The 69,210-nt window shown below is 59.7% G+C and overlaps 1 protein-coding gene and 1 long non-coding RNA gene across 2 annotated transcripts; one reads left to right on the plus strand and one right to left on the minus strand.

Annotated features, from left to right (window-relative positions):
* Positions 1 to 13,914: 13,914 nt before the first annotated feature.
* LPCAT1 (lysophosphatidylcholine acyltransferase 1) lies at positions 13,915 to 59,387 on the plus strand. The gene is made up of 14 exons (XM_047852968.1): positions 13,915 to 14,075; positions 31,429 to 31,571; positions 37,118 to 37,332; positions 39,685 to 39,797; positions 41,435 to 41,495; positions 42,039 to 42,097; positions 43,854 to 43,888; positions 45,047 to 45,101; positions 47,054 to 47,136; positions 50,940 to 51,065; positions 51,661 to 51,814; positions 54,093 to 54,191; positions 55,394 to 55,532; positions 57,412 to 59,387. Exons 1-14 carry the CDS (start codon positions 13,941 to 13,943, stop codon positions 57,594 to 57,596), a joined length of 1,602 nt encoding a protein of 533 aa, XP_047708924.1. The 5' UTR covers positions 13,915 to 13,940; the 3' UTR covers positions 57,597 to 59,387.
* LOC125162212 (uncharacterized) lies at positions 21,418 to 24,834 on the minus strand. The gene is made up of 3 exons (XR_007150932.1): positions 24,401 to 24,834; positions 23,096 to 23,208; positions 21,418 to 21,505 (listed from the first exon to the last, which is right to left on the minus strand). It is a non-coding gene; the product is annotated as an uncharacterized LOC125162212 (long non-coding RNA).
* Positions 59,388 to 69,210: the final 9,823 nt, after the last annotated feature.

Raw genomic sequence — 69,210 nt, forward strand, 5'->3', positions numbered from 1 at the left:
CACCTGGGGGCTGACCCCCTTGCACGCTCCCTCCAGAGGTGGTGCTGGGGGTCGGCCAGTGGCCGTCGGCCCGGCCCCTGCTCGTCCCTGGCCTGACTGAGGCCTGCGAACGCGCTCTGTATGTACAGCTGGACCCTAACGGTTCCGGGCTTCGCAGGCCGTTCCACGTCGGCCACTCACCCTCAAGTAGCCACCCGGCAGCTGGCGGGGCTGCGTTCCTGGAACGCTTCGTTCGCTGACTCCTGACCCATGACGGAGGCCTGTCCCTGCCCTGGACCTGCTCGCTGAGGGACGTCACCAGTGAGCAGGCCCCGGAGACCGCACCCGACTCAGACACGTGTGCCCACGTCTGGGCGGCGGGTGGGGGCGTCCTGACTCTGCAGGCGCAGGGTCCCGTCAGGCCAGGCGCAAGTCCTTGCAGGATGTGGCGGCCTAGCGAATGTTAGCTCCACATGCCACACCCTCAGCACCTGGCTGCACAGCGGGACCTGGTCCCCGGGGCGGGGCACCCGAAGTGGCCGCCCCAGCAGCCTCGTGGCCTCTGGGCCCGAGGGCTTCGCCCGCCGGGTGTGGGTGCCGCCAGCCTCACTTATGCCCGTGGCCCCGCTGGCCACAGGACGCTGTCCACACGGGGGGTGGGCGCTGGGTCCCGCCCCCGTGCGCTGAGCTCGGGATCGTGGGCGTCCTCCCGCCCGCGTCACAGGCACGTCAGAGATGAGCAGAAGGCAGACGGTGCTCCCCTCGCCCGGGGGGGTGGATGGAGCACTCAGTTTAAAGAGTGAAAGTTTAAGAGCAAGGACTGGCCGCAAAGGTCAGATGACCCTGATTTCAATAGAAAAGCGTTAGGGGAGAAAGCCTTGTGTGCCGAGATGCCCACCGCAGGGAACGCAGGGTGGGGACAGGCGCCAGAGACAGCTCCTGCCTCCCAGGGCCCGGCCCCCTCGGGTCATGCCGGCCGCCAGGCCTCTGATGGGCTGCCATAAAACACAGTAAAATTCGCCCGCGCGTGGGGCCGAGGGACCGAACCCCTCATCCCACAGAGGAAAAGTCTGAGGAGCGCGGGCCCGGCCTCAGTCAAGGACACAAAGTGACCCGGCCCTCGCCTGCCCCACACCTGCATCACACGGGGCTGGGTCTGCAGAATTTCTGTTTGGCACACAGACCCTGCATCGTGACGCCTCCAGGCTCTCCCGCCCTTTCCCTGCCTCGCGCTGCAGGGTTCAACCCGCTGCCCCACCTGCTCCCAGACACACTCGAGAAAAGCAAGCAGGGCAGGACCAGGCCCGCGAGGTCGAGCTTTGGCTCGCGTGGCCCTCAGCCCCGTGGGAGGGCGGGCGCCCTCGCAAAGCCCCAGGCTTCCCCCCGCCCCCACGCAGCCATCGCCCAGGCTTGCCCACGCTGCACCCCGTTTTCTCTGTGTGTCGGGAGGGGCTCGTCGGGAACCAAGAGACGGGAGTGGGGGCCGTACACACAGGGGTCAGGGGTCACTGCACCAACCCTCTGGACACCACGCTCTGGCGGTGCCCAGAGGCACGAGGTCTGAAGGGAGAGAGGAAGGGGTGTGACCGGGGCAGGAGAGCACCTTGGGGGAGGTGCCTGGAGAGAGGAGGCCCAGGGGCTGAGGTCAGCCCTGTTTCTGCCCCTGGGGGTCTGGGCCGAGTGGCACTTTAGGGATTGTGCCCGAGAAGAGGAGGAAACGTGTCCCTTCCTCTCCTGCTGAGTCCCAAAAGGGGCCCAGGGCCCCCCGCACGGAGGGGTGCCATCCCTCCGTCGGGACCTGAGTGCATTTCTCTGAACAGCAAGCACCTTCAGAAGATCACCCCACAGCCGGGAAGAAGACACATCCAAATGTAAATATCTGAGATGGCACCGTGACATCGCAGAGCGTCCCAGCATCTGCAGCCCGACCCTGAGTGCCCTGCCCTCACCAGAAACACTGGCCTGGGCTGGGTCCCCGGGGAGGGGGCCGATGGCGTCCAACTTGCTGCCGGGACGTAGAATGTCCAAACAGGCCCGCCCCGCGCCCCCTCCCGCCAGGGGCCGCCCTGCGCTCTTGTCAGGACCCAGCCTCCTTCCGCAGCCCTGCTGGGTCACCTGGTGCCCCAGGGCGGCCGTGTAGCCCTGTGTGGCAGGCGGGGTCCCTCTCCGGGGCTACACCTGTGACTTGTCACCTACTGTCTGTCTCACCTGTCCAGGGTGGGGGGGTCCGGGTTCAGGCCACTTCTTAGGACAGGACCCCACCCTCCCCTGCTGGGTGCAGAGTGGTGATCACAGCGGCCCAGCCCACCGCAGGGTGTCCCTGGACGCACTGTCCCCTGGGGCACCGGGCATCGGCGACCCCTCCCCCTTCATTCCAGAGAACCATCCAAACAGCTCAGGAGTCAAAGCCAAAGAAACACAACGGACCAAGAACTAAAGGCAACGAGCCAGGCGTCAGGGGGAGGGCGTCTGCTTCCTGGAACCGGGCCCCCCTCCTGAGCACGTGGGCTGACCTCCCGGTGACAGCAGCAGAGTGCTGGCCAATGTCCACCCCCCAGCCCTAAACCCAGGGCTCGTGCTGTCGAGCAGGCCAAGAAGAGGTGGCTGTGAGGGGCCGCTGGACTCCCAGCGCCCCAGAAAGTGTAGGATGGGGCTCCTCCGGGTTCACCCACTGAACCAGAATCGGGGTGCCCTCAGTTCCTCCCCGCCCGACGGGATGGCCTAATTAAAGAGCTTTCTCTCAGCAGGCGCCCGTCTCTGATTCGTCACCCACGGCCGTGGTGACGCAGGGACCCTTCTGTACAAAGCCTGTCATCGACGGAACAGAGGCTTTTGTTGCCCAGAGATTTCCAGCTCTGAGTGATCTCGCTCCATAGACCGAAGACGCCTGGCCAGCGGCCAGTGGGGGACAGAGGGATCTGTGTGTTGTGTTGGGTCAACATCACAGCACAGCCACGGCGGGAAAGTGGGACGGCTGTTCATAAAACTTGGACTTGTGTGAATGAGGTTTCTTTCTCCAAAGCAGCCAAAATGCCAGTCCACGCTGAAAGCCCGCCAGGGCTGCGGCATGTGGATTTAAAATAAAGTTGTTATAGGATCAGAAGCTAAGATAAATTCTTTTTTCTCTTACTCTCCTTTAACGAAGCTGCATGGAATAATTGAGATCAAATCCTACCTTTCAGACACGCATTCGGCTGAGAATGTCTGTGCCGGACGCCAGCCTGGACTAACCCCTTTGCTGATATCGTAAACGCCCGCAAGACCATCCCCCACAGGCTCTGACACTGCTAGACGCGGGCGGGGCAGACGAGCGGCCACTTCTCTTTCCCTCTGTTCCGAAAACCCAGGCGCCGCGTCTAAAACCAGATCCACGAAAATTCTGTTAGCGGTGAAAAAAACCTTCCTATCGGAAAAGCAGTTTCAATCTCCAACGTAAAATAAAACTGGAAAGCCGAAATTAAAAGTGCAAAAGCCATAGTTTCATTATCAAACCAAATCAAACTAAAACCCTAACACTTCAGTTTGTGACTGAGCCCGCGAAAGCTTCCTCAGGGCCACCCGCCTCCTCACTCGCACCGGACCCCCCTCCCGCTTTTCTAAGCAGACCCCAGGGTGGTCCCCTCCCTCCCCATCCCCCGGCCCCGCTCTTGGCCGCACTGGGTCTGTTTGCCGTGGCTGAAACTTTCCAAATCACGGTCCGCCATCTCTGCCTGTCAAAGCCCGTCCATTCGGTCGCTTAGAAACATCTCGGGCCCCATTCAAAGTGCGGCCTGGGAACCCCCACCCCCACCCCCGCACTCTGCCTCCCATTTGTGCTTACACTGTATTTCAGTGCTTCTAAACAAAAACAACAAAAAAAAATCCCCATTCAACTGTGGCTCTCGAGCTACGCCGGGGCATTCATTCCTCACACCAGCGGGTGCGATTAGTTCCCGGGGGTTAATTTGACTCTGTTCGCTGCTCCATAGGTGACCACGCAAACTTAGGTTATCGCTTCCCTCCTTGATGCCCAGTTTCCATTTTCTCTCAATTCCACAATAAAAGGTGCCCTCCTCAGTGAGGTTTCTCTGGGATGTATTCCCAGGGGTGTAACTCCTAGGCCACAGGGCCTGGACGTCACTTGCTGGATGTTTGCGAACTGTCCCCCACCCCAGGGGGGCTGCTCTCCTCCTCGTAACGTGTCGCCTCATAGCCCCCAATGCTTGGCCTTGTCAGAACCCCCAGGACTGTGCAGTGGCGGGGGGGAGGGGCGCACTTCCAGCGAGTGCAGGGGCAGGTGCACCTCCTAGTCCTGCGCCTCTCAGACCAGCAAACAGGAGCGTCTTTCATCTGTGTTTTCTGCCGCGGGGGCTTCCTCTTCTGGGAATTGCCTGTTCGCGCGCTGTGCCCATTATTTTGTTGTTTGTTTTCCTGTAAGCTGTGTACAAGTTCTTCATGTTGTGTGGATGCTAATCCATTTGTAATGATATCCTTTGTAACTATTTTTTGCACAATTTGTGGCTTGTATCATCAGTGGTTTATTGCAAGACTTTTACACTGTTGTCTTACTTAAATGTATCAATGTTTTTCTGTATGACTTGTGCTCTTTGTGGGTTTCATAGGAAATCCTTCTCTATCCCAGATTCATGAAGATAAATTCATGAAGAAAGATTACACTTTCCACATTTAATCACTCATGTACTGTGGGGCTGGGCTAAATAAGACCGTGCGACTGGGGCGCCTGGGTGGCTCAGTCAGTTAAGCATCTGACTTCGGCTCAGGTCATGATCTCACTGTGAGTTCGAGCCCCGCGTCAGGCTCTGTGCTGACAGCTCAGAGCCTGGAGCCTGCTTCGGATTCTGTGTCTCCCCCTCTCTCTGCTCCTCCCTGGCCCGTTCTCTCTCTCTCTCTCTCTCTCTCTCTCTCTCTCTCTCTCTCTCTGTCAAAAATAAATGAATAAACATTAAAAAAAAAAAAAAAGACTGTGTGACCACAGCCAAAACCCCTTCACCACTCCAGATCCCCACCCAGCACCTTCCAGGTGCTGGTTCATGTCAGGAAAGGCAATAAATAAACGCCCTGTCCTCTGGTGCTGACCCGCCCTCCGAGGCTGATGGCCAAACAGCGTCACGTGTAAGTGGTTAGGAAAGAGAGACCCGGGCAAGGGGCACCAGGCTCTGTCCCTCTGGCCACCACGCCCGCCAACTGGAGGTGACGCAGCTTTACACCAGCCACGCGCAGCAGCCCTGATCCTAAACTGGGAGCGGCTGTGGATCTGGGCGGTTCCCCCAGGAAAGGCGGCAAGAGCCCCTGTGGAGAAGCAAACCCCCGTTGTTGTGGATGGTGGGGTGGGGTCTGTGTATGGAAGGGAAGGCTAGTTTCCATGAAGATTTCTGCAGAGCTGAGACCCTTATCCCACGCTAGCGAGGAAGGGTCCCAGACGGACGTGTCACGAGTGGGTCACTGTGCTGGGTTCGTCTGGCAGGGAGGCACACAGCTCAGCAGGGAGCCGGGCTTCTGGAGGTATGGGCAGTGCACCCCGGCCCTGGGGTCTGGCGGCTGGAGGGCGGCTCTGAGGACGGAACTTGGGCTTGGCCCATTGGGGGCCAGCGGGCAGGCCCTGGAAGCCTCTTTGCGAGTGCGGCCAAGTGCAGCCTGGACCCCTGCGGCCGACGGGGGACCCTCTCTCAGATCGCACGCTGGACGGACAGGCTGATCTGGGCCACGCTCCAAGCCCCTGCTGTGAGATCACGACCTGGGCCGAGATCGAGAGTCTGACGCTTCCCCAACGAAGCCACCGGGCGCCCCTACTGTGACTTTGGACAAAGGGGACCACGCTTGGTTCAGCTCACTGTGCTCCTCAGAACCCCCAAGACGGGAGGCTCCCCTCTGGGCCCGGCCAAGTGGAGAGAGTCCTCCCGCACCCCCCAGTGCCCCTCGCTCTGAGCCCCAACCCTGGAAACGGCATCCGCGGGCAGGACGAGCAGATACCTGCTGCATCCCTGATGTGCCCCCTGCCCCGCGTCGGCTTCTCCCAGGACCCGACCCCCACCCCGCGCCCCGTGAGGTACAGAGTGGCTGCAAACAGCAGGGGCCACATAGATGTCCGCGTGTGCAGCCGCTCGTGCACGGGGGACTCGGGACCCCTTGTCAAGGCGCACCTGTTGGGAACCAGGCACGAATTTTTCGTGAGCACTTATCCCGGTGGGAGGTGGGTCTGGAAGGGCCCCGGGGCGCACTCCACGGTCGCCCCCCGCGGCCTCTCCCCGGGCGCTGCCCACAGGGGCAGCCGCGATCACGCACGAGACCGGCTCCCCTCGGTCATGCTGCTCTGCTCTGTGCAGCACCTCCCCCGGGCTTCTGTTTTAAAGGTGGGAAGTCAGAGCTCCCTTAGTCCTTACCGCCTTCCGCAGTATGATTTAATGTCTGCAGGTGCACGCGGGAGGACCCGGGGCCCCGACTCCCGCCCCCACGCGCCCAGCCCGCCTCCTCGGGACCCAGGCCCGGGACCACGCAGGTAGTTGTTCTCTTCCTAAATCTCTCTGATGGTGACGGAACAAGCCAGGTCTGGAGGCGGCCACTCCCACAGACACCGGGATGGAACTCGAACTCAGAACCGACGACCTTCCGGCCCGGTTGGCGGGCTCCACGGAAGCCCAGCACCCCACGGCAGTGAGGTGGGAGGTAGCCTTTTCTGATGAGGGCAGGCTTTGCCTTTGCAGACATGGGCCCGGCCACCTGTTCATACCTGACAGACCCAAGCGGGAAGGGGACACGACCTGGCCAAAGTTCCCGTCCTGGTAAATGATGGTGCCGGACCCCCACCTGCACGCAGGCCGCCCCCCCGGGGAGGGCCCCTCGTCCATGTGCCTATTTACGCATAGTGGGACGTAGAGCCTTTGTTAAGTAGTAACAGACTCCAGAGTCGACGTGAAGAACCCCATTTGCAACCCGGATCTAATTCTCGAAGCCGTGTGACCAAGTCCCTCCCCTTCAGAAAAGAATCGACACCCGCACCGATGAGCCGCGTCAAACTCAGAGCACCGAGGATGTGGGCATGTGCCCTGGCCACCCCCCAAGCCCCCCGATGGCGGGAAGTGAGTGCCACGTACTTGCTACGGTGGCTCACGGTCAGCCTGTGTGCCATGCGTCAGACCCCATCCTGGGCTCCCAGTCCTTCGAAAACTCTCCAGACCGGTTCAACCCGACCCCACCTTCCAGCCAAGGAGGGTACGGGAGGCGGACCACCGCCTCCCCCCCACCCCCCAGGGCTGCAGCAGAACCCGTGCCCACGGCCCCAGGCCACCACCTTCTCGGGCCACAGGATGGAACCCGCGTGGGGAAGAAAGACTGTGGCCTGTGCGAAACCCTGGTCACAAGCACGGTGCTGGTTACGAGAAGCTCTCTGGGGCAATCCTATAAATTCCTATAAATTCTGAGCACAGAGGGAAGGAAGATCGCCGAAAACACTGTCAGAAATCATCACCTGTGTGGAGTTTTGTCCAAAAGGACAACTGAGCCAGACTGAGGTTAGACGTGTTTGCCGTGTTGGTAGGACCCACACTCCGTGGCGGGGCCCACGCTCTGCGGACCCCCATCGAATATTCCTCTCCAGCAAGCACCAGGGTCGCCTCGAGTTATCAACACATGTTCTAACTGGGGATCGTTCCCCAAAACCACATGATGAACAAAACACATCCCGTGTCCGTTTTGACTGAGCAAACAGCCCAGGGCTCAAGGACACCCCCCCACCCCCCCATGTCCTGCCTCAAGCACAAATACCGGCTTCCTTGTTTTAAGATACGCTCTCTCCCGCAAGGCTTCAAAGTTGAGTGGCTTATCAAAGGCCTCCGATCCAATAAGAGAGTTCTTGGCCTCATCAAACGTTGAAAATATGTACAAGGACCCTCTTATGGCCAACATCCTGACGTGAGGAAGTCACATCAGGTGATTTCCAGCCTCTGTGATGAGGGACCAAATGCTCCCGCTCGGGATGGTTTCCCTGTTTGCTAAAGCACGAGCCACTTGTGAAAAGCACACCTCCTTGGGGCCCGGGTCACTGCGGCTTGGGCGTCGGTGCACGTGAGGTGATGGGAAGAGGGCAGGTGTGCACGCAGGTGCAGTTTTGCATTCACGTGCCAGTGCCCACGCACGTGACGGCTGGACACCGTGGCTCCCCTGCCCGGCCCACCCCCACCTGCTGTGCCCACTCACCTCTGAGGGCGACTGAGGCACACGATACCACCCAGCTGTGTGACAGGCTCTGTCCAGGAGCCTGCAGCCGGCAAGATAGGGAGGGGGGGAGGGAGGAGGGGAGGGAGCGGCTGGATGGGAGGGGGCAGGGAGCCGGTCAGGCTCCACGTGAGCCGCCACCCGCCCAACCGGGCCGGGTCTGGGTTGTAGGAGCCTTGCCTGCCCTGGGGTGGCGGACGTTCCCACCTCCTCGTGCATCGCTATCTCCCGGCCTCGTTCCGGGTCTCGGGTCCCCCTGCCCGGGACCCCTCTGGTCCCACCAGCAGGAGCTGTTCCTCTCTGCAAAGCGCCAGGACTTGGTGGCAGGCCCCCGGCTAGGTGCCAGGCAGGCCGGGCAGGCTGGCTTCACCCTGGGGGGCCATGTGCTTCTCTATCGATAAGGAGGCATCGCAGGGAGGCGAGCCAGCGGGTTCCCGGGGCCCGGACCACTGCCCCCGCCTCACGGCGAATCTCCCCCCTTGGAAACTCGCCCTCCCCCCAACTAAACAAGATCGCTGTCTCTGCAAATTGGCAGAAATAATTCGACACAGCATTTTTCAAAGCCAACTAGAAGGAATTACTGTAAGCGATTGTTTTTCATGCGGGATGGCTCCTTTGAGAATAACTGTTTTCATATTTGTGGGGTTTTTGACATTTGGGGAAGCGGAATTACATGTAAACATTTGTTCTGCAAGCCCGAAGTGTGAAGAAAGATGTGCTCAAGCACCAAAAAAAAAATGGTTCCATGCCTCTGAGTTTCAAAACCCTCTTAAATTTTGATAAAGACCCATGGAAGAGATCATCACTTCAGATCATGTTTTACACGAGGATCGGTTTTTTTAACGTCAAGGAAAATAAAACAGACGACGTGGCTAAGAAGGGTGCCGTGTGGGTGAGTTTTTTAATCTCCGGGGCCCTTTAAAACTGCACCTCCATGATGGTCAAAACCTACACATAAAATATAACATCAAGCATTTACGTCCCTATTTGATGTCAGATGTCTGCATATTTGAGGGAAGTGGTTCTATCTGGAATCCAAGTGTCGTAACAATAGGACCGCTCTGTGGAAAGCTGCCTGCGGAAATGGATGACCACGGGACAGTGCCCACCGGGGAGTCCTGACACGTGGGCAGAAAGAAACACCCCTGGAAATGAGGCCAGAGCCTTCTGTGGCCCTGGCTATGATCTTGGTCCCTCAGTCTGTTACGCCTCAGTTTGACTACCTATAAAATGGCCCTATTTCACTCACAGAAGGTGTCTTGGAAACTATCCTGTTCCAAACAAATGAACTTCACGTAAAATGCACGTGGGCTGCACGGGTGTACTGAGAGCCATACGCACACGAGGGGCCGGGGCTAACAGGACCCCCAGATCTTACCAGCCAGACCTGAAGGAAGTGCGGAGCTTTGAACGAAGGTGTCCAGGCACAGGGGACAGCAGAGGGGAGAGACCTGAGGCCACCTGCCCGCAGGGCTGGGAGGCCGCTCCGGGAGGGGCCACGCCCGAGGGGCCGGGCGGGGGTGGGGGGGGGGGCTCCCGCCTTCCCGTGATGGGGGAGGCATTGCGAGTGAACAAGGAGTTGGTCCGTCCCGCCGGCCTGTGGAAGGACCCCTCTGGACGCAGGCCCCGAAGGTCTGCCTTACACAGGCCTTTCCGTTTCTGCGTTTTGACACCGGGCCTGCTGACCCTGGAGGGTGGCCCTTCCCGGAGCTAGTAACTCGCCGCTCACGTGCAAACCAGCTCACCCCTCCTCTCTGTGGGCTCTCTACCCCCCCACGCCCGCCCTGCTCACCCGCCCTCCTCTGCGTCCCCCGGGGAAGCCGCAGTGAAGGGCGTTGCCCCCTCGCCCCGCTGCCTCCTGACGGCCCCTGGTGCTTCCCGGGGAGCACCCCATCCCCATGCCTAGGGAAGCACGAGGAAAACTTCGTCCTCTGTCCCACGTCCACGTCTGTGTGTCTTAGAGCACCAACCTGAAACAGACTCCAGGTACCCTTACAACACATTCTTGTGAAGTGTGCACTTAGCACATTCCAGAACAAGGCTTCCAGTGGACTTTTTAGCGAAACAGGACAGACTTAAGAAGAGGCGGCAACAGGAACTCACCCTACCGGTCACCAGCGCACACGATTCCAGAGGCGCAGCGGTTAGAAGAGTGTGGTGCCACCAGGAACTAACAAACCGTGAAATGGAGCATCCGGAAATGGCTTCACAAGCACTTGTGTCCGTGCCCAAAGGAGCCATAGGCCGGGGAGGCGAGCGGATGATGGTGTCGACTACGGGGTCTCGGTGTAGAGGAGAAAACGCGCGGATGGGTTGGAAACAACATGAAAGGCAGAACTGAAAAGAAGTATCAGAAGGAAACGGAGGAGAACGTCTTGAAATCTGTAAATAACTCTAAAACTCCGCAAACAGACCCAGAACACCCAGCCCCACGCCCGCGAGCATGTCCTGTGCTCTCGGTCCATCTGTGGAAACATTTCTCTCTGAACCTGCCTTCCTCAGACAGAAGTGGAGTAAGAACAAGGAGCCACAGGGACACCGCTAGCGCTTCCCAGAGCCTGGCCCGCAGCTCTGTGCGCCAGGGTGTGTTCCAGAAGGTTCCTGGAGAACGCCACGGGATTTGCCTTCCGAGTCCGAGTCTGAGGGCCCAGCTGGCAGTTTCTCCAAACTAAGAAACTAAGTCCCAGAGATGAATGTCTTTTTCCTTTCACTGAAAGAAAACTGCATATAACCCCTTGCCCAAGCCCAACTTCTCCTAGTCAAGCCTCCAGAACACTCTGGGACTTCTAGAATATTCCATAGCAGGATTAAAACTGAAGCAAAGAAAGTATGAAGCAGTGCAAGACAATGAACTTCCCTGGACTCATCCCCTTGGGCCCTCCACTCCTCACCCTTCCTGTTCATGGACCCACCCTCCTGGGCCCTCCACTCCTCACCCTTCTTGTTCATGGACCCACCCTCCTGGGCCCTCTACTCCTCACCCCTGTTCTCCATAGACCCACCCTTCTGGGCCCTCCACTCCTCATCTCTGCTCTCCATAGACCCACCTTTCTGGGCTCTCCACTCCTCACCCTTCCTGTTCATGGACCCACCCTCCTGGGCCCTCCACTCCTCACCCCTGTTCTCCATAGACCCACCCTCCTGGGCCCTCCACTCCTCACCCCTGTTCTCCATAGACCCACCCTTCTGGGCCCTCCACTCCTCACCCTTCTTGTTCATGGACCCACCCTTCTGGGCCCTCCACTCCTCACCCTTCTTGTTCATGGACCCACCCTCCTGGGCCCTCCACTCCTCACCTCTGCTCTCCATAGACCCACCTTTCTGGGCCCTCTACTCCTCACCCTTCCTGTTCATGGACCCACCCTCCTGGGCCCTCCACTCCTCACCCTTCTTGTTCATGGACCCACCCTCCTGGGCCCTCCACTCCTCACCCCTGTTCTCCATAGACCCACCTTTCTGGGCCCTCTACTCCTCACCCTTCCTGTTCATGGACCCACCCTCCTGGGCCCTCCACTCCTCACCCTTCTTGTTCATGGACCCACCCTCCTGGGCCCTCTACTCCTCACCCCTGTTCTCCATAGACCCACCCTTCTGGGCCCTCCACTCCTCACCTCTGCTCTCCATAGACTCACCTTTCTTGGCCCTCCACTCCTCACCTCTGCTCTCCATAGACCCACCTTTCTGGGCCCTCCACTCCTCACCCTTCTTGTTCATGGACCCATCCTTCTGGGCCCTCCACTCCTCCCTTTTGCCCTTGCTCTCCTGGGCCCTCCACTCCTCACCCCTGCTCTCCACAGATTCACAGAGGCCCTGGACTCCTCACCTTTCCTGTCCACAGACTCACCCATCTGGGCCCTCCACTCCTTACCCCTGCTCTCCTGGCTGTTTTCTCCCCTTGTTGGCCTTTGGGGTTTCTCCATGGATCTGCTTGTTGGGAAGGAGTGGAAAAGCCCTCTCCTTGTTGCCTGTCCCGGGATAGCTTCTCATACTGTCCCACCACCTCCCAGCTGGGCTCTTGTGTCTGTGATCAGGGCAGTTGGCAATTGAATGCTCAGAGGTCAGCAGTGTGCCCACGGCCGTGCAGGCAATGGAAACAGCGCCCACCACAGCCCGCAAGGGCTACCCTGCCGTCACGCCCAGCAGAAATGTGGGCACTGCACCAGTTTCCTTCTCCAGATTTGACCAGCGAGGTTTGGAGGAGAGGTCACCTGCCCCAGTCCAGCATGAGGCTTCGAAAGGGTTTGGGGACCTCGCCCCACTCTTTTGCCTCTGTATAGGTGAGGCTGTGGAGGGTGTCATGGACCACTGCAGAGTCACTGGCCTCTCTTTTGTCCTGTGTTTCTCTCTCCATCTAAACACAGGAGGGCCCCCAGCAAGGTCACACTTCACCGTATCAGCTGGCCAGGGTATCAGCTAGATTATCAGAGGGTTGATCGCTTCCTGACCTGCTGCCCAATCAGGGACAGGGCTGGGGAGCCTCACAGGGCATGGACACACCCAGGACCCCATGGCCAGGCAGCCCTACAGTAGGGCCTGGCCTTCCCCTAGTCCCAGAGCAATGCAGGAAGCATTTAGACTGCTTCCTCATGATTTCAGGCATCATGTGAACCGGGGGGGCTGCTGGACTGTGCCCAAGTTGCCCTCCCTTACCCATGCCCGCTGCCTGCTTCAGGGGTCACCTCCTGCCCGTCAGGGTCACAAGGACAGTCACGCACAGAAACGTAGCCCTGCTCACCACGTAGAGTTTGCGGTAAATTTTAGAAATTTATAAATTTTGATACCTTTTGCCCAGTTAATACTGTGCCACAAATGAGGGATCCCCAAATGCCTCCCCTTCGTGCAAGGGAGTAATTCCATGAACTGGAGTAATGAGCCAACCAGAAAGAATCCTTTGATTCACGACCCTGTTGAACCACTGGGTCCCATCAGCAAATGCCTCTGTGCACCCCTCCAGCGGATGGCACTGCCCGGGTGGGAGACCGTGCGTCTCGGGGCAGGGCCGCTCTCGGGGTGCAGCTCGCCACCAGGACGGGCACAGACGGACCCGGCAGCAGCGCCCGGAGGAAACCTCCTTTCCCTCCCGCCGCCGCCCACGGAGGTCAGGTCCCAGCGAGGGCAGACAAGCAGGAAAAGCGGCAAGAGCTGGGTCTGGGCGCGTCCCTGTGGAGCTTCGACAGAGTCGGCGCGGGCCTCTGCACGTGCGGCCCGGCTCGTCGTGTCCCTCGGGATTTGGGCTGGGGCTGGGGCTGGGGCTGGGGGTTGGGGGCTGCGGCAGGACGGGGCGACGTGGCGGGCCTCGCTGCGCGGGGGGGGGGGGGGGGGGGGGGGGCAGGCCCGGCCTGAGGGTCCCCGCCGTCTGGCCACTGCGGGAGGGGCGCCGCCAGAGCCTGGGCGCCCTTCAGGACCGACGGTCCGGGACGCCCCGCCACCCCCTGCGGGGGGGGGCGGGGGGGGGGAGGAGGGCGGGAGCCGAGGTCAGGCGCAGGGCGCGGGCGGGGCCGCCCTCCGGGCCCTCGGGGGCGGGGCTCTCGGGACGCCCCGCCCCCGTCCGCCCAGGCCTCGCCCCGCCGGCGCCCCCCGCCCGCCCGCCCCGCCCCCCGCGTCACGCCGCCGCCGGCCTGCGCCTGCGCGTCCGCCCGCCCCGGCCGCCGCGCATCCTCGGCCCGCGCCCCGCGCCTCGCGCTCGCTCTGCGTCCCGCTCCGCGCCCGCTCTGCGCCCGGCGCCCGGCTCCCTGCGGCGGGCGGCGGTCATGAGGCTGCGGGCGCGCGGTCCCCGGGTCGCCCCCGCCTCCGGCGCGGGGGCCGGCGACGCGCGGCGGCTGGCGCCCCCGGGGCGGAACCCCTTCGTGCACGAGCTGCGCCTCGGCGCCCTGCGGAAGGCCCAGGTGGGTGCGCTCCCGAGCCCCTGCGGCCGGGGAGGGGGTCTCGCCGGCCTGGCCCCGCGGCCACCCCGCCGCCCCCCGCGGCCCGCGACCCCCACGCGGCCCTGCCGCTGGCCGCGCTCGCCCCGTCCGCGTCCCTTCTGGCTCGCCCCCCCCCTCCCCCCGGGCCGGGCCCCACATCCCTTCTCCCCACGCCCCCTTCCCGCCATCCCTGCATCCCCGTCGCTCTGCGCCGCGCGGTCCCCCGGTCCCGCGTCCCTTCCCGCCGCTCGCAGGCCCCACGAGGGACAGGCGCGGCCCCCCCGCCCCCGGGATGGGACTTTGTCGCTTGATGAGCTTCTTGTGTGGGGACCTCGTGGCTCGTTCGAGCCCGCGCGAGGTGCCTTGAAGGGAGCGGCAGGATGTCCGCCTCTGCGTTTGCAAGTTGTGTTCTGCGGAGCGTGCAGGGGGGGGTCCCTCCGGGTTCGTCTGTAGCGGAATCGGCTTTATGTACTCTCGGTTCCGTGACGGGAGGGAACAGTGTGCAGTTTTGTTCGTGGCGCCCTCTGGTCCTGGCTGAGGATGGGGCCTGCAGGAGGCAGTGGGGCCCCACACTGGTCCTTTTCCTTCACATCGATCCAGGGTTTCCAAGGTGGGCTCCATTCCCTGACCCGGTGGGGTGCGCCCTCCCTGACCCGGTGGGGGTGCGCCCCCCCTGGCCCGGTAGGGTGCGCTTTCCCTGGCCCGGTGGGGTGCGCCCCCCAGTGGGGTGCGCCCACCTTGATCCGGTGGGGGTGCGCCTCCCCCTGACCCGGTGGGGGCTGGCACCCTGACCCGGTGGGGTGCACTTCCTGGCAATGTTGGGCCTCTGGTTGTTCCTTGTGTTCGCGTTTCTGTAAGACTGCTCTCAGTACAGCCTTTCCTTTAGCTCCAAAACCGCAATAGAAACAGGTACAGATTTAGGAGTTTAGCTGTTGTCCAGTTGACGGAGAGTATATTTTCCGCTGTGACAGAACTTTTTCGGGTGACACTTCGATTTCTTTAATGCAAAAAGTTATTCACTTGGAACAATATCAAAGTGCAAACTGGGTTCTTGAACCCAGTCTGAAGTTGTCGTGGGCTGCCTGCTTTTTCTCGAAGCATCCTCTAGGTGGACTTGGTTATTGTGGTGGGAGAGGGAAGGGTGGGCACAAGATTGAGGACAGAGGAGAGAAGGTCGGGTGGCATCCCTTCTGGTGACGGGAGAAAGCAGGGCCATCCCAGTCGGCTCCTGGGCCTTGTCCCTGTGTCTGTCTGGAGCCAGACGCCAGTCGCTGCCTGCCTGTGTGGTCTTTGGTCCCCCTCTGCTGCATTCCTTGGCTCGCGGACTCGAACTCCTCGCCTGCGGTGCCCTACCCAGCTGTGAGGGGGTTAGGAGCGCAGCAGCTTCCTCTGGGCTCCTGAATGGCCCCCCCACCGGCCGACCCCCTTCGCCCCTGTGATCCATGGCTCTGAACCCTCTGAGGGTTGCCCTGGGACTGAGCCCTGACTCTTCTTCTGGGTGGCTTCCAAGGCCCTGCCCCACCTGCAGCCCGACCCCTGGGCGCCAGCTGCTGTAAGCCTGCATCTTCCTGCTGTGCCTCCTACCTCTGCATCCCTGTCACTTTTGCAGCCTCGCCCCCATTACTGTGGACGGACAGGGGCCAGGTCTGTCCCGTCCCAAGCTATGTGCTTGCTGCTCAGGCGAGGTGCACTGTGGACACTCAGCTAGCTGTAGAGTGAGTGAACGAGCGAAGGGGGCCAGATGTAAGAGCCGAGCCAGAAATCCCCCACTCCCCTCAGGCCCCGGTCGCAGGGTCGTGGAGCCGCCGGGGTTTGGAGCAGCTCTGGGAGCTGTTCTTTAGCGCCAGGCAGAGGTTCTGGTTTTAGATGTTGGCTCACAGCTTCTGGAAGACACTCAAGAAAGAACAGGTGAGTGGACTGTTTCAGCCCCTCAGAAAGGGAAGGTTACTTTGTATACACCTGGTTGCGCTCTTTCAGAGGCCGTGTCAGAATATTCGCCAGAATCATCATGGTGTATTTATACGTTGGTGGCAAAGCTGTGGTTACTGTTCAGCTGTCCCCAGCGTGGTCTGGAGTGTGTAACTTGTAAATGCTAACTTCCGAGTTTCGCTTTGCAGAAACATTTTGCTTTTCACAAAGCAGTGCTTTGCGAAGCTTTTTACTTCTCTGCGAAGCTTTTTACTTCTCTGCACCGTATTATGCAAAGATTTCCACAGAGGAAACTAGCCTGTGCAAGCATACAGAGCCTGCCTCCCGAATCAGTAAATAAACCGATCCAGCAGTGACTGAGACAGCCGAGGGCTGCTCAGAGACTCACCTAAATTCCGAGTGAAGGGAAGGCGGTGAGGGCGCCTGCCCTCACCTGTGCCGCTGGGGAGGGGCTGTTAGTCACCTGCAGGCTAATGACCAGGCCATCTGTCATCTAGTAGCAGATTTAGCAAGGAGCTTAAGTATCTCTTTGGGCAGAAAATAACTCGTTAAGACATGAAAACTGAATAGTACGGAATTGGTTAGCCTCGTGGTGATTTGCTGTTTTGGGAGTCCCAAAGCGGTGTCTGTCACCTGGGTGTTGGGGGTTACTTCCTGTTGGAACCCCCAGGTGTGAGTGCACCCCACTTCCAGCTCTGATGTTTCCTCATTTCTGAACTCCTGTGACCTGGGCCAGGGTTAGGGTTAGAATGTACTTCCCAGAAAGCAGTCTGGCTTCCTGTACATCTTGGAACGGAGTCCTTTATGTGAGGACACTGCGGGGTTCACCTTCTCCCAGTTAAATCCACAGAGAGCATTGCCAAGGCTGAACGCAGGGACAGGCTCCGACCCAGCACATTTGCAGGGAGGCCTGTGTGCAGTTTTAATTTCTCAGAGGCAGGTGATCTTTGTCTCCAAGTTCTGTCCAAATACATGAGTTTTGATGAAGGAAGGAAAGAAGGAAGGAAGGAAGGAAGGAAGGAGAAAGAAAGAAAGAAACGGAGGAAGGAAGGAAGGAAGGAAGGAAGGAAGGAAGGAAGGAAGGAAGGAAGGAAGGAAAGAAAGAAGAGGGAGGGAGGCAGGCAAGCAGCAGGTGCCCCTGGTTCCAGCCTGCATCCCGAGTCAGGTGTGGCCCTCCTGGGGCCGGGGGTCCCACACCCCGCACACTTCCAGGCCTGGTGGCTCCCAGCTGCTTCTCTGACCTGCCAGGCTTCCGGGCACCCACCCCAGTGCTCCCGCTGCCCCTCTGTCTGGGTACTCCACGCACGAGACTGCTCTGCTGAAGAGCGTGAAGGGGTGCGTAAAGGGGAGGGCAGCTTGACTCTGGTGTCCGTGAGCCGCGCGGGTGGCAATGGAATTCCGGGAGGAACGTGACATGGGAATGAGGATTTCCAGGACAGCAGGCGTCGCGTGGGAAGACACAGAGGGCCGGCTGCAGCGGGGCCCGGCCCCCCCCCCAGATGCCTGGGAGTCTGAGAGTCTGAGGCTCTGGAGCGGGGCCCTGGGAGCCTGAGAGCACGGCCTCCGTTGGTGCACGTGTGGCCCAGTAAGGTGCAGCGTCCTTGCCGCTGGCCGGGCAGCACAGCCCCCGAGGCAGGGGGTGGAGGCCCCACGCCCGTCCTGGTGTCCCAGGCGAGTAGACTCCGAGGTCCCCGGACGCCCAGGCAGGCTCAGTGCCCATGAGCCCTGCCCTCGGGGACTGGCTGTCTCTCCGAATGCACCAAGAGCCGCCTGTAATCCGGCTGTCATTTTCCGGAAGGGCGAGCACATTGCGCTTAACTGTGGCTAGCGTCGGGGAGTGGGGAAGGGGGTCCGGGATTGGAGAGACTTGACTTTCCATCCTGCCTGCTCTCTGGTCCTGAAACAGAGTCTCAGTGTGTGTGTGTGCACACACACGCAAGTATGGACGTGCGCACGCGGTCGTGTTTTGCGTTCTTCTTCATTTCAGAGTACTGAACAAAGTACTGTCAGTTTTACGTCCCGTTTTAGACGAAGGTTTTGTCCCTGAAACTGGCCAGTCAAGCGCCCTGTTGCAGAAGCCGGTGCTTGCCCGCCCTCTGCCCCCGCAGGCATCCGCCCACCAGAGGCCTCGCCCAGATGGTGGAGAAAGTCCGAGGACGTGTCCTGAGCGCTCTGTTCCTGCGAGTCTGAGCAGGACTCCCACAAATCGTGTTTCATAGAGCTTCACCCCTACCCTGCCAGAGACCTGGGGCCTCGCTGGCACTTTGCTCCTTCACCTTCCTGCCCCCGGGGCCTTCCGCCTCTCTGACCTTCACGTCCTGGACCGAACGTCCCGTCCCCAGAGCCCGCCCCGCACAGTTTGCTGCAGTGGGTCGGGACGAGGAGTGTTTCCCACATTTCTGGTGTTCCGCACGCCTTTAGTAAGTCTGCAGATTATTTTGCAAAGGAGGCCAGAGCGAAGGGTGTGTCTGAAGTGTGAGGACAGTGCTTGTGCTTCTCAGGCCCAGTCAGTCATCCTGCAGCCCTCCCTTTCACGATGGGCAGCAGCGTGACCGAGTTGCACGTTCCTGGTGTTTTGTGTTTTCCCCGTGTGGTAGCCTTGCACACTTCAGTGAGGGCACCTCTGCTAAATGCTGCCCTTAAACGCAGACGCAGCAGTGGCACCTGCCTCTTCTAGCACAGGGCCCCCTCGGTTTTCTCACACCTGCTGACGCCCTGCGAAGCTGCCAGGGACTGGCCTGGGCAGAGCCGCTGGCTCCGTCAGTGCTCACACGTGGGACGTGTTCCAGGTGCCTGGACACCGTGGCCTTTTTACTTCCACGAGTCTTACTTTCGTCTTAGAGCCAGTGTGGTGATTTCTTTTCCCACATAGAGTCTTTCTGAAGAGCATCTTTAGCAGTGTTAATATTTGAAACCCATAGGACGGGGGCACAGAGCCGGGCTCAGACAGAGTCCCTGAGGCCTGGAGGGCAGGTCTGCTCCATATAGAGCATGCCCAGAAGTGACCCTGCTCCAAGACAGCCGGGAATCCCAGGGCTGAGGGCCTGGTTGGGATCAGGCCCTGAATGTTCCCAGCGTAGGGCCCACAGCGGAACCCCGTCCCTGTGGCGCTAAGTCTCTCACCAGCAGGAAGGACTTGAGTCCTTAGTCACTTCTGTGCCACGTGACTCACGAGCTCTACGTCCTCGTGGGCCCACGGAGCTCAGCAGCTCCCAAGCTCAGAGTCCCCCTCCCCTGCCCCCCAGAGCAGCCACGGCCACTGTTGCCTCCGGCCCCCACCCCACGCCCTCCCATCCTGTCCCGGCGGCTTTTGTGTGTTGTGCCCAGGAGCGCTTGGACCAGCCCACTCCACACTTCCCCTTCCCCAGGGTAGTTGGGGTAGCGAGCTCCCAGGCCCCTCTCCACCCCTGCCAGGCTTGGTGTGAGACCCACCCTCACCCCGAAAGTGTTACGGTGGGCCGGGAGCTCCCTGCAGCTGGGGGGTCAGAGGCAGGATCCTCCCTACATCTGAGGGAGGACACAGCCAGGATGTTCTGGGAGCTCCCTACACCTGGGGGGACAGAGCCAGGATCCTCCCTGCAGCTGGGGGGTCAGAGCCAGGATCCTCCCTACATCTGGTGGGGGGGGGGGGGGAGAGCCAGGATGCTCTGGGAGCTCCCTACATCTGGGGGATCAGAGCCAGGATCCTCCCTGCAGCTGGGGGGGTCAGAGCCAGGATCCTCCCTACATCTGGAGGGACAGAGGCAGGATCCTCCCTACATCTGGGTGGTGGGGGGGAACAGCCAGGATGCTCTGGGAGCTCCCTACACCTGGGGGGACAGAGCCAGGATCCTCCCTGCAGCTGGGGGGACAGAGCCAGGATCCTCCCTACCTCTGGGTGGGCAGACAGCCAGGATGCTTTGGGAGCTCCCTACAGCTGGTGGGGGACAGATTGTACCCTCGAGTCTCCTTGCAGCTGGAGAGGGACTCACACAGCTGGGGGCTGGAGGTGGCATGTGGTTAAGGGGCTCCCTGCAGTTGGGGGACAGGGCCTGGAGGTTCCCCAGGAGCTTCCCGCAGATGGTGCCCTAGAGCCATCATTTTGGGGAAGCCAGCTGTTGGGGGTGAGGTTGAGCGGAGATGTCCTGGGGGCGCTCGGTCTGTGAGGGGAGTGGGGTAGGAGGTGCCTGGACGGGGGTGTCTGCAGCTGGAGGGAGGGCATCGTAGGGCTCCAGGAGGGGCCCCTTGCGAGGGACTGAGGATGTGCTATGACCCTGGGCCCCACAGGCTCTCTGGATATTTGCCGAATGATTGGAAGTCTCTGGAAATGCTTCAGCTCTTGAATTTCAAGATTCTTCTATTCAGATCCTGCCGAGTGCCCTAGAGATAAGGGAGTTCCTGGGGCGCAAGGCCAGGTGTGTCTGTGGGGGTGAGCAGCTGGGGGGACCGGGTCTGTGCCTCTCAGGTGCGTCTGGCGGGGGGGCGGGAGGGGGGATTGACAGTTACTTATTTTTCTCAGTCTTCTTCCTCCCTGCCTCATGCCAGCCCTGAGGCCCCCACCGGGCAGGGCAGGTTGGTGCCCCTCGCACGTTCCCTGCCCCTCGGACTGCGCTCTGCTCTGCTCGTGGCTGAAGCAGTCCTGACCGTGAGGCGAGCGACGGTAAGCTGCTCCCCAGGACCCTTGCGCCCCCTTCCGTGCCAGGACACGCCCCGACCTGAGACACTGCTGTTAGGAGCTGCGGGCTGTGTCCTCGGATGGATGGACCTGACCTGAGCGTCACTTTGTCAGGACTGAGCTTCAGGGCCGGGCCCTGCTGTGTCCCGGGGCAGCAGCTGTGGGAGGAGCAGACGCTTCGTGGGCAGGTTAGCTCACAGCTCCTGGTGCGGCCGGCCGGGGCACAGGGACTCAGGTGCTCATCCCCAAAGGCCCCGCTGCATTCTGACCCTGTGCTTTGCTTCTGAGCCTCCTTTGCTCAGCGGACAGGGACAGGGGGCCTTCTGTGTGCTCCCTCCCTGCTCCCGCCTACTCCCTGGTTGGTTGGTCAGGTCCTGGTCCCTCCCCTTAGCCCCCTTAGGTTGGGAGAGGCACTGTGCCTCTGGGGGCGGGGCGGCCCTCCCCTCCCAGTCCCTCCCTCACCAGGATGTGCCGCCCCCTCCGCCCCCCCCCAGCGCCTCACCAGGACGTGTCCCCCTCCAGCTGTGCTCCCAGCCTGGGCTTGTACCCATCTGTGGGGGAGAGGGCTCCCACCACCCTGTAGGTGGGAGCTCTGTGCCTGGAAAGCTCCCTTTCCGAGGACGTGTAATTACAGGGTGTCCTGGCCCCACAGGTGAGAAGCCTGTGGAAACGGGTCAGTTGTCGCTGAGTTCCTCCAGTCTTTAAATAGGGATCTGGGGCCAATTCCTGCTCTGGATGTGAGCCTCGTCCCCAGAGTGGAACGTCCAGCCCAGAAATCTTACTCTTTATGGTGTTTCTGCTTCTGTCCCGCTGGTCTGTTCCTGAGCACCTGCCAAGAGAGAGCCAGGCCGGGGCGCTAAGTTCTCAGGGTGACCCGGGACCCGCGAAGGGCCTCTGGCCTGCCTGGAATTTCACGTCTCGGGGGGGCACAGGATTGGCAGCGTGGAGTCACAGGGACCGGGGACAGAGCTCCGGCTCTAGCTCAGGGGTCCGGAAGACCCTGAGGAAATGAGATTTTGCGGGAAACTCTGTGGGTGGGAGGGGCGAGGAGAGGCGGAGGCTGAGGGCGTGTGCTGGCCGTCTGAGCCGGGAGGGGCCGGCCGTGAACACCCACAACCGCCCCCTCCCCCCACACAGGGCCCTGCACTTCTTGTCTTTCCTTAAACCCCACCAGGTAGCGCGGAGCTCTCCAGTCCCCTCCCCTGGAGGATAGGTGCTCCCTCCCCTCCCCACCCCTGCCCCTGCCCGCAGGCAAGCCCTCTCTCCCGCCTGCTGCTGCCCGCAGGGCTGTGAGCCAGCCAGGGCTGTCCCCACTGGTGTGCATGCCGTGTGGGCGTCGGGAGCACGCTGGCTCTGGCTCGCGATAGACACTTGGCGTGCGTGCGCTGGCCCGGTGAACTTGTTCTCCAGCACATGTGTTCTGCCTACTCCCAGCCCGAGCCGCTGCCCGCCCCCCCCCCCCCCCCGCCCCCAGGGCTCTCTGCAGGTGCACTCGGGCTGAAACCCTGAGCTCAGGGAAGCCCAGACTGGGGGGGAGACGGGGGCACACAAGGGGCCCTGGGAGCTCAGAGGTGCTCAGGTAGGAGCGGGTCTTCAGTGGAGGGGGCATCGTGCCGCTGCCCAGCAGCGTGCTCTCAGGGCTGAGCGCCAGCGGGGGAGCCTGGGCAGCTGAGGTGGCGGCCGTGACAGTGGCAGTGCGGCAGGGGTCCGGGGGTCTTCCTCTCTGCCCCCAGGCCCGTCCGGTCCTTCATTCTCTTGTCTGTGCAGCAGGGACACTGAGGTCCCTGCTTTCCCAGGCCTTTCTCCACCGGCCGCTGCGTCCCTCCCCTGCCTGGGGGCCCAGCCCCTGGTGGTTTTTCCTGGGGACCTGGAGTCTGTGTGGCAGGCATCTCCTGATGTCCCCGAGTGCCCTGCCCGCCCCCTCGGGGCCCCCCGTGCCTCCGTCTGCTACATTCACCGGGGGCCCTGAACTGCCCTCCTGGCTGCCCGCTGACCACGCACTTGGCTTCACGCCTCTCTCGCCAGCTGGACTGTGTGTGGGCCCTGGTGCCGGGGGCCTGCACACGGGACCCCATGAAGTGCCTGGTGCCTGGTGACAGACCAGACACGGCCTGAGCCCCTGCAAGGCTCTGACCTCCGCCCCCGGGCCCTCAGACGCTCCTCAAAGGGCAGGTGAGGAGGACCGAGTAATGCAGATTCCCTTGGTTACGGGGTGCGTGCCCTGGGGTGCCATGGACAGAGCAACTCTGATTCCACAGGGAACCGCACAGTTGTTTGCTGCTGCCCGACGAGCCAGGCCGTCCAGCGTGTCAGGCACGATGTGTGTGTGTGTGTGTGTGTGTGTGTGTGTGTGTGTGTGTCTGGGAAAACGGCTCTGCCGTTGGACTGCGTTGCAGGTTGCAAACTCAGAGTGAATTACCGAAAGACTGTCCTTTTGCAGAAACTCCAGGTTGGGTGAGTGTGCTCGAGATGAGGTTTGAAAGCTCCTGGACAGACAGGACTGGGGCGCCGGACGGACAGGACCAGGGCTGCCTGCGGGTTAAGGGAAAAAGCAGGTTTTAGGAACGCTATATTTAATTTTAGGTTTGAGTGGGAGAGCTGAGAAAAAATAGCTTCTGTGTAGCGGTGAGCGTGGCCCGACAGTCACATGGCCGGACAGACGGCTTCAGCGTGAGGGACCGTGGGAGCCCAGGGGCGAGAAGACCATCACCCGCACACATCAGCCAGGAAAGGACGGTCAGTCCGATGGGGATTTGACACCAGAGTAAACAATGACAGTCACGCAGGAGGCCCAGTGAAGACAGAGCTGGCCTCCGACGTGACCCCCACGTCCCTGCGCCGCCCCCACCCCGGATTTCTAGCCTCGCTCCGTGTTTTGTCTTTTCGTGGAGGGGAGTCTTTGCGTGAGAGCAGCTGCGCTTGAGGACGTGGGAGCATCGCAGCACAGTTCAGGGCGCGGCTCCCTCTGTCTGCTTTCCAGTAAGGAAGCTACTGGAAGGAGGTGGTTATCCCCACCCCTGCCGCGTGCGTTTGGGGCACAGCATGCTCCCTGTCCCCTGCTCCGTCCCCCTGTGGGGACACAGAGGGGATGTGCTTTCTGAGGTTGGCTTGCTGGGCAGGCATCTGTAGGGCGCTGGGTCCGCATGGCCACTCTCCTTCCGAGGCTCCGAGGCCGGGGGTTTGTGCAGGGAAGCACTGGACTGCCAGCTGATGGCTCTCCTGTGACAGTTGCTGCACGTTTTCTAAGTTCTTTAGAAGGAAAGGTAGATGTATGTGTTTTGTTGCTGCGTCGGGGGACAGTGGCCCCAGGGGACGTGGCTCTGCGGACCGCTTCCCTCCTGGACCAGGCTCGGGGGGCGGGGGGACATTGGGCATTGGCTTCCCAGTTTCGGAATATTCTGTCTGTTCTAAATCAGGATTTTCAAAAACAACTTGCTTTCGAATTTTTAAGTAAGTGACAGCAAAGAGAAGAGAGCGATTCCCCAGGTAGGGTTCTCCTCTGTTTATCCCACGTTGCCCTGGCGATCTTTCTGCAGACTCCGTGTGTCTCATCTCTCCTCTCCTCGTGGGAAGAGCCTGGAGCCACCCAGGCCAGCCCCCCAGGGTGCTGTGTGAGGAAACTACAAGACCCACCCCAGACGCCAGGGTGCCCTCAGCGCCTGAGCCCTGTGCAGGCTCGTTTCAGAAGATGAGCCCGCGCTAACCCCTGAGCCACCGGGCCTACCTGATGGGGCTAGCTGGTTCCCTCTCAGTGTGGCTCCCGGAACGGCAGCCCTTCCGGGACTTGGTCCTGAGGCGTCCCTTCAGCCAGTGAGCTGGGTCTCTGGGCCGGGAGCCCCCCAGTGTCCACAAGTCTGGGACTTCCCTGCTCGGCCCTGGGAGCCCGTCCTGCTGGGTGTGGGCAGGCCACCGCTCAGATGGCACCTCACTGCCAGCTCAGGGTGCCCGTGGTCCCCCCTGGACCCTCTCCCGTGTTCGCTGTATTTGTAGCATCCCCATTAATCCAGGCTCCACCATCCCCCCGGGCCTCGCTCCTTCGTGATCGTCTCCCTTCCCTGCGCTCACTGGGCTCTGTTGTTCTGGAAGAACGTGCCGTCCGAATACTGGGGTCTAACTGATGCGAAGGTGGCAGCCCTGTCTCCTCCCCCAGGAGCCGGTCCCCTTGGGTCCGTCCCCGAAGCTCCTCCCCCGGGAGCCGGTCCCCTTGGGTCCGTCCCGAAGCTCCTCCCCCGGGAGCCGGTCCCCTTGGGTCCGTCCCCGAAGCTCCTCCCCCGGGAGCCGGTCCCCTTGGGTCCGTCCCCGAAGCTCCTCCCCCGGGAGCCCGTCCCCTTGGGTCCGTCCCCGAAGCTCCTCCCCCGGGAGCCGGTCTCTTCTGGTCCATCCTCGAAGCTCCTCCCCCAGGAGCCGGTCCCTTCTGGTACGTCCTCGAAGCTCCTCCCTCTGGCTGGCCACCAGCACCTGTCACACAGTGACCATCGCCTCAGTGTCCCCTGGTGGCACCATCCGGCTGTGCTGTCAGCAACAACACCCGCACGAGCGGCTCCCGGGGAGCTGGGCCCGCCAGCTGCACACACAGGCTCCCTGAGCTGTCACCCGTAGCGCCTTGTCGCGCAGCTTCGTGGGAGAGGACGGTTGTTTGCAGAACCCCAGGTGCACCTGGCCTCCCCCACAGCCGGTGGGCCCCGGGGCCCTGTGTTCAGCCTCATGGCCACGGTGCTGAGCTGTGGTCTCCCACGTTCGCTTTCTCGTTCGTCTGTGTGTCCAGCAGCCTCCAGGAGGGGCGTGTGTGGCCTGCGGGCTGATGGGGTGCTCGCCGTGTGTGAGCGCCATTCCCTGACACTTTCTAAGCCGCTGGGTGGAACTAGTGCAGGGTAGGACCGTGTGTCACTGTGTGTGGCCGGCAGGTGCCTCCGCGTGTGTCTCCTGTTTTCTCAAATCACACGGAGGGTGCATCTTTCTCTAGTGCATTTGGGAACACGTTCTCGTGTCCTTTGGATGGTGGTGATTATCCTTTCTGCAGTTGAAGCACGCTGGCCCTGGAACCCGCTCTCCCTGCAACCTGCCCTCCCACCAATAGCACCTTGCACCGCAGGCTGGGGTCCCTCGGTGTGCGCTGGGGGCGCACGGTATCTCGGTGCCTGGCCAGCCTGTGCACGCCCTGCGAGGACGCGTGTCACTGCAGTGACCTGGCCTGCCACAGGGCGGCACAGGTGGAGACACCGAGGACCCTTCCTCGTGTGCACCCGAGGTCTTTGTCTCTCGTGCACCCTGTCGGCGGTTCTGTGTTGATTGTGAAACACAAGGCGCTTGGACCAGCTTGCGTGACGATGATGTCGGCGGTCCTGGTGGCCTTCATGGCCTTGGCAGAGAGGAGGGAGTGGCTGCCAGGTGAGCCTGAGCGGGGGTGTTGTGACCACAGCTCCAGACCACGGATCCGGTGAGCTCACTGAGAATCGGGGAACGTTTTACATTAGAACCGTCTTCCTCCGGGAGGTTTGAGATGGACGCCAGTGAGTGTGCTCGGGTGCTGACCCCACAGACTTGCAGCTTTAAGAGCAGGCGTTTATCTGTCCCGGTCCTGGGAGCTGGGAGCCCGAGACCCGGGCGTGGGCAGAGTGGGTTCCTCCTGAGGCCTCTCTCCTTGGCGTGGAGGTGCCGTGACTTTCGTGAGTCCTCACCGGCTGTCCCTCTGTGCGTGTCTGTAACCTAGTCTCCTCTTCGTATAAGGACACCTGTCCTATGGAATTAGGGTCTGCTCTGGTGACCTGATTGTACCTTAATACCCTTTCCAAGGCCCTGTCTTCAGTACGGGCACGTCGGGAGGTGGGCTGGGGGTTGTGGCATCAGTACTGAAGGGGGGCCCACGGTTCAGCCCCTAACACTGAAGCAGAGAAAACGTAGTGAGCCCCATGCCCACCCTCGCCCACCTCAGCAGTCGCCAACTTCCGGCCACTCTGGTCTCGCCGACGCCTGCTCTCTCCCTGGTCTCACTGATCCGCAAGCAAAGCCCAGACTTGACCTGTAGATGCTCCCGGGTGCGCGTGTGTCTAGAGCAGGGCCGCGGGCGTCAACCCCGGAGCCTCACACACGTCCTCCCCTGGAGCCTCCTTCCAGCTCCTTGCTTTTATTTTCTTACGGTGTGTTTGGGGCTTTTGTCCCTGAGCGTCTTGCTCTGCGTTTTACCGATCGCCTCCCCGTGTCTCCCGTGTCTTCTGATCCAGAATCAGGAGGCTCTGTTTCTGTTGGCTTGTCACGTGGCTCATCCACACGGCGCCCGGCTCACATGTCTGTCTCCGTCCACACAGGCCCCTTCACATGGGTGTGTGCGAGTGGTGAGGTTCCGGAAGCCTGTGGGTACACTCCCGGGTTCTCCCCGTGGCTGCCCCAAGGGACAGTCTCGGGATGGACAGCACGATGCCTGATTCTTCGTCCTTGTTGGCCCGGGTGCCACTCGGAGCTGGTCTCCTGGGGTCCGCGGAGGCCCCCAGTGAGGTGGGGCGTGTGCGCCTGGCTGATGGACTCGTGAGCACGTGTGAAGTTCCGTTACCTCATCGATGGCTCTTACCGTGGTCACAGTGGCATGTCTGCCGCGGGGGCTCCCGGGCCCGGGGACCTCTGCCTGCCTTCCCCATCTCCGCTGTGCCGCTGGGTTCCAGGTACCCCTTCCACGTTTTCTGCCCCCGCTGGGAGTGCCTTTGCCCAGGAGCCCTGGTTCCGTCTGGCAGGAAATAGTGCCGGGAGCCTGCAGGCGGCCGTGAGGGTCTCCTTGCGCCTGGGTCTGCTCCAGCGGGGACTCCAGACAGAGCATACCGGGCCGGAACAGCTGCTCTGTGACTCAGGGCAACCGTGAACCTGGAGGGCAGCGTCTGTCCCTGGGGACCCCTTTCCGATGGGACCGTGTATCTAAGCCAGCTTCCAAGGAGCGTGAACCGACTCAGCCAGGGACTGTCACCACGGCCCCCCCTGGGACTGGGTTATAAACCCTCAGCTCATGGGAGGGCCGGCCTGGCACTTTTGAGGGTGACTGGGGCTCCCGACAGGGACAGGCCACAGCCCTCGGAGCATCTTGGAGGGGACGCGGGTCCCGTGTTAGCAGCCTTTTCCTGCTTGGTCAGCAGCGTTCCTCCCCGTGTGCCACTGCTGCCCCTGGCCCCTGCCCTGTGCCATTGCCGGGGGCAAGGCTAGCATTCTCTCCCTGAGGCCCCGTTGACTCTGGCCCAGGGCCGCCCTGAGGGGGGCTCCGGTGGGAGTGGGCACGCCCCAGCCAGGGAGTCCACCACAGAGCTGGGTCTTACTCAGATTGTGGGGAGCGGAGACCCGCTCTCTCCCCGGGGCCTCCCTCTGCCTCCCGGCGCACTCCCACTGGGGAATGGGACGCCCCCCGCTGGCTCCGGGAAGGAAATACCGTGTCCAGCCTAGTTGCTAATTACAGTGCCTCCCGAATGTTGAGCCGGAACTGCCTGGAAACAGCCCAGTTGGCCCCTTTCGTCTGCTTGTGGCCCTGTTTGTTTTCCAGTCCAGCCAGGACGTTCTGAGCACGCATTTCCTCAGCCCCAGCACACTTGAGAACGTTCGTGTGGCTGACACGGCTGCCCTGCCTGTGGTCCTGTGGCTGGAAACTCTGAGCGTGCTCCGACAGGCTGGGCACAGGGCGTGGTGGACAGCGAGGGCACCGGGAGGTGGCCGGGCCTGGGAAGGACGCAGGTGGGCCAGAAGATGCGAGGGGACAGGAGGGTCCAACCAGCCGGTAGCCTGGAATTCAGGAGGAGTGGCCATAGCCCACAGAACGTTCTGGAAGAGGCTGCAGGAAGCCTTCCGAGTCCTGCCCCTTCTGCGGACCGTTTGCCTCTCCGGGGCAGGGCTGAGCCCAGTGGACAGCACGTGGGCCCAGTGCTGGGGCAAGGTCAAGGCAGGGTCATGGGGTCCTGGGGAGCAGCCCGGGAAACACACGGGGTCTTAGCCCAGGTGGCCGGGGCCCTCCTGCACCCCATGGGCCCCCCGAAGGTGCTCGCCTTCCCCAAGTCGCTCACGTGGCCCTCGTAAACCCGTGTCCACCTTCTCCCCATCCTTCAGGCCCAGCCAGGTGGTCACTGCAGGCCTGTGACGCTCACTCACCACACTGTGCACGAGCCCTGTCTGTGAGCTGAGGGCCCCGGCCCGTGCTGGGCACTCACAACGCCCCCTCCCCGCTCGCCGTGAAACTCGGAAACCAGGTGGTGTTCTCGGGATGCGTGTAAGAGGTGCACGAATTGTCGTCACAGTCAGTTGTGGTCACTCACGTGTTGTGTCCCGGGTCCAACAGCTGCTGGCCACCCACGGGAACACATGTCATTAACAACGTGAGGAGCGGCACATGTGCCCTGACTCGGGGCACCGGGCGGGTCTGGGTCACCCCTGGAGGGAGCGGGGCGCTGCCCCCCAGGGGCCCCTCGCCTCCCCCGTCCCCGTCCCCGTCCCCGTCTGTGGTTCTCAGAGGCACGGGGCGGGGCTGGCGCTCCCACGCCCTCCAGGAACCCGTGTGGTTCTGTCTTTGTCGACCCAGAGCGGGGGGGTAGGCCTGATGGCGGGCGAACAGCATCGCGGCTGCACCCTCGCACTGTGAACACTTCCTGGCGGGCTCTGCTCACGTGTTTTGCTGCCCCGGTCGTCCCTCGGCCCGTCCCGCGCGGGCAGCAGGTGTAAAGGCCGTCCAGGGCGCCCGCAGCCAGCCGTCCGGAACTTACCGTGGGGCTGGAGAAAGCTGGGCGTTCTCAGTGTGGCAGCGGGAAACGCGGCGCTTCCGAAAATACCGCTCTGTGCTTTTACCTCAAGAAGTTAAGAGGGGCATTAGAGTCCGAGTAAGAGCGGGGTGCCTGTAGGAGCTAAAATTCATACGACCGACCGACTGGCCCCGGGGACGGTAAACCCATCCAAGACTGGTTCAGGAAACAGGCTGGTAGAGTAGAAAACTACCGGTCAGTGTAGGCCGAAAAGTTTCAGAGGACACGAACAATGCCGATTACACGGCAGGGCAGGGTGACGAGAGGCACGGGAGAGTGCCACGGGCAGCTTCTCGGTTCTCTTCCGGACGCGTGCGGGGTGGGAGATTGGTTAGGGGAGGAAAAACCCGCTGGGGACTCCCAGAGAGGATTTTCTCAGTGGATCAGAGGAAGTGGGACACCCGGGTAAGCGATGAAAATAAAATTAGAACAGCGCTTGTGTGCGCATCGCCGTGGAAACTCCCCCGAGCGGCAGCTCGCTGGTGTGCAGGGGCGGCCACGCCACGGGATCTGCCGGAGGGAAGCTGTGGGTCAGGCCTGCCCCCGACTCGACCCAGAGACGCATCGGTGAGCAGACTCAGCAGTTCCTTAAAAAAATCCCCGACTCTTGGTTTCGGCTCAGGTCGTGGTCTCACGGTTTGTGGGGTCGAGCCCCACGCGGGGCTCGGTGCTGACAGCGGGGAGCCTGCTTGGGGTTCTCTCTCCCTCTCTCTGCCCCCCTTGCTTGTGCTCTCTATCTCTCAAAATAAATAAACATTAAAAAAAAGAAACCCCAGCGCTGTGACCAAGGTTCTCACGTCTAAAAGCAGCATGTGACAGATGCGGGCTGAGCAAACAAACACCAGAAGCAGGAAGGACAGCAGGTCGCGTTCACCCATTCGTGACGTGGAACAAACCCAACTCCCAGGAACCCAGGGGCGGGAAGGTACTTTCTCATCAGCAAAGCACGTCTGCTACAGCCCAGAGCAAGTCCGCACTTGATGGGAAACGTCGTCACCGGCATCAACCACAGGACAGCAGATGTGATGTCTGTGCTACGTTCACTTCCTCACCTTGTGGGGCCACTAGACAGTTTAAACTCACACACACGGCTTGTCTCCCACCTGCTGGGCGGTGCTGCTCCTGACAGGGGACCCGGGAGCGCCTGCAGAGAAACCGCAGGGCCGTCCGGTGCAGGTAACAGACGAGCAGGGGGGCGGCCGTGGGCCCTGCAGCCGGGAGCTGGGAGGCGTCGCTGTGCACTTTCTCCTGGCCTGTCTTTTCTGTCCTCCCTGCGCCGAAACCTACACGTTCGAAGCATGTGTTACTGCAAATAATTGTAAGTTGCATCTGTTGATCACCAATCCTTTGTAAGTTTAAGCTGTGCCGTCCGTCCCCTGCCCTGTTTCCTCCCTGATCGCTGAGATGCTGGCCCTCTGAGACCGCGAGGCTCCTGAGCGTGTGTCCCCAGGCGTGTGCCCCCAGGCGGGGACCACAGCCTGGTTCTGTGCGCACGGGCGCTTGGTTTTAGGAATGGCCATCTGTCCACCGTGTTCCTGCCCTGACCCCTCTGGTGAACCATGTGTCCATCCCCACGGAGCCCCTCCCGTGGTGTCACCCCGACCAGACTGCCCGTTTGGAGGTGGGCTGGCTGTGCCCGTTCTCTGCTGGGCTCCCGCCCGTGATGTCCTGGGGCTGGAGAGTCACGGGCGTCCCCAGTGCTCCCTGAGCTCCCGCATCCGCCTCACCGCGGGGAACCTCAGCGCTGCAGAGGCGTCCCCGTGTTGTGCTGGGGCTCAGGCGTGTGTCCCTGGGCGGGCCCCAGAGGGGCTCAGGTGCGGGACTGTGGGCGCCGGGGTTGGGGGATGGCGGTGCAGCCCAGAGCCTCTGCAGGACGTCCTGGCCACTCGCCGCCACATGTGAGGGCAGGCGTGGCGTTTCCACGCCAGCTCCGGGGCTGGCTGCCCGTGCGGAGTCCGCCGATTCCGGAATGACCTCGCCTCTGTCTTCCCAGATGGCCTTCATGACGCTGACACTCTTCCCCATCCGGCTGCTGCTCGTCCTGATCGCGATGCTGCTCGCCTGGCCCTTCACGTTCTTCGCCACGCTGGGGTCCTCAGAGAGGGAGCCCGAGCCGTCCCCGGCCTCTTGGCGGAAGTAAGTCACCCGTCTGCAGGGCCACCGCGTGCCCCGCCCCTCTGGCCTTCCTCCCCCGCCTGGGCCTGGAGCACGCCAGGCTGCCCTCTCCCGGCCGGGACACCGCCGGCCACATGCCCCCTTCCCCTCGGGGAGTGGCTGGTTCCGCCCCTGCCGTGCCCCCACCACACCCCTGCCCTGAGGGGGTCCTTTGGGGCTGGGCTGCTGTTGGCGTGTCCTCAGCACAGAGATTCCCCGCGGGTTTCCGTGTCCCCAGCCCTGCGAGGCTGTGTGTCGGCCAGCATCTGTCCTTCTTGCTGGTCTGGTCTCCGCAGGGTCCAGCGACCCTCCCTGCTTCATACACCTGGAAGGTCCCTTGCGTTTGCTCACCAGATACTGACAAAGGAGAGCCGTCTGTAGACGGACGAGTTGTGAATACGTCTCAGCCAGAGACCCAACGTGGACCGCAGGAAGTTAAATGAAATCACAGTATTTTCTTGTTTCTTCCTAAAGCTGTTCGCAGAGTATACGCATTAGTAAATGAAGGTGGCGAGTGTCAGGAGGACTTCGAGAAGTATTTCCAGTGTCCTGGAAGTTGTCGTTTCTGTCGTAAACCCGGAGACTTCCCTGCTCTCCACACCCTAACGCCTCTCAGCAGCCATACGGGGCCCTTGAACGGTCTGTTCAGAAAGAGTTACTACTAGGTCCGCACAGGGGTCAGCAGAAAGGTGCACACGCCAGGTCCAGCTGCACTCGGTTTACCAACAGCTCTGCTGGAGCCCAGCCACACCCGCTGACCCGCATACCACCCAGGAGGGTGGAGCCGCCAGGGCAGACAGAGCCCAGGGTATTCGCTCCTGAGCCTTAAGGGGTTTGAGGGACAGGCTCGACTTCCTGCACCGGGAGCGTGTCTGCTCTCTGCTCTCTGCTCTGCAGGAACACCATGCCCACGGCCGGCAGGCGGGAGCTGGCGGGTCCTCGGTGCCCGTGGTCCCGACACGCACCTGTCGTGCTCACACAGGGCACTGACATGCGGGGCAAAGATGGCCAATTTCGAGTCAAGCGTTTGCTGAGCCAGTGATGAGTAAGGCGTGGCCATGCTTGGGGACGGTCCAGGTGCCTGGGGGACCCCTCACACAGGGTCTTTGTGTGCACCCCCTGCCGTGTTTCACGTTCTTGGACCATCATCGGTACCAAGTGAGCCACAGTCTGTCTCCCTCCCGGAGGTCCCAAAGGCAGGCCGTGACCTGTTCCCCTTCTGTCCCCAGCACAGCCCCTGGCCCGGGGACGCCAGGAAGCAGGTCCCGAGGGAGGGACAGCTGCTTGGCATTCCTGTCCACTGTGGTCACCTGGGTGCACTGGGGTCATCACTGGCTCTGGGGTCCTCGTTCTGACTTCTTGGGTTTCTTAATTCTCTTTGAAGAGCTTGCTTAACCTGGAGGGTGTTTTTCAATGTTTTAGCCCTAAAATAGGGATTTAGTGTCAAATGTGTAATCAAACAAAATCTAGACCAAATAGAAATCAGAATTTCAGTGCTGCTAGGTTGAGAATCCATAGCTAGAAAGCACAGTTTTTTGTAGTTTTTGACAAATTACAAGTGATTTGACTAAAAATTTGAGGTTTGAGTCATGATAGGTTAACACGACTTCCCGGCATTTTTGTCTTAATTCCTTCCTTCTTCAGCTCTGTCCCTGGGCTGGGATCCCTTCCTCTGTCCACACACACAGTGCAGATTCTGTCTTTTCAAAGTACGGGACTCTGGGCTGCTCTCCATTCCCCGTGCCCACCCTGTGCGGCTCCATGTGGCTCCTTTGGTGACAGATGGGCCACTGCCTCCCAGGTGCCTCGTGTGCCCAGAGCATGCCTGAGAAGTGTCCTCGGCAGCGAGAAGTAGAGGTGTCTGTGTCCACGGAGACCGCACGTCACTGTGCACACACGTATGAGTGTGTATACGTTTATATGTGTGCGACCATGAGTACATGCCTGTGTGGGAGTGCAAGCATGTGTGTGCGTGTGTCCAAGCATGTGCACGTGCATATGTGTACCTGTATGTGAGCATGTGTGTACAAGCATGTGTGTACAAGCATGTGCGTGTGCATATATGTATGAATGTGTATATATGTGTGTGTGCATGTGAGCACATGCATACATACATGTGTGGGCATGTGAGTGCGCATGTGTTGTGTGTGAGCATTTGTGTGTATGTACATGCACGTGCAGGTGTGTATGTGTGTGCACACGTGTATATGCATGTGTGGGTGTGTACATGAGTGTGTATATGTGTGTACAAGCATATGCATGTGTATATACGTGTGAATGTATATGCATGTGTGCAAATGTGTGCACATGTATATGCACATGTGGGTGTGTGCATGAGTGTGCATGCGCATATGTGTGTACAAGCATGTGCATGCGTATGTGTGTGCACATGTGCAAGCATGTGCACGTATACATGCATGTATAGGTATGTACGTGAGTGTGTATGTGTATTTGTATACAAGCACGTGCATGTGTATATATGTGAATGCATGTGTGTATGCAAATGTGAGTGTGTACACTGTGTGTGTGTGTGTGTGTGTGTGCGAGCCATGCACAGCCCTGCGCTGGGTCTGGTGCTGGAGGGAAAACACGAGTACCGTCAACACTGAACTCCTTAAAGGAGAAGGTGGAGACAAGATGCCTGATCCAGGGACTCAGGAGTTAGGAGGAAACGGATTAGTGCACACGGGCCTGTGCAGAAGAGTCGTGGGGTCGGCCGGGAGGTGTGCAGTTTCACGCCTTGCAGAGTCGTGCGGGTCTGAGCGGGCTGATGCTCCTCCGTCGGGGAGGGTCTTTGCCGAATGTAAGCTCCTGCCATTCGGACTTGCTAAAGGAAAAGCCTTGGGCCTCCAGGGAAGGGAGGAATGAACAGTCTCACAACACACTTACTTACTTCCAACCGCAGTCGTGTAAACAACCAGCACATCTTGCAAAACCCGACCAGCAGGCCAGCGGTGGAGGATGGTCCTCGGCGTTGCCTCTTGGGCCCACTCACGAGGTTAGGAAGGGCCGGTGGTAGTCCCCTTGGGCCACTGCAGCCACATGCCACAGGCTGGGGAACAGCGCGAGGTTGCGGGGTCTGGAATCGGGCAGATCCCGCTCCTGGCCTGTGCACGTGCTCTCTCGAGGTCCTCACCTGGCGGGCAGCTCCGGTCTGTCTCTCACGGGACACCTGTTCCATCGCGCCACAGCCCCGCTCTTAGGGCCCCATCGAACCTCATTTCCAGTTACAGACTCTCGTTCGCCTGTGGCTAATGGGATGCTGAGCCCGAGCATAGCCTGCACTTCTGCCCCGTGTCCACGCTGCGATGATGCTCTCCTCCTGGGGGTCCCCGAGCCCCCGGCCCCCCATCACACGTTCCTCTTCCGCTGGGTGCAGCGACTTTCTGCAGGTTTGGGCGTCGTCTGTCTCCTCAGCCTGGTTTGGGTTTTTTTTTTTCCCTTGTTTTTTTCCTCCCAAGATTTTGTGGAGCATCGGGGTTTTTTCTCAGAGGACAAGCAGGAGAAACTGAGGTGCGTTTCATGCCCGGGAGTCTTTGTTTTCCCCTCGGTGTTGACGGGTAGCTTGTCAGGGCACAGGCGACAGGTTCCAGACCTTCCGTCCCCGGGGCCGCGAAGATGCGAGTGTGCCGTGGTGCCCGGGTAGCCCATCTGCTCTTCTGGAAGTTTTGGCATCTTCTGTCCGTCCTTGGGAATTCGAAAAATTCTCGAAGGAAGTTGTAGGAGTCTGTGGTTTCGTGTTAAATTCTTCGTGTCTGAAGTGCCGTCCTTTCTTCCCTGCCTGTTCCCGGGGGAATCCTGCTCACTCCTCAGCTTCCCAGGGAACTGGCTGCTTCTGCAGCGAGAGGCTGGATTTGCCAGACTGTTGCCTCGTCCTTTGCTCCTTTCACAGCGCCCCGTTCTGGATTCTAACAGCTCGAGGACGGTGTGGACCGCAGCCTCTCCCCTGGTCGGTCTCTTCTCCATCACGGGGCTGGTTGTGCTCACGTCTCAGGTTCTGGGGCTCCCGCCTGGGCGATGCAGCAAGAACGCCCTTGTGCGTGTAGGTCTGTGTCCTGCCTCTCTATTCCCAGGAAACGCTCCGGGCACCTCAGGCTTGTCGTGGCTGCCTGAGCCTGGCCGGGAGGCGTCGGGCCAGGAGGCCTGTTCCACGTCCGCAGGCCGGCTCTTCCCAGTGGGCGGTGTCCTGGGGATGGCATTCCCCGAGACCTCAGAGAATCGTCAGGGGTGGTGCGTCCGCCCGCCCCCCCCCCCCCCCCCCGCCCGCTTCTGCTTAGTGCCCTTTGGCCTGTTGGCCTGAGGGGTGGTGGGTGTGTGTCCAACAGAAACATCAGGATTTGGTCCCCACTTCCCACCAGCCCCCCTCTCCTGCACCCGGCTTCCCGGGACTGGCTCCCCTTCCGCCACAGCCTGCCCGGCACCCGCTTCCTTACGCATCAGCAGGTGTCAGCTGGCTTTGATTCTTGCACGTGTTCCTGTTAGGAAAAGTAGCAGACGCGCACACAAACACGCTTAGCAATGTGCGCTTGGACACGTAAGCAAGTGATCACACCCGGTTGTGGCGATGTGGGGATGTGTGAGCCTGGCCCCCAGCAGGTGTACAACCACACCGGGGTTGTTCATCCCCTGCAGGCGACGGCGGCTCAAGGCGGCCCCGTGAGGGACTGCTGCTCAGAGCCCTCGGGCCTCGTCTTCCAGAACTCTCTTGAGGGGATCAGTCCCGTGAGATTTCCGGCTCTTTTCTGTCGCTCAGTCTTGTCATCTGTGTCCACACAGAGGTGACCCCTTCTCGCCGTGGACTGCACCGTGGACAGCCCGTGCCACTGGCCCCGGTGTAGTTCCGGTGACGTGGAAATGCTGGTTAGAGATTACGACGGAAGGATGTGCAGATTCAGGATGTCTGTATTCTCGTACACCTAAAAATAAATAGGAAGCAAATTCAGTTAATCTAGGCTGACTTTTCCTTTTTCTCCAAAGTCATCGTCCACCTGATCTCATCTAGAAAAGGCTTAACAGCGTGGCATCTGGTCCTGGGACCACGGGCAGCCTGAGGGAGGTGGGACCGTGGTTTCTCACCACAGGCCTCTGCTCCTGGTCTCGGCCTGACTTCACTCCTGATTTTACTTGCATTTTGGATGTTTTTTTAGTGGGCTGATGTTTCTTTAAAACCTCCGTGCTCAGGATGCGAATCCGTCACCTTCCAATGCTTGCGGCATTGGAGTCTGTGAGGTCGGGGCTCTGTGTGTCTTTACACTGCTGTGAGGCGTGGCACAGCCACTTCCGTTTTCCTAACAAAGTCACAATGTTGCACGTCTACACAGAGGGACGAAAGCACACCACCTGTGTTCTTCCCTCCTCCGGCCGGTGCACGTTTCGGATCAGGCTGGACGGCACCCTGGATGGCCTGGCAGGTCAGGTCCGTGTGCACGGGGCCGGCCTCAGGCTCACAAGCCGTGACGGAGCCGGCCTGCAACCCCCCCCCCCCCCCCCGCCCTGCCTCGGTTTGACCACAGCACCTTCTTTTGCAGGGTCGTGGACGTCCTGCTCAAGGCCATCATGCGCACCATGTGGTTTGCCGGAGGCTTCCACTGGGTGGTGGTGAAGGGGCAGCAGGCCCCACCCTCTGAGGCTGCCATCCTCACTCTGGCGCCCCATTCCTCCTACTTCGACGCCATCGCTGTCACCATGACGATGTCCTCCATCGTGATGAAGGCAGAGAGCAGGAACATCCCAATATGGGGAAGTGAGTGAGCTCCCCGTCCCCATGTGGGGCGTGAGTCCCCCCCTCCTGGGAGTGAGTCCCCTCCACCTCCTGCTGGGAGTGAGTCCTCCCTACTCCTGGGAGTGAGCCCCCCCACCTCCTGCTGGGAGTGAGTCCTCCCCTCCTACTGGGAGTGAGCCCTCCCACCTCCTACTGGGAGTGAGTCCCCCCACCTCCTACTGGGAGTGAGTCCTTCTCTCCTACTGGGAGTGAGCCCTCCCACCTCCTACTGGGAGTGAGTCCCCCCACCTCCTGCTGGGAGTGAGTCCTTCTCTCCTGCTGGGAGTGAGTCCCCCCCCCCACTGGGAGTGAGTCCTCCCTCCCTTCTACTGGGACTGAGTCCTCCCCTCCTACTGGGAGTGAGCCCCCCCACCTCCTGCTGGGAGTGAGTCCTCCCCCCTCCTACTGGGAGTGAGTCCTTCCCCCTCCTACTGGGAGTGAACCCTCCCTTCCTACTGGGAGTGAGCCCCCCCACCTCCTGCTGGGAGTGAGTCCTCCCCCCTCCTACTGGGAGTGAGTCCTCCCCTCCTACTGGGACTGAGTCCCCCCCACCTCCTACTGGGATTGAGTCCTCCCCCCTTCTGGGAGTGACTCCTCCTCTCTCCTGGGAGTGAGTCTTCCTCCCTCCTATTGGGAGTGAGTCCTCCCCTTCCTACTGGGAGTGAGTCCTCCCCCCTCCTACTGGGAGTGAGCTCTCCCCTCCTACTGGGAGTGAGCCCCCCCACCTCCTGCTGGGAGTGAGTCCTCCCCCCTCCTACTGGGATTGAGTCCTCCCACCTCCTGGGAGTGAGTCCTCCCCATCTCCTACCGGGAGTGAGTCCTCCCCTCCTACTGGGAGTGACTCCTCCCCCCTCCTGGGAGTGAGTCCTCCCCACTCCTGGGAGTGAGTCCTCCCCACCTCCTACTGGGAGTGAGTCCCCTCCTGCTGGTCGGCACAGGTCACACCCATGTGACCTAGGCACTTGTCCTGGGTCTGTTCTTTCCTTTTCTTAGGGTTCCTTTGCAGCATCTGTTGTTACAACTTTTACATCTCGTGCACACACAAGTGCCCCCAGATGTCGTGACGTGTTGGAGCATGTCATCAGCTTCTGTATCACAGAGGCACTCTAATGCCTGGGGACAGCTCCCCAGCTGTGTCCCAGAGCACTGGTTCCTGTATCGGAAGCCCAGCTGTGCAAGTGTCCCTAGGCCTCGTGACAAATTACCAAACTGGTGGCTTAAGAGAGCAGAAGCTTGTACCCCCTTCTGGAGACAGAAGTCCAAGGCTGGGGTGTCCCAGGGCCGCCCTCCCTCCGGAGGCCTTCAGGAAAGATCCCTCCTGCCTCTTCTAGCTCCTGGTGGCCCCGCGTCCCTCGTCACAGGCCGCCTCTGTGTGTGTGTCTTTTATAAGGACGCCTGTCCTTGGATGGTCTAGGGTGGTCTCATCTTCAGATCCATAACTAGTTACGTCCGCGAAGAACGTTTTCCCTGATAAGGTTTGTGCACAGGTTCTGGGGGTTCAGATGTGGACACGTCGGGACACATGGGCTCCAGGTTTCTCTTCTAAGATGTATCTTCCCACGTTTAGACCCTCTTTCCCGACAACCATTCTCTTTGGTGGTGGGAGCACTGACCCACCCCCTCACCAGGGGGCCGTGTGGCACATGTGGCCTGTGGCGCATGGCTGGGCTTGCGGCTGCCTCACCCGTGCTGGGTGGTGTTGATTTCTCCACCTGGGCCAGAAGTGCAGAGCACAGGTGTGGACAGGGCAGGTCCTGGGCGGCGGTGTTGGGGGGGGGGGGGGGGGGAGAGAGTCCACACAGCCCCCTGCAGCCCCTGGCCCTTCCCCGCAGTCCTTGGTGTCCCGTGGCCTCCTCCACGTCTTGTGAGGACACCGGGCCTGGGCTGGGGCCCACCCCACTCCGGGACCACCTCGTCATACATTTGCATCTGCAGACGCCCTGTTTCCAAATGAAGTCACGGTCCTAGGTCACTGGGGTTAGGACGACAGCCTGTGTTTTCGAGAGACACGGTGTGCCCATAATAGGGGCGGGTGGGGTTTAAGCCACATGCCTGAGGCCCTTCTGACCCTGGAGCCTTCCCCACCGTCCTCTGTTAGCAGGGGTGCGGTCAGCCTCGTTCTTCTCACTTTATCCTGATGGACAGGCCCACGGACGCTGTGGTTACTGCGGACCTTGCAGGGTGTGGGGCTGCGTGCTGCCGTGTGAGGGAGCTTTGCCGATGCTCGGTTCCCTCAGGGTCACGCATCGACTGCGGCCTGCCCCTCAGGGCCACTGCTGTCCCTCCTCCAGTCCTGTGGCCTGTTCCCACACGAGTGCCTTCCTTCCCTTCCAGCTCTGATAAAGTACATCCGGCCGGTGTTCGTGTCCCGGTCGGACCAGGATTCCCGCAGGAAGACCGTGGAGGAGATCAGGAGGCGGGCACAGTCGAACGCAAAGTGGCCGCAGGTAGCACAGGCGCGTTTTCAGCAGATCTGTCCCGAGAGATGTGAACTTAGAGGTGGGGCTGGGTGGTGGGGACCCAAAGGGCCAGAACTGGCCTTCCCTGGGGCTGGATTTGTCGTTTCATTTTATTTTTGAGGAGTGTGTGAATTCAGGATTGTGCCGACCTTGGGGTACTTTGGGTCCTGAAATTTTTAAATTCAAACAAGGGAAGCATCGCCATGCCTGTCTCAAGTTGCCGAAGCCTCTGTATGGAAAGGCGTCTCCCCGTAAGCTCCAACCGGGCGGAAGCTGGCTAACCTGGGCTCCGTGGTTGGCACAATCCCACGTCTCAGCGGCACGTCGGTCCACGAGGCCTGTCCACTCCTTGTGAAGAGCCTGGACGGAGCCCCGAGGGAAGGTCCTGACCTGGCTGCAGGCCTGTGTCGGCTGAGGACGGTTTCAGTCACGCTGTGTATCCTCCCTCCAACATCGAGGGGCTGGGGTCCGTGGGACTCTGTGGGTTCTAGATGTTCAGAAAACCCCAGAAGGCCTGGCTCTCAGGCCCCTGTGCCCCTGGGCTGCCCAACGATTGAGAGCGGCCGCGTGGCCACGTGAGCCATATTTTCCAACGTCGGGGGGACTTATATTGTGTCGCTGGGGTCAGCGTGAGTCCGAGTCATTGCAGCTCCCGCTGGGGAGGAGTTTAACCGCGTGTGTGGTGTTGCCGCTCTGGCCCGGCCCGGTTCCTTCCGCCCACGGCCCTCACCTGTGTGCCTTTGCTGCCTGTGTCTCTGTGGGGGCCCACTCCGCACTGGCAGTGTGTCCCCGGGTGGCAGCACCTGGGCCTCATAGCAGCTGTGAGCACACCCTCGTGAGCACACCCTCGTGAGCACTCCCCCTCGTGAGCACTCCCCCTCGTGAGCACACCCTCCTGAGCACTCCCCCTCGAGAGCACTCCCCTCGTGAGCACTCCCCCTCATGAGCACACCCCCTCGTGAGCACTCCCCCTCGTGAGCATACCCCTCGTGAGCACTCCCCCTTGTGAATACCGCCCTCGTGAGCACACCCCTCATGAGCACGCCCCCTCGTGAGTAAACTCCCTCGTGAGCGCTCCCCCTTGTGAGCACTCCCCCTCAAGAGCACACCCCCTCGTGAGCACTCCCCCTCGTGAGCATACCCCTCGTGAGCACTCCCCCTTGTGAATACCGCCCTCGTGAGCACACCCCTCATGAGCACGCCCCCTCGTGAGTAAACTCCCTCGTGAGCGCTCCCCCTCGTGAGCACTCCCCCTCATGAGCACACCCTCGTGAGCACATCCTCGTGAGCGCTCCCCCTTGTGAGCACTCCCCCTCATGAGCACACCCCCTCGTGAGCATACCCCTCATGAGCACACCCTCGTGAGCACTCCCTCGTGAGCACACCCCTCGTGAGCACACCCCTTTGCACACTCGGGAAAGGAGGCTGTGTTGTGTGTAGGTCTGCACTTCCAGACTTTAGTAGAACCCGTGCTTGGAGAGGAAATCCGTCCATGTATGCCTTCGTCCTGTGTCTGACCTGTTTCAACAGAGTAGATTAAACATCTGAAATATGTCAGCAGCAGAGAAAATAGATTGTATTCTGAATTATGTCTAAGATTCACCTTTTTTTCTTTTCATTCCAAGATCATGATTTTTCCAGAAGGAACATGTACCAACAGGACGTGCCTAATTACCTTCAAGCCTGGTATGTAGGGTTTTTTTTTAATTTTTTTTAACATTTTATTCATTTTTGAGAGAGAAAGAGCATAAGCAGGGGAGGGGCAGAGAGAGAGGGAGACACAGAATCCTTAGCAGGCTCCAGGCCCTGAGCCGTCAGCACAGAGCCCGACGCGGGGCTCGAACCCACGAACTGTGAAATCATGACCTGAGCCGAAGTCGGACGCTCGACCGACTGAGCCACCCAGGCGCCCCTGTAGTTTTCTTAATTCCACAGAGAAATTCCTCCTCGAGAAAGCAGGGGAGACCCTTGCTCCCACCGGTGCCTCCCAGATTTCCCACAAAAGTACACCCCAGGCCGGAGACGCTCCTGCAGGACGGGCTGTGAGCCTGGGGTTCCCCTGAGATTTCACAGCTGGCAGCCATGTTGAGGGTGCCTCCAGGCACCTTAATAAGACTTCTGACCAGGCGGGCGAGGGAGAAAAGCTCACGTTAACTCCAAGACCAGCATGAGAGGCTCCAGCGCGGGGCCCGCGGCTCGGGGTCTAGGACGCTCCCCTTTCCCCCGCAGGTGCGTTCATCCCAGGAGTTCCTGTCCAGCCTGTGGTTCTGCGGTACCCGAACAAACTGGTGAGCGTGTTTCCCGGGGATTCCGGTGATTTACTTGGGAGTGAGAGTTTGAAGACGTTTCAGGCACCGTTTGTAGTCAATCCCGACATTCCAGAACGCTTCAGTGTTCGTGCGTGAAGTCCTGTTTTCGTGGGTCGTGAGCGGAGGCCCTTCCTGTCTGTTCGGTCTGATGGTTTGATGTGAGACGGGCCCCCACGTCCCCAGGAGCCTTCACTGCCTGTTTACCAGGAAACACTAAAATTAAGAGTGCTTAAGTTCTGAAAGGCTGGAGACCGCAGGAGGGAAAGGAACTAAGTGACTTGGTATTTAATACGCCGCCGTTGTGCGTCTGGCTCCGTGCAGAGGTCTTTGCTTGTGACAGAGCAGAGTAAAAGTGGGGCGTGTGGGGCTCCGAGTGCCTGGTGATCCCGACGGACCCCCAGCCCAGGGGAGGCAGGGAGCTGGACGAAGCCTCAGCGGGCTCTGGTCACAGGCCCCCGTGCCCTCCGCTGCCACCTCTGTAAGAGCATCTCACTTCTGCCAGAACCCCTGCCAGGGGGACGTCCTTGTACCTCGACAGGCGTCGGGCTCTCGTAGCTGAGACTCGTGTCCTTGGGCCCTGCCTGGGCACTGGATGCGCTGGGCTGTTTCTTGACGGAGGACACAGGAGGTGGGTCTGTCACAGCGAGCTATGTCTCTGTCCCACTGTGTCTTTGTGACGGCAAAACAGAAACTCCCCAGTTGCTGGCACGGATGGGGGCAGAGTTGTGGGTGACGTCTGTGGGCGTGAGGGGCCTGGCCCACCTTCTGCCGGACCAGACCCCGTTCCTTCAGGTGCAGACGGACACAAAAGAGGCCCCCAGAGTGGCCAGTGAGTAAACGTCAGAAGCGGAAGCCACGGAAACTGACAGGTGGCACAGTCTCGCGGTACGTGACCAGAGAGGTGCGTGCGTCAGCCGGCGTCTGAGAGTCAGAGAATCTGTCATCGACGTGTAGAATTCTAGGTTTTCCACTTCTTAAGTTTGCTTTGTCAACTTAGTTTAAGCAAATTGCCTTTCCTGGGTTCTTCTAGAAGCATTCAGCCTGGCTGCTTTGCAGTCTCTTCTCGTTGGCCTGTGTCGTCCTCTTCAGCTGCATAATTTCCCGGAAAACCACCACTGACCACTTTGCACCCGGTCCTGTGGGGAGGAGGGTGGGCCAGGGCCATGGGGTCGGCGGCCAGGGAAGCCCCTGAGGTTGGGGTCGGGGAGGGGAGGGTGTTCAGCAGCCTGTGGGAAGGACTTCAGAAGAAAGCCCACGTGGGAGACCGGCGTCAGGGTAGAAACAGGGCGCGTGTCCTCTGACGTCCGTCCCGCCCAGTGCTGGCACAGCAGCAAAGACCGAGGGTGGGGGGCGTCCACAAGTCTCAGGGTGCTGGGCACGCACAGGCCCCGCAGTGGGGGTACAGGTGGGTGTGGGTTGGAACGCACCTCACGCGGTAGGGACCGCTCCCGAGGCCCGCACAAGGCAGGCTCCTGGGCCGTAGACCGAAGCTGCAGGACGGCTTGAACAAGGGACAGGACGAGGGATGCACCGGCCCTGGAGCCGTGGGAGGAGAGGAGTGTGTCTAGAGTGGCCCGGAGGTGGTAGCCACCCGCCTGCCCCCTTGTCCCAGAGCAGACTGGGGAAGAAGAGGGCACCAGCGTCTTGGCGAGAGACGGGCAGGTCGAGGCCAGGACGGAGGGCGGGCACACGCTGGGTCAGCTGTGACTCATCCTGCTCCTTTCTTGCCCCCCAGGACACCATCACGTGGACGTGGCAAGGACCTGGAGCGTAAGTGAGACACCGCGCGCTCTCACGCGTCCTGTCCTCCCCAGAAAGCACAGTGGCCCCTCAAGCGACTGGCCTGCACTTTGGCCTGCGTTGTGCACACGTGGGAACTCTGGACGCGTGACCCGCTGCTGTTCAACAGCAGTTCAGTTCTGCCCCCTGTGCAAACCAGGTGTACAAACCTGGCCCGTTCTCACCCTCCTGGCGTCCAGGACCTAAGTTCGTTGTGGGAAGGTAACTGGGAGTGGCTCTCCTTCCCACTTGCGCCTGTCGGCTCGGTGACCACCGTCATGTCGGACACCTGCGGCTGCTGGGAAGGGGGGGGAGCTGCGGGGACGGCCCCCGTCTCAGGCCCGGGGGCTCCAGGACAGCAGGCCTCCCCACGACGCCAGCATTTGAGCTGCTGTTTGGCGGTGGGAAGGGGCTGGTGGAGCCAGGCCCCCAGGCCTTGCCAAGGCATTTGGAACGGGATGCTGGGAAGACTCCCTAAAGGGCAGCGTCTGCGCCGGCGAGGGGTGGGGCAGGGGGAGTGATAGCGTTGCGGGGGCTGGAGTGTGGAGGGTGGGTGGCAAGAAGCAAGAGGGAAGCTGGGAAAGGCAGGAGGGGGCTCCTCTGGGCTGTGGCGGTCAGGCTTGGGGGTGGCAGTGACGGGGCAGAAGTCGGGTGTGCACGGAGTTAAGAGGGCACTTGTCCACTGTGGAGGGTGAGCGATGGCCCGAGGACAGGACTCAGATGGCTCCCCTTGTCCGACTTCTGCAAAGAACAGGGTGGTGATGCCGGTCAGGAGCTCTAGAGCCGGGCCCGGAGAGGTCCGCGTCACTGGGGACGGCCAGGTCGGGGACAGCGTCAGGTAGGTGAGGTGTCCTGGGCCGGAGGACACTCGGGGGAAACGTGGCATGCAGGGCAAAGGAGAGCTGCAGGGTCGGTGCATTTAGTAGGGACAGGGAAGTCCCCTGTTCAGTAAAGGTAGCCCCATCCTCCTCACTGCTGCGAGGTTCGGGTCAGGCTGAGGGAGGCTCGGCGTCCGCTGAAAGAATTCACTGCACAGTGGTGCCCTCTGCAGGGGAAGGCATCCGGAGGCTCTGCTCCAGAATCGGAAGTAGTTTAAACAAAACCGAGAATCCTTTAACCAATGCTGTAAATCTGTTTGTTCGTTTTAAGGTTGAAAATCCTGTGGCTCACGCTCTGTCAGTTTCACAATCGAGTGGAGATCGAGGTTTGTATAGATGCGGCGTCCTCTACAATGTCATGTCGGGGTTTATAAAGGTAGGAACTATAGTGTTGGCGTCGAGGTCTGCATAGATGCACCGCGATACGGTGTTACGTCGGGCTCTATACAGATACAGCGTCGCACAGTGTTATCCTCTGTGCAGATACAGCTTAGGCAACCTTCACTGGGGTGTATGCAGATACAATGTTGTATTAACGTCTGTACCAACAGATGTGATACAGCGTCTGTGGGTAAAGTTGTATGTTGACATCTACACGGATACAGCGTTTCACAGTCTGTGACTGGGGACTCTACGGATATGAGTTGAGCATTGTTACGTCGTTGTCCGTACAGATGTAATGTCGCGTTGGTGTCGTGCAAACACAACGTGACGTTACCTGTGTGGACGTGGTGTTAGCGGATACTGTGTCATATTTGTGTCTGTGGAGATGTGTTGTACGACGTCGGGGTCTCCACAGACACAGTGTTACGTGTTGTCGCGGCACATACTATACAGTGTCACGTTGTGTCTCAGTGTTATACGCATCTGTCTTGCTTTGTAGCTCTTTAGAGGTACTTCCCGTGGCTTTTCATCAATCACATTGTGTCTCTTGCATGATTTTGAATCCATTTACATAGGATTTTAAAAATCCACAACCGTCTTTTAACACGGTTAGCAAATTGGCGCATACGCGGTGAGTTATGTTTTGGCGTTTTTACGTGGTCTGATACTGGCGAATTCACGTGGCACATGTCTCGTACTGCTGTTTTCTGTTCGATGCTCGGTCGGATCGCATAACCTGCCTCCCGGCTTGCAGCCCATTGGGTGTCCCCGAGTCACGACTCCTGTTCCCTCCACTCTGTTAATTAGTCACAATCGTGCAGCCTGCATGTTTCATCCAAGTGCATGAGGGAGGAGGGTTCCTTTTTAAGAAGGGAACCAATAGGCTAGTCCCACACCGCAGAGTAGGGATGGCCCGTTCATGGCGTGGAGGGCGTAACGAGACAACGTCCTTCCGGTAAAAGTTGTCGTGTTGCACCGAACTTACTGATGAGCCTGGCTTTCGGCCGGAACTCCGGGTTTGTTACTTCAGGAGAACAGAAGCCACTTAATCACAACAGGCTGAAGCAAAGGGTCCCCGGCCCGCATCCGAGGGTGGCGGGCCTGCCCCTTAGAACTTTGTATGTGGCTCGTGTGCCGGTGGCCCGGAAGCAGCCGGTGCAGGGGCCTCGGAGGACCGTGCCTCCGGTGTGAACTCCATTTCACGCCTCGTTTCTGATGTTCTGAGTTCAAAAGACACAATGACTTTTTGAAATCGCTCTAAGTGTCTTTACTCACGCCATGCTTACGGGTGTCCGTGAACACCTGTTGTGACTCCCACGGTGTCTAGTTCATGGTGCCGGGTGAATGAAGTCACGTGATGAGGACTGGTGGGGTTTCGGGATGTCCTTGTACTGTCAGATGTCTGTGATAAAGAGAGAGGGCACAGTGACGCCTGCACACAGTGGGGCGGCAGCAGAGCGTGGGACTCACTCATTTAAAGCGCCACTCACGCGAATGCACACTTCCGTGGGACGGTTTGTCGTAATCTGAAAATGCAGCGGATGTCAAATCTGGTGCTTTTTCATGAGGAAATAGTTTGTCGTGTTACCCCCGACACCAGCTGAGGCCTTTCGAGAGGAAGGCACACGAGTAACTTTTTTGCATCCGTAGAGGAAGATTCCGTGTGAGATTGTCACCCAGTGCGCCTGCAGGCAGGGGGCGCTCCTGCCCAGGAGTCGTGGGTTGTGAGTGTTCACACACGTGTCCGTGCATGTGTGCACGCACACCGTGGCCACTTTGAAGATGGTTCTAACGGAAAGTGCTTTGACAGACCTTAATCGTGTCAGACTTGCGACCGTCACCTCCGGTGGCCTGGTGATGCCCGTGGAAGTAACTCGGCCTTCTCTGTGCTCAGTTCCTTCCCGTGTACAGCCCCTCGGACGAGGAGAAGAAGGACCCGGCCCTGTATGCCAGCAACGTGCGGCGCGTCATGGCAGAGTGAGTGCCGTCCCTCCCACGCCCCGGGCGCAGGCCCCCGCCGCCACCCTGGTGCCCCTGTCACTGCCCGAGGATGGCCCGGGTCTGCCCCTCAGCCGCAGCTTCCTCCTGAGCCCTGGGAGCAAACTGGCCAGTGGCCGTAGGAAAACGGTCTCTGCAGAAGCGAGCGAGGGCCTGTTGAGTGTGCACACGGGCGGGGGCGTGCGTGGCCACTCTTTTCGCACCTCCGGTGGCCGTGGGGTCACGGTTCTGCCTCTGCTTCGTTGCTTAACTTGGTGAATTCAGACGTGTGGGTAGGAACCAGTCAGGCCGGTGCCGGGTCTGCGCCCGAGGGCGAGGGGCCGCACCGCCTGGGGGCCCACGGGGCTGTCCTGTGTGTCAGCTCTCTGTTCACCCGCTGCAGTAGCCGTCAGCCCTCTTCCTCCCTCTTCCCAAGTCTAACCCTGGAAGATAAAGTGCTTCCACCACGAGCGTGCGTGCCCTCGGGGAGTTTCTCGCTTTTGTTTCCATATCCTTCCCGGCCGTTGTGGATGGGGAGACATCAGCCTGCGCCCTCCGCACCCCCTCCCCCCATGTCCCGTCTCCTCTCTCCTCCTCTCTTCTACTCCCCGGCAGCAGGGGCTGCCTCTGTGTGGCCACTGAGGTCCCGGGAGGGGTTCTCAGAGCTCAGGGGCTCCGCGGGGTCCCCGGCGGGAGGTCTGCGTGGCCTTGGAGGCGTTTTCACAGGCACTTTTGCCGAGCTGGTGTGGCCTGGGTGTGAATTCAACCCTGTCCCCTCACTGTATACAGATCGCACCCCTGTGGCAACATACTCTGTGGGACTGTATAAAGCAGAATCCTAACCTGAACACAGGTAAATTCGAACTCCGCGTGTCCACACGCCCCTCAGAAAGCTAGGCTGGGGACAGAGCCCAGCAGATGGCTCCGGTCCCCCTGGGTGCCCAGCCACTGGCAGCCCGTGTCCCTCCCGCTCTCAGAATCCCGGACACACAGGCAGCAGCTGGCCACCAGGATGCGCGTGACTCCAGGCAGGGCGTTCGGTGACACCTTGCTTCAGCCTCTCGGTAAATAATCCCTACGGGATCGAAGGCTTGACGGGTGTGAGTTCTTTTTAATTCCCGTTCAAATAAATTAGCCATTAATGTTGATGAGCATCTCACAAACTCTGCCTGTTAACAGAGGACAAGCATCATACGTCGAGTGGCAAAGGGCAGAGAACCCAGAAACAGGGATGTGGGGTGTCCCCTTCCTGGTTCCAGACCCACCTGGAAACAGCCCGGGACCCTGAGGGACAGTCTAAGATGCTCCGGGTACATTCCGGCTCCTGTCCCCACATGGGGATCCTAGTAGCTGTGGGAGAGCCGCTTCAGAACCCGCTTCCTTACCCACGATCTCTCGTGGGACTGTCTTGCCACGAGGGGCTGTGGGAACGGTGGGAGGTGCTCTCGGTCATTAGGGGAGGGGCCCAGGGTTCAACACGTGGTGAGTTTTCTACCATTGAGGTTTCCTTTAATGGGAGACGCACACTTTTCAGAAGCCTGATGCAATGCTTTAGGATGGCTGAGCCCCGCCTCTGACCTCAGGGCACTGTCAGTCTGATGAGAGCGGCCCCTCGCCACCGTTAGACCAGCGGGACTTCCTGGTGAAACCCCCCCTCGCGGGGCGGTGTCCTCTTGGAGGCACCCGCCGGCTGCCTGGCAGGGGGACCGTGGTAATACTGTGCTAGCCACGAAGCCTGGGGCCCCAGGGTCCAAGTAACTGAAATTTGGGGTTCGCTCATAAGCTTTTCTGTTTAGTGCCCCGTGTGGACTTGACACGTTGCCTTTCTGTGCACGTCGGCATGCTGAGCACCCGCCACCCCGTGGCTCCGGTTACGGGCTCGTGCGTGGCGGGTGCCCGCGTGAGCTTGCGTGAGAACGCCGGTGCAGGCTGTGGGGCGAGGGCTGCAGCCAGGGCTGATGCCCTGGAACCACGCCGCCCCTGCTCAGACCCCCCATCCTCCCCTCCTTCCTCCAGGTGGGGTCCGTCTGTCCTGCTGGGGCCCCACCAGACACCCCCATCTTGGGGGGATGCAGGAGTGGACGGGAGGGGGCACTCAGGAAACCACAAGGGTCCTGGCCCAGAGGGCGGACCTTCCCCAGAGCCTTCCCCAGAGCCGGCCTTCCCCGGCTTCACCTGCCTAAAGGCTGCCGGGTGCCGGAATTGCGAGGGACAGCTGTGCTGTGCCCGCAGGATCCAAAGGGACAGAGCGCTGGGCCGGGTGACGAGCCCCTGAGAGGCGGGCTTGAGAACTGCTCATCTGCTTACTAGAAATTTTCACATATTCGTGTGCTTTAGTCCAGTTTTTACAAGTTTTTTTTCTTGTTTATTTATTTGTGAGAGAGAGAGAGAGAGAGTATGAGCAGGGGAGGGGCACAGAGAGAGGGAGACACAGAATCCCAAGCAGGCTCCAGGCTCCGAGCCATCAGCCCAGAGCCCGACACGGGGCTTCAACCCACCGACCTTGAGATCGTGACCTGAGCTGAAGTCGGACGCTCCATCGACTGAGCCACCAGACACCCCACTTTTTAAGACTTATCAATGTGGGCGTACTTCCGATGTGGACGGTTCATCCTGCTTCTGGGAGTTCTTTGTCAGCCCCCAGCGCCACAGACGCACCGTGGCTTTCTGGTGCGAACCTCTTCTCCAGCTGCCGTCGCGTGGTCGTCCAGTGGGTGTCCCTTCTTGGGAAACGTGTTCTGTCCTTGACGGGCACACCCACCCCGACACCACCTGTATTCATAGCAGTTTCTTCCTGTTGTCGAACTGAAACAGGTTTTCACGGGGCCACAAGAGTACCAGAGAAACGTGGCTGGCACATAAACCTCTTAGACCCAGAGGCAGGGATCGCTGTCCGCAAGCATAGGTCTTGCGCACCAGCCACCGTGCGCCTCACGTGGGACGTGTGGGGCGGCAGGTGCTGCTGCTGTGTGGACGAGGCAGGAGCCACAGGGGAGGGGCCTGTGAGGTGGGGCCGCTGCGACTTTAGCACTGGTGGGGTTTTGGAGGGGTGGGGGGTCCGTTGCCGACGGCCAGGAAAGAAGTCTTGAGACCTCTTCGGTGCCAGAGGGGGATTTCGCCGAAGCGCGGGGACAGGGCCGTGGGCAGGAGGAGCGTGCTGGGGCGGTTCTGCATCTGGGGGTTCGGTTTGTAAAGGACCCGGGAAGGCTGGCAGGAGGGCTCTCACGTGCCCGGGAGGATCCCAGGAGAGGAGGCCTTGCCGTTGGGAAGCTAAGGCTGCTTTCCCCCTGGGGAGGCCTTACCCCTGGGACAGTAGGGGGTTCTGGGCAGGTGTTCTCCTCTGGACCTGCCGCAGGCCTCTGTCCGTGGGCCGCAGGTCACGAGGAAGTTTGACGTTACCTGCCACTTCTTCTGGCCTTTGTCCCCACGGCGCTGTGGGGGGTGATGTGGGGGCTGCGGGGAACGGAGCCTACGGGCTTCTGGAGACGGGGCTGTTGATGAGGTCGCCCTTTCTTGTAATTTACTAAGATGTTTGCAAACCGACTGAGACTCACGTCCCGCAGGACCGTGAACTCTATCGGGTAACCGTGTGCTTTTTCCTTCTCTCAGCTTGAGGGCAGCCGGGAGTGCATGAGGAATGTCACCGTGTCCCACGGGGGGAGGGGAGGGGTGCCAGCTTCGCCCTCAGCCCGCCCCACGCCCTCCCCAGCGCCGGGCTCCCGGGGTCGCCCTGCACAGGCTCCTTGCTGTGCCGCGTGGCGGGGGGGGGGGGGGGGCTGACGGGGTGCCCTCCTCTCCCGCAGGGCCCTGGGCGTCTCGGTGACCGACTACACGTATGACGATTGCCAGCTGGCCCTGGCGGAAGGCCAGCTCCGTCTCCCCGCGGACACCTGCCTTCTCGAGTTCGCCCGGCTGGTGAGGGGCCTGGGGTGAGTCTGCTTCTTCTCACTCGAGCCGTCAGCCCGGAACGGCCCTCCCTCGAGGCTGTGGCGGCTTTGACGGAGCTCCAGTGGTTTGCTCGGCGACGGGGAGAGCTCTGAAGGGCACTGCCGAGACGCCGCTTCTCAGACAGGAAGCTTCCAGAAACTTCTGTCAGGCCCTCGCAGGGGCCCCCACCCCTGCAGTTGTTGGTGGTCAGGCTGGCGATGGCAGTGGGCGCGGAGGGTCCGTGGGGGCCGTCGAGCAGATAGAAGGGCTTGTGCTCAGGGTTTCGGGGGGGTTTCCGAATACCCGCTGCAGACCCCCAGTGCTCGGCGGCGGTCTCTGTGGGCTCCACCCGGAGGACCGTCGCAGCGCGGCCGGCGGCCGCCCCCACTTGCCCGAGGGTGGGTCCCCACAGCTGGCGGGGCCTCGTTCCTGTAGACGCCGGAGGCAAAGTTATTAGAACACTTTTTTTTTTAAACGAACTTGCCTCTTGTTGTAAAAGCGACTTCACTCTTTTCTTGAGTTTTCTAACAGTACGTTCCCTGTTCTGAGCATGCTGTAATTTCACCGAAAAATGTCCTTCCTTCTCTTTTTGTGTAGGTTGAAACCAGAAACGCTGGAGAAAGATCTGGATAAATACTCCGACCGGGCCCAGACGCAGGGGGGACGCAGGGTGGGCCTCCCCGAGTTCGCCGAGTACCTGGGCGTCCCCGTCTCAGACACACTACAAGACCTGTTCTCCCTGTTTGATGAGGTGGGGCCATAGCCCTGTGAGCGGTTTCGAGGCAAAACCTCCAGCTTTTCCAGCTTTTCCGTGTACATTGTTTTGTCACGATAGAAGCATCTCTTGGAGACTTAGGAAGCAGGGCGGGAACGACCCCTCCGCGCCCATCCGACCAGCCCGCCCAGAGTTTTCTCCCGTGCTGTTAAACGCACACAGAAGTCGGACGTTTAAGTTAATGTCTGCTGATAAACGTACCTGTGGTTTGGGGTTTTATGGTGGGACCGCCAAAAACCTAGTAATATCAGTGTCCCCTTCCCCAGAAATCCAGAATTCCCGAATAACGGGCCTGTTTCCCCATGATCGGCACGTGGGGTCGCCACGGACCTCCCGTCCAGCGCGAGAGGACCCCCCAGCACAGCGTCCCTCACCCCCGCCAACCATGCGTCACAGTCGGGTCACGTGTCGTGGCTGGACCGGGGGTCCACGGCCACCCACACCAGCTGGGCCCCGGGAGTAGAGCTGGGAGACCACACGCCGGGAGCGGTGGCTGCCACGGTCGGCCGTGCCTGCCACGCCCGCTCTTTCCCGGATGTTGGCGTTGAGGGATGGACCCCCGTGGCGGCCAGTCCCACGGCAGGCCATGTGCCGAGCAGCCCCTTCAGCCACAAATGTGTGTGAACAGCACAGCACGTTCCACGTGAATATCACAGCGTGTCCTCTGTGGCGACGTGCCACGTTCCGTGCGGCCTGGCCCGTGGTGGGACCAAGGAGAGGCAAGCGTGTGACTCGGGCACGTCAGAGACGCCACAGGCACTCACAGGTCACGGTGACGGGCGTCCTGCTGACGCGTCGCAGTGCGTGGCCCCGTGTGCCGCCGTCACAAACCGGCGGGCTGGCCTGGAGGGTCCCCCTCGCGGAAAGGCCGCTCGCAGCTGCGTCCTGGCCGCGCGCTCCCGTCGTCGGAGCCCCAGCCGTGGCGGTATTTTCACGCTGGCGCTTTGCCACGGTGTCGCGTTGGAACACAGCAGCGAGCGGCGTCCCCGGCACGTGCATCGGGTGGGGACCCGCAGACCCCCTGCCGCGGCACGCGGCTGTTAGGTCTTACTTCCCACCCCGGGCGCCCAGTGGCCCTGCGACGCAGACACTCCCCGTTCCACACAAAGACCCTCAGACCCAGAAGCTAAAGGGCCGGGAACACACAGGCTGAGGGGCCCGAAGTGAACTCACCTGCCCGGCCCCTGAGCTCGCTCCGGAGGCCACCCCGCCTGGACCACGGGCGTGGTGCCATCCCAGGGAAGCCTGTCCCTTCCCTTCGGGGGACGGCAAGGGACCCTTGTGCCCCCACCCCTGTGCCAGAAATCTCCCCGCCCACGAGGCCTCCACCTCCCCGTCCCGGCTCATCCCACGCCCCGTGGCGTCCTGCTCACTCAACAGCAGCCCGGCCCGCAGGCTCCCTGGGGACATGCAACGTGGGCGCGCGGCAGGCCAGGCTGGGTGCCCACCTTTCCACGTGCTCACCTAGGTTCTCGGGGCACGGATGAGAGCCTTGCTGTCTGCTGGGGTTTTCTAGAAGGAGAGCCTTAGGCAGCGGGCACCGCATCGCGTGAACTTTCCGGAGGAGATTCACGTGCTGCTCTCGTAGACTTTGAGAATCAGTTGTAACATCCTAAAAGGGTGTGTGCTGAGGTCACCTTGTAAAGGCCAGTCGGCCGTGAATGTTCTTACAAAATACTCATTTCGTGGGGCGCCTGCGTGGCTCATTTGGCTAAGCGTCCAACTTCAGCTCACGGTCCGTGGGTTCGAGCCCCGCGTCAGGCTCTGTGCTGACAGCTCGGAGCCTGGACCCTGCTTTGGATTCTGTGTCTCCCTCTCTGCCCCTCCCCTGCTCACGCTCCATTTCTCTCTCTCTCTCTCTTTCAATAAAACAGATAAACACACGCAAAAAAATTTTTAATACACATTTCATGTAAGCAGGTAATAGCAAATCAAGTGGAACTTTTTTTTTTTTAAAGTTTATCTTGAGGGAGAGAGAGAGAGACAGAGAGAGAGCGGGTGCACACACGGGAGGGCCCGGGAGAGAGTGAGAGAGAGAATCCCAAGCGGGCTCTGTGCCGACTCAGGGCTCCATCTCAGGAACTGTGAGGCGTGACCTGAGCTGAAGTCCGGAGTCGAACACTTAACTCACTGAGCCACCCAGATGCCCCTAACCTTCCCGTTAATATCCAGGGATTAGCGTTAACACCCCAGCACCGCCCCACACGCGCGCGGAGGGACCGAGCTGTGCCCTGAGGATGTGTCTCTTTCCCAGAGTGGAGACGGCACGATGGATCCTCGGGAGTATGTCGTCGCCCTGTCCGTCGTCTGCCGGCCGTCCCGGACTCTGGACACCATCCAGCTGGCATTCAGGGTAAGTGTGGAGTGCGTATGAGGTCCGTCTGTAGGGACGGCGAGACGCAGATCACATCAGGCCTGCCGCACCCGTTTACGAGCCCTTGCGGTACGGACGGGCTTCCTCTGTGCCCCGCTGCCGTTCCACGTAAGCTCGTGTCAGCCGTCGTTTGTGAAAACGCCCCAAACGTCCTCGATCCATTTCCTCCTGCAGTTCGTGGTCCACACTCACGAGAAGGGCACGGGGTAGGATCTTTGTGAGTTCCGGGGCGCCTGGACAGGGCTGCCCTACGCCATCCATCCGGCGCAGCCCGCACCCGGTCCGCTCTCCCACCGCGGCCTCTTCGTCAGCGCGTCGGCTCAGGCTGCAGAGCGGCTGTGTGCCCAGCGCCGAGCCTTCCACCACATCCCCGGGATTCTGAGAGTCTGAGAAACACCCATAACGGGGTCCCGGCTCACGTGCCCTCACCCGGCCGCCTCCCCAGGACACTGTCAGCTGGGATGGGGCTGGGCCGGCTTCACTCCCCAGAAACACAGTTTTGTCAGGGTCTGAGAACGGCTCCTTGTTACAGATGCACCTGCTATTCTAATTTTTTTTGAAGGTTTTTGTTTTTGAGACAGAGACAGAGCACGAGCAGGGGAGGGGCAGAGAGAGAGGGAGACACAGAACCCGAAGCAGGCTCCGGGCTCTGAGCTGTCAGCACAGAGCCCAGTGCGGGGCTCATACTCACAGACCGTGAGATCATGACCTGAGCCGAAGTCGGACGCTCGACCGACTGAGCCACCCGGATGCCCCCAGATGCAACTCCTATTAGCCAGACTCGTGAGAGCCTGATGTATAAGCCAGGCAGTGCTTGTATCTCAGTGCTGGGGTCCCACTGGACGGGCAGGCTTCTCAGGCCACTGAAGGAGGGGGAGCCCGGGAGAGGGCGGCCCCCGGCTAACGGGCAGACCGACGGTGACCAGCCCTGGGGTGCTCACACTGCGGTTGACAGCTGGTGCCAGCCCCACAGGGACTCTCTCGGTCACTCGCCAGAACCTAAGCAGAAGCTGTTGGAAAAGGTCAGTGGGTCAGCCACCCCCTCAAGGTCAAGCACGGTGGTGGCACATCCATTTCATTGAGCACCCACACAGGCCTCCGTGCTCCTGGGAGTGGGAGCCGTGGGGTCAGGGCCTCTGCACAGTTGGGGGATCGTGGGTGACACCTGCCTCTGCCTGCAGATGTACGGGTCACAGGACGGCTGCGTCGATGAAGGTGCCCTGTCCAGCATCCTCAAGACCGCCTTAGGCGTGGCCGAGCTCACCGTGACCGACCTCTTCCGGGCCATCGACGAGGAGGAGACGGGGAGGATCACGTTTGGTGAGCGGCCCGGGCGCAGGGGGAGGACGGCTGCACTGTGCAGGCGTGTGCCCAGGAGGCGGGCCGTGGGAGACACCATCCATGCTCGCCAGGGCCCCGCGGTGTCTCGGGCTACACAAGATTGTCCGAAGGAAGGTTCTTCCCCAGACCTGGCGGGGATGGGTTAGGCCACTTGGGATCTGATCCCTGCGGGGAATTAATAGGGCCAGACTTCAAGCCCAGGCTCGAACCCCAGATCCATGCCACCCCCGAGGGCAGCGGGCGGTGTGTGCTGAGGCCGGGCCATGGCCGCCCACGGGGGTCCGCGATCCGGGTTCTCCGTGGAGGCGGGGAGCCAGCCCCATCAGGACCGACCGCTGCAGGGAGGGGGTGGGGGGTCGGCTCATCGCTTTCGGCCACGCAAAGTGGGACAGCCAAGATCTTCGGGGACTCAGACCTGAAACCCACCCGCAGGCCAAGGAGGAAGGGGGAGGGGCAGTAGGACCCCCAGGAGGCAGCCCCCTGTGCACACCAGCCAGTGCGCACGTCTGGAAGTGAATGTTTCCTCGCTAAAAAAAACAGTAGACATTTGCTCAGGAAAGGTCATTGTTCGTGTCATGTTTGGATGTGTTTTTAAATTGCGTCCAAATGTCAGACACGTGTGTTGGTTTAGCGTGAGCGTGTGTGTGTGTGTGTGTGTGTGTGTGTGTGTGCGTGCGCGTGTCTCCGCCTCAGGGCAGGTGGTGTTGTCCGGGCGCACTGAGGCGTGGTGATGACGTGCCAAGTGAGCACCTTCCAGAAAAGCCCTCCCACACCCAGGCCTAGAGCGTCTCCAAGCCGTTGGGGCGCCCCGGGGGCACTCCCCACCCCAAGACTGGGTCCCAGGCCTGGTAGACGACGAGGGGGCTCAGAGCCACTCAGGTGATCGGCCGGGAGGGCGACCCTGGTGTCTCCAGCGCGTAGACGGGTCACCAGTGGCGGCTGCCTCGCAGGTCATCAGGTCACGGTGTGGACAATTTGTCCTGCCTCTGAGCCGACTCCTGGGTGAACAGCGGCTCCTTTGCACGTGCCAAGCACCCGGAGTACACCTGCACCTCAAAGACCACGTTCGCCTTAGATTTCCCCAAGGCGGCAAAGCCGAATGGCTCTGAGCCCCGTTCATGCGCAGCCCCCCTCCCCCCCATGGACCCCAGCCCTCCCCCCTCCTCCCACATGGACCCCAGCCCTCCCCTCCCCCCCCACATGGACCCCCCCCAGCCCTCCCCTCCCCCCCCACATGGACCCCCCCAGCCTTCCCCCTCCCCCCCAGCCCTCCCCCTCCCCCCCAGCCCTCCCCCTCCCCCCACATGGACCCCAGCCCTCCCCCCACATGGACCCCCCCCAGCCCTCCCCTCCCCCCCCACATGGACCCCCCCAGCCCTCCCCCTCCCCCCCACATGGACCCCCCCAGCCCTCCCCCTCCCCCCCTACATGGGCCCCCCCCAGCCCTCCCCCTCCCCCCCTACATGGGCCCCCCCCCAGCCCTCCCCCTCCCCCCCCACATGGACCCCCCCCAGCCCTCCCCCCACATGGACCCTCCCAACCCTCCCCTCCCCCCCCCACATGGACCCCCCCAGCCCTCCCCCTCCCCCCCAGCCCTCCCCCTCCCCGCCCACATGGACCCCCCCAGCCCTCCCCCTCCCCCCCACATGGACCCCCCCCCCCAGCCCTCCCTCTCCCCCCGCACATGGACCCCAGCCCTCCCTCCTCCCCCCACATGGATCCAGCCCTCCCCACACACATGGACCCAGCCCTCCCGGGAGGGTGTGAGATGTAAGCTGGTTGCCCATGCAGAACCAGGCATGGCGGCCCCAGGTTCCAGACGTCTGTCCCCCTGTAACCCAGGTGCCCGTCTTTTCAGCCGACTTCCGCAGGTTTGCAGAAGCGTTTCCCGACTTTGCAGAGGACTACCTCTACCCTGACCAGACGCGTCCTGAGAGCTGCCCGCAGACGCCCCCAGCTCCAGCCCCCAACGGCTTCTGTGCTGACTTCAGCCCTGAAAACTCGGGCGTTGGGAGGAAACCTTTCCGGAAGAAACTGGACTAGGATGAAGGTTTCTGGCAAGATGAGGCGTCTCCGTGGCCCAGTCACCACCCGCCTCCACGTGGCCGTGCGCCCGCCGGCCTCAGGCCCATCCACAAGACTCGGGCTCGCCACCCTGCTCCTCCGTGGACAGCCCCGCGTGAGGGAGGCCGCGTGGCCGGGTGCCTGTCCCCGTCGCCTGGACCATCCTGGCTCGTTTCCACCAAGGTCTCTGCCACGTCCCCGTTCGTGTCCCTTCTCGGCGGCTCGCCCGGCGGACGGGCCTCCACGTGCACGCGCGACACACGCTTGAGACCAGGGCGCGTCACGCGCGTTTCCATCCCGGCACAGACCGTCCGCCGACCTTGGGGGTCACAGGCTGGCTGGGCCGCATCTAATTTTAAACGTTTCTGTATCTGTGGGCGCTCGCGGGCGTTTTATAAACTTCGTTTAGATACTTCGGGAAGCTCACAGTGTTTTTTAAAAAAAAAACAAAACTTGTTTTCTACTTCATTTTTCCTTTCAGGGCTAGAGGATATTTATTTACGGGCCCTTTTGTGATCAGGTCCGAGGCTGTGTGGGGCTTTGACTTCAGCCTCTTGCCGGCCTCTCTCCACCAGGTCCACCCGTGTCTGGGTCCCCCACACACGTGGCCCAGAGCTCCCATCTGCCTCTTTAACCCTTTTCAGACCCCTCTTTTCTACAGACGTTACCAGCCTGGTGTCTCCGTGTAACGGGACGTGATCTGCCTCCCCGTGCACATAGCGGCCTCAATGGTGGTGCTGGGCCGGCAGGGGGGCTGCCGACGGGCCGGGCCCGCTGGGAGGCCGACCCTCGTCCCTGCTCCCGGTGCTGGGTCCCACGTGTGCAGGGGGAGGAGCTGTGGGGGAAGGGAACCGTGTGCAGACCGTGGGAGCCGGTGCCTGGGGGACAGCCCGTGCGGATGGCAGGAGGTCTGGGGAAGGCTGTCAGGCCTCTGGTGACCCCGAGGGGAGGAGCACAGCCTCCAGACGCAGGAAAGAGAAGGTTCCTGTCGCCTTTCCCCCCCGGAGCTCAGCCTGGATCACTCCCTGGACACACAGCTGGAAACCTGTCCTTAAAGCACAACATAAGCCCCGCGGTCTCCACTCCGTTCCCTGAAGCAAAGCCTCTGGGTTTGCCTGGGGGGAAAGTTCTTCTGAATTTCTAAATAAGTTGTATTTTGTTCTTGGGCCTCTGCGTAGGAAGTGACCGCCAGGCCCGAAGTACAGGAAAAAGCGTTTGTAACCTCCCCAGGAGTTCTCGGTGCGCATTTCCATCCACGGCCACGGCCACGAGTGAAGGAAAAGCCCCCCGGCCTCGGCTGTGCCCCCTCCCCGACCACACCAGCGTGACAGTGCCAGCTGGGCGCCCGTGGTGGCCAGACACAGCCTGGCGGTTCACGGCGATCAGTTATGTGACTGTAGATGCATAAAGTTTTGTTTTTAAGAGAGAAAACGTACAAGTGACGGATGAAGGAGGTGAACAGACTAAGATATCCCGAGGGGAGGCCCCTCCCCGTCTGCGCATGAAGGGCTGTTTGAACGGAATGCCGGGCGCATTTTCAGGAAAAAAGCCTCTGATAAGCAGACTTGGGATGGATGTTTGTTCCTCCTGCGCTTCCGTGCGGCCTCGCACCTGCGGGCGTTCAGAACGTGGATATGGATGGACCCCTTTTGTGGGAGGTGGGGACGGAGACGACGGGGGCCCCGCGGGGACCGGGGGTCCGGGGTGGGCTCCGTGAAACAGCTTTGGTCTCCACTGGAATGAATAAAGTGTAAAGTCGTACGTACCTGAGGACGCGCCTTGTCACGTGTCGTTCTTTATTGGAAACGCAACCGCAGACGGTTCTTGGGCCACGACCGAGAGCCCGTCAAGATGGGGTTTTGGGGGCATGTTTGGAAAGCCCCGGAATTGAAATTCTGTCGCAAACGCGCTCCTGCCGGCCGGGGGCAGCGGCTGACACCCCGGGATCCCAAACGTGTGCGGCCGCCCGCCTGCCTGGTGGGTCGGTTCCTGAGATTTCGCAAGCGCTCCGCGTGGCGCAGCCACAAGAAAGGGTCCGGGCTCGGGCCTCTTCTCAAGGCCGTAAAGGGCTCAGAAGTGGAAGAAGAGAAACGGCCAGGTCACGACAGTCCCCAGAAGTAACCGCAACAAGACGGTTAAGTGGCCGCTCCCTCCAAGGACGGGGGAATGCGCCACGGCCCTGCTCGGTGTGACGCGCCAGAGAAGCCGGCCCGCGGGGTGGGCTGGGAGGGTGCGCCCCGAGGTGGCACTCACCCGTGAAACGGTTTTTACTTCCTTGCCCTGTTTCTTGTCAAAACTGGGTGTTGCCTCTCGAAGGGTTCAAGTCACATTCGAAGCCGGGGGCTTCCGGGTGTGGCGGGAAGAAGCAGCAGCCGCCATGGGCTGTGGGAACCGTGGCGGTGACAACGGGGTGTGCCTGCCGCGGCCTCTGGGCACTCGGCACATCCACGTCCCCGCCGGGCACGGGCTTGACGGGGACGCGCACCCTCGGGAAGTCTCCATCAGGGACCGGGGGCAGAAGAGGCGTCTCCGCGGCCCGGCCAGGCCCCTGCTGCGCCCCCCGGAGCCGCCGGTGGGAGAGCGCCAGACCCCTGGCCTCGGCTGGTGGAGCGGCGCTCTGAACGCTCGACGGGCGCTGCCCGTCCGTCCCCTGTCCGCTCCCGCACGCGCCTCCCGTCCGGGGTGCTGCCCCTGAGCCACCGCTCCCAACAGACGCGTTACCTTCTCCCCGGGACTTACCCGCCCGCGGACCTTTGCGTCCAGTCCTGGGCAGCGTGAACGCGGACGCGGTCACACACACCCCCCCCCCCCCCATGTTGTCTAACGGAAAACAGAGCTCACGTCCACCGCCGTTCACGTTCCCACCCACAGCACGGGGAGTCCACGGAGTGGGGGGAGTGAGTGAACGGCCAACCACCTGCGGCGTGTGCTCCGTCGCACAAGCACACGCCGTGCACGCGCACACACCAGGCCAGGAAGGCGTCCGCGTGGCCGCTTACGGGGTTTCCCACCCGCACGCACGTGGCCTTGGCTCCCGCCGTCCCCGGAAGGTGAGTGTCCTTACCTAGCGGAGCATCTCCGTCCCGAGGTATCTGGAGCCTTTATCAGCCACGATCTTAGTGATGAAAGTGCCCAGAGGGCCACGGGGCTCCGCCCTCCCCGTCCTGCGGGCCGCTGAGCTCAGTGCGGGGGAGGGGGGCGGTCAGCTGTGTCCCCAGGCGGTGGCGCTCCATCCTTAGGAACCATGACCTCAAAGCGAAGGAGCCCAAAGCCGCGAAGAGAAGCGGAAGTGCGTGACCGGCCTCCCGGGAACGAGGGCATCCGGCAGGTCCCCCCCCTCGCCCCGGGGGACAGGCCACTTGCAGACCCGTTGGTGTCCGGGCGGCGAGCCGGTCCGCCGGGCGGAAGGCACAGGGAGGGGCGGGGAGTCTGCGCAGGAAACACGTCAGCGCTGCTCCCGCTTCCCTGGCCAGAGAACCACGCGCAGCTGGAATCGGCTTGGGGGGGAGGGGGTCTGTCCGGAGGAGGGACCTGCCATGAGACAAAACCACACCAGCCCCCCCCCATCCCCCCCCCCGTTACTACCAGGTGTCAGAAGAGCCGCTGCCCTGCCTGGGTCACAGGAGTGTCTCCTGCTAGGAAACAGCCCTCGGGACACGCCCACATCACGGATGTCCCCCCGGGCCGGGTCCTGGTGCCTCGGGGCTCCTTCGTCCAGCAAGGCCAGCTGCTTCCGGGCGGGGGGAGGTCGGTAAGAGCAGGGGTGCAAGCGCACGCCCGGGCTTCCTTTGGCAAAGCCCCGCCCCTAGTGCCGCACACGACACGCCGTGCGGGAGGAAGCCCCCCGTTAAGTGTGCAGACGGTGCCGGCAGAGGTGCCCAGGGTAGAGGAGACAAACGCATCCCTGGAAGGAGCGTATTAAAACGAGGACACGGCCTCCCTCGGTGAAGGAGGATCCAGGGTGATCGGCCGGACTCCAGGGAGCGGCAGCACCTCGGGGGCCACGTCCGGGACCTGCTTCTTTCAAGGGGGAACCAGTGTGACCACATCGGCCCCGGGGGTCTCCCGGTTGACCAACTCTGCTTCCTCTCAGTCCCCTTCCAGGGCCGCCCTGTGCAGGTGTCCACACGCTGCGTTGGCTGGGAGAAGAGGCAGCCGCCGTCCACCCCGTGTGTCCTGCCCTGGACCGAGTTCCAGAGACCAGACCCTTTGGGGAAAGTATTCTCAAGAAATAGCAGTGTGCGGTCCCGGGGACACACGGGCCAAAAACAGAAGGAAACATTCAGTGTTCTGTCACCTGTGATGGAGTCCTGGAACAGGGCATATCAGGGCAAAAAATTACTTGACAAAATAACAGCCAGGATTTTTGCAAATCTGTATACTCAGGCATCCCAGAAATACAAGAGGCCACAAGCAGAGTAACCGTAACATACAGCAAGCCGCACTGTAAGAAACAAACAAAGGCCACTTACAGAGAGACCACTGTCCAAGCAGCCAGAGAAAGGAAACCTCCACGGCCTGCACATGGAGACCGTGTGCATGAGGACTGTGCACGTGGAGACCCTGTGCGCAAGGACTGTGCACGTGGAGGCCCTGTGCATGAGGACTGTGCACGAGGACTGTGCACGATATTGTGCACGTGGAGGCCCTGTGCACGAGGATTATGCATGTGGAGACCCTGTGCACGAGGACTGTGCATATGGAGACCCTGTGCACGAGGACTGTGCATATGGAGACCCTGTGCACGAGGACTGTGCGTGTGGAGACCTTGTGCACGAGGACTGTGCACGGGGAGACCCTGTGCACGAGGACTGTGCACGTCGAGACCGTGTGCACAAGGATTGCGAGGATTTGAAAGTAGAATAGGATCGATGTGTATCCTAAGCCCCCAAAGAAACCAAAATGTAGAACTAAGAAGCCAATAGCAGAAGTAAAATATATTTTTAAATAATACTTTATCTAAACTAAGCAGGAAAGTGAGAAAAGGGAACAAAGGACAGACAATACAAACAGAAATCAGCAAACGGTAAATTTCGATCCAACCATACCAATAATTATATCAAATATAGACTAAAAAACTCCTAAATAAGTTGCCAGACCAAATTTTTTAAAAACCTAACCATTGCTATTTAAAGGTATATTGACAATGTTTAAATGGGAGGTGCACGTAGCATGCAAACATAACCGTAAGGAAGTCTGTGTGGTCAGACTGTGGTCCCAGTGAGTGTGGAGGTGAGGGGTCACCTTCATGACCATCGAGGGCCCCGTTCAGTCGGAAGACACAATAGCCCCAAAGGTATATGTCCCTAACGACGTGGCTCGAGATATACTTAGCGAACACTGGCCGAATTAAAAGGAGAGATCAAGAAATCAGCAAATCTAGTTGGAGGCTTTAACACAGCTCTCTCGGTAATCAATAGAACCACCAGGGAAAGAGACATAATTATGGAGGAAATTCGAACAACCCCATTTACTAAATTGACTGAATTGCTCTTTCAAGCGCGCGTGAAGCCGCGGACAAAACAGACGCGATGCTGGGCTAGAGGTGCATCTCCGTAAACTTGGAAGTATTTGCACCGTGAGGAGCATGTGCCTCCTGGGACCGAGGCTGCAGAACACGGGCTCCGCCGGCTGCAGCCCGGCCCACCTGACCGCACCGGAGACCGGGTGTCTCCCAGGGGCCGAGCGGGGCTCCTCCCCGAACGGGGGACCAGCCCCTGCCCGGTGATACCGCCAAGGGCCGGTCGGGCCGATCAATTCTTTTGAAGTGAATAGAAGTTAACGCGTCCACAGTTTTGCTCCTAGTGGCTATGGAGGAACCAAGACCGCCTTGGGTCACCCTCCCTCCGGGAACAAGCCGTCACGGAGGAGACACTGAGGAGGCACCAGCCCGGGACGAACGCTGCGCTGACCCGGCCGAACACAGCTTAAAAGCACGACCTGGAAGAATGAGCGGGCTGTTTGTAAGTGACTTACCTGTAGCCCCAGTAGAAGTGCCAGAATACTCTCAGGAATGCAGAATTGTGCAGCACCCGACACGGTAAAATTCACAACGCCTGCCATCCAGTCGGAAATCACCAGGATGCAAGAAAGCGGAAAAGAGATCTCTCGTCAACAGAACCAGCCCTGGCAGTGACTCGGGTGATCGGATTTGCGGACCAGGCACTGACGGCTTGTCCCACTACACAACCGTTTTCACCTGCTCAGAAACCTCGTGGAGCCAACATGTAACGTGTTCAGTGGAGAATTAAAAGTATCTTCTGAAAGACACAAATCTAAATTCTAGAGAAGAGAACGACAGTGTTTGAGATGCGAAGGCACGTTTGGGATTAAGGGTGGATTTGACGTCGCAAAAGACGCGGCAAGTAAACTTCAAGATAAAGCCATACGAACAGCTCAAGACGAAATAGAGAAAAAAGAAAGAATTGAACCTTGCATCAGTGAGCGGTAGGAGCTCAAGCTGGGTCCCCAGAGGAAAAGGGCAAAGAAAAATATTTAAAGAAATCACTTTCCAAATCCGATTCAAACTGCAAACCCATGGATCCAATTTGCTCGGTGAGCTCTAAGCACAGGAACCATGACAGAAACTACCAGGCACATCATGAGGGCTAAAAGACAGTGGGCCGAGGTCTTTAGGGTGGGGAAACAGAAGACCACCAACCCAGGATTCTTTACTCAGAAAACAGAGAAATAAATGTTTTTTGAGAGAGAGAGAGGAGAGCACACACGAGCGAGCGGGGCCGGCGGTGGGGGGGTGGGCGGGGGGTAGACAGAGGGAGAGAGAATCTCAAGCCCAACTCGAGGGGCTGGATCCCAGGACTCTGGGATCATGACCTGAGCCAAGACCAAGATTCAGACGCTCAACCGCCTGAGCCACCCACCGCCCCGAGATGTCTTTAGACTTAAAAAAGCTGGAAGAATTCATCGCCCACAGACCCTACCTAAAAGAAATACTAAAGTTAGTCCTTAAAGCAGAAGGACAATGATACGGTTTTGAAATCTGGACCGACAGAGAATGAGGTCCAGAGATGGGAATTACACTTCTTTTTTCATTATTTAAATCTTTTTAAAAGACAATCGACGGCCTGAAGGAAACCCGACTCCACCTGCTTGGGTCCCCAGCGTGCAGAGGCCACACGTTTGACCACAACATCACAACAACCAGGAGGGGAAAGCAAGTGCCTGCAAAGTCCTCCCACGGTGTGAGGAGGGGGTCACATCACTCAACGGAAGACTGGGACAGGCGCCGAAGTAACACAACAAAGAGACGTAGCTAATGATCCCAACAAGAGGGGAAGTTGAATTTTAAAAAAACGACTCGACCCGAAAGAAGGCAGAAAAGGAGGAAAAAGGGAACAGAGAACGCTTTGGAAAAATAGAAAACAGATGGCAGATGGTAGGTTTGAACCCAACCATGTCAACATTCCCATCAAACGTAGATGATCTCAACACCCGCTCCACCCCAGTGACGGGAGAAACTAAGGATTGGGCTGAAAAGCAAGACCTAACTACATGATGCCTGAAAGAAACACCCTTGAAATAATGGGTTAAAGGGCAAAGGACAGATGCCAACGCTACTGGAAAGAAGGAGGAGTGATGGTCCTAGCATCAAAGTCAATTTCGGAGCAGAGGTTATTAGGGTTCAGCTCCCCAGGAGGACGGAACGGTCCTACGTGTGTGACCCACACAGAGCTTCACGATCGGTGGGACCGGGACACGCAGAGCCGCAGGAGAAACGGGCGGGTCCACACAATCCACCTGGGGTCTCGGCACCCGCCTCCCAACCCGGATTGGACGAGTGTGCAGAAGTGCACAAGGATACAGACGACAGAAACCGTAAAACCAGCTTGCCCTGTTTGAGTTTGCCTATCACCCAGTGACACAGAATATACCTTTTCAAATGCGTGTGAAGCACCTACCAAGATCGTCCGTACTCTAGAATATAAGATGAGTCCCAACAAACTTAAAAGGATCCAAGTGTGTTCTCCAATGAGAAAGTAAGTAAATTAGGTACCGATACAAGAGATACATCCAGAAAAGAATAAAATATACACAGAAAATCCTCAAATATTTGGAGACTAATTTGGCACATCTATGAATGACGATGGTTCCAAGAGGAAGTCAAAAGGGAAATTAGGAAATATTTTGAAATGAATGTAAACAAAAATATTTCAAACTTTACGAACTTTATGGCATCAAATGCTTAGATTTAAAAAGAACAAAGGTCACGAACGAGTGACAGCCTCCACCGAAAGCAATCCCAGCAGGATTTTTTTATGGAAATGGGAATGTTGACTCTAAAATTCATACAAAAATGAAAATGACCCAGAATAGTCAAAAGAGCTTTGAAAGAGGACAAAGTTGTGTGACTTTTATTACCGGACGTAAGAATGCATCACAACACAACAGTGACCAAGATAGTGCTGTACTAGTCAGCTCAGCCACCATAACAAAAACACCATAGACTGCATGGCTCAAACCACAGCAAGTTATTTTCGCACAGAGGCCGGGAAGTCCAAGACCAAGGTCTGTGCAATTCAGTTCCTGGTGAGAGCTCTCTTCCTGATCGCAGAGGGCCGACCGATGTCTGGCTGTGTCTTCACGTGGTGGGCGGGGAGAGGGGTCATCCCTTGTTACGAGGCCACAGTCCAATTGGGCTGATGACCGCATTTAACTTTGCCTCCTAAAGACCCCATCTCCCATACAGTCACCCTGGGGTTAGGGCATTTTGGGGGCGGGGGGACACGATTCGTCCATAGCAAGAGTGGAACCAACCACAAAATGGAGGAATAGGTCAAGGAAACAGCTGAGAAATAACCCCACACCCACATATAGGGCAACGAAATTTTCAACCAAGGTGCAAAGGCAGGTCAGTGGAGAAAAGATGTCTTTTCCACAAACGCAGCAGAAGCTACGGGCTGCCCACCTGTAGAATAGCGAACTTTTGTCCTTATCTCGACCATGTCAATTAAAATGGGTCATCTACCTAAATGTGCAACCTGAAATTTCAAACATTTCAAAGAAAAACTTGGTGAAAATTTTTGTGATCTTGGGTTAGGCGAATATTTCCCAAATACAGCACTTAAAAGCAAGATCCATAAAAGAAAGAAAAAAAGTAAATGAGGCTTCATCAAAATTAGTGTCTTGTTTTTTGACAAACTCCACGAAGAGAATGGAAACATAATCCAAGACCAGGGGAAGGATTTGCAAATTACCTATCTGATAAAGGATTTATAGCTGACGCATGTAAAGAACTCTGAAAACTCGAGAATAATGAAACAATCCAACGTGCAAGATGTTTGAACAGACACGGACGAGAACTCGATGGCAGCCACACACAGGGAGATTGCTGAAACATCTCTGTCGCTAGAGACATGACAACTTAAACCAGGAGACACTATTACACAACAATTAGGACAGCTGAAGTTAAAAAGACTGACCATGCTAGGTGTTGCAAGGATGCGGACCAACTGACACTCTTATACGTGCTTCACAGAAAAGTAAAATGGTATAACCACTTTGCAAAACAACCTGGCAGTTTTTAAAAACAGACACACATCTACCAGACGACTCAGCCGCCCCACAACTAAGTGCTCACCCAAGGGAAATGAAAGCATGTGTCCATACAAAGTCCTGTACACAAATGTACACAGTGGTCTTATTTATAATATCCTAACGCCCATCAACAGGTGGAGGGTGCATGGGCAATGCTGGAAGTATATAGTGTTTCAGCAAGAGAAGGAATTAACTGCTGATTCACACCATGACATGGAGTCATCTCAAATACGCTGAGTGGAAAAGAACATCTTAAAAAACAGTGCTTACTGTATAGCTCCAAGTATATAAGATTCTGGGGAACATAATCTAGAGCTACCGCATCAGAGGTTGCCTGGGATGGGGTGGGGTCAAAATGGATCACCAAGGAAGGGGGAGCTTGAGAAGGACGAACATATCATCATCCCGATTGTGCTCATGTTTCCACAGCCACACCAATAACCTATCAAACTACACTTGAAATGCGTTTGTTGTGTATAGCTCAACAAATCTGTTTCTTTTTTAACATTTATTCATTTTTTTAAGAGACGGAGAGACAGAGCACGAGTGGGGGAGGGGCAGAGAGCGAGAGACACACACAGAATCCGAAGCAGGTTCCAGGCTCCGAGCTGTCGGCACAGAGCCCGACGCAGGGCTCGAACTCACAAACCGTGAGATCATGACCTGAACCAAAGTCATACGCTCAACCGACGGAGCCACCCAGCACCCCAACAACAACGCTGTTTTTAAAAAGAGGACACAAGTGGCAAAATAATGACAGAAACAGTAAGATCGGTTTTGTTAGGATGGTGGGATTATGAATGGTGGTTCCTCTGTCCCCCATTTTCATTCTTCTTTTTTAAGACTGTTTTGGTTGCAGTTGTCATTTCCATCTCCATATATTTTCTAGAATCTGTCGGTACATTTCTTCAAAAACAGCAAGATCGAATTCTGGTTAGTATCCAGTTGAATCTGTACATTAATTTGAGAACTGACATCTTAATAGTGAGCCTTTCCACCATGAACATGGTATACCTGTCCACTGATTTAGGCCTTTGTAGTTTCTCAGCAACGTATTCTAGTTTTTAACACAGGGTAGGTTTTTTACGAGATGTGCACATATTTTAGGCCGAGGCATTTGTTTTAGGTGGTACTGCAAGTGAAATTATTTTAAATTGTATTTTACAGTTGATTGTTGCTGGTCTATAGAAATACAATTGACTTACGTTACACCCCACGACCTTGCTAAATTCACTTATTAATTCTAGTAGTTGATTTTAGGATTCCTTAAGACTTTCTGCATAATTATGCAGTCTGCCAATAAAGATTTTGTCATCTTCTTAATTTCCTTTGAAGTCTCTTACGATACAACAAACAATTAGCCAATGCCCGTGAGTCAATTGAGACCTCTCTCTGGCCATCCCTCTGTCTTGGCTAAGTAACAGCCTGACACACTGCTTGCTTCTCTGCCCACTGGGAACGTTTCCTGCCCCGGTGCCTTCTGAGGGTCCCTGCGATGCTGCAGCCCTCCACCTCCTGGTGGGGTCAGTGTGTAGTCTACAACATATGGGATCCCTGTGTGCTTCCTCAGGCAGCCATGAAGCTAGAGGTAGGGGCTACACTCGTGCAACAAGAGCGGGCCCTCGTCCGTGCACCCTCGTGTGTCCCTCGTCCGTGCAGCCTCGTGTCTTCAGCACCTGCTGGAGCGTGATTCCGTAGATACAGCTTCCATTCCATGATGGCAGGTTGCTGTCAATACCGAACTTTATGGGTTTGTGATGTTGGTTTATGATGGGCTGTTGAGGTTATGTGCTAACTTAGAGTTCCATAAGTTTCTGCACGACTCAGGAACACACCCATTCAAAAGGAGAATATGTATTTTGAGAAGAGTATTTAGCTATTCTCCAAAACTCTATGTGTCTGCACTGTGGTCACCTACAGACGCTCCACACCAGAGGCTCCATCTTCTGGAAACCCCTCCCACCCTATTGGTTCTGCTGAGAGGGGGTCCCTGAACCCGCAGCGTGAGTACCACCCGGGAACTCGTCACGTCAGAAAT

This window comes from Prionailurus viverrinus, chromosome A1 (assembly GCF_022837055.1).
Source record: "Prionailurus viverrinus isolate Anna chromosome A1, UM_Priviv_1.0, whole genome shotgun sequence".
Lineage (NCBI taxonomy): Eukaryota > Metazoa > Chordata > Mammalia > Carnivora > Felidae > Prionailurus > Prionailurus viverrinus.

Bases quoted from the DNA above. Each gene is read 5' to 3' on its own strand.
- LPCAT1 (XM_047852968.1), top strand. From the start codon at position 13,941: ATGAGGCTGCGGGCGCGCGGTCCCCGGGTCGCCCCCGCCTCCGGCGCG. The intron at 37,333-39,684 runs GTGAGTGAGCTC...CTTCCCTTCCAG, and splicing joins GAACATCCCAATATGGGGAA to CTCTGATAAAGTACATCCGG. The intron at 39,798-41,434 runs GTAGCACAGGCG...TTTCATTCCAAG, and splicing joins CGAACGCAAAGTGGCCGCAG to ATCATGATTTTTCCAGAAGG.